Genomic DNA, 72,089 nt, shown 5'->3' on the forward strand with positions numbered 1-72,089 from the left:
CTGCTTTAAGCTCATTGCACTATATTATTTAGAAAGTACTCCTCAAGCAATAGGAATCTGAAACTTACAGAAAGTGTCTATTTCAAGACAGCACAAATTTGAAGCAATTAAGAATTTAACAATGAAACCTGGAACACTGTTCTCCAGTAAACAGTGAATCATTTACAGTCAAATTGCAATGAAATTTGGTAATTTATTGGCCTAGTTTATATTACAAATCAATATAAGTATATAATTTTTTAATGAGAAATTTAGAAATTTAACAGAATCCAAGGAAAAATAAGGAAATGGTCACGTACAACAGAGGCTATTCAGAAAACCTTACTAGAATATGAACATTTCTCTTCTGATTTTATTTGGCAGAAGAGAGAAGTCTGCACTTACCTCTTACATGCTCTTGACATTCAGGTTTGTTCTTAAATTTACTCAACAGATTCTTCCAAAGAAACTACATATCAGAATTGTTTGTTCTCTCAATTAAGTGTAGGATTATATGTCCTACCACAAAAGAGCAATTTTGGTGCAATCCATTTTGGGAATATTGTTGTAGTGATGATCAAGTGGCTTGAACCCCTTGGGTTTCACCAACCCACCAGAAATCTGATATTTCTTCCTCCTCCACTATTCAGTATTCCTGCTGCCACTTCTCTTGATCCTCAAAACATTTCTTCATGTACATTTCCTAGATCTCAGTATAACATTATTTTTCACAAAGGTAAAAAATGGTCTTGTTCACTTCCTAAAATTGTGCAAAAAAATAGTAATGTTTGAACTGTTGTCCTAGGTGCCTAAATTGAATTTGGAGACCTAGTATTTAATGCAAGTGTAAAAAAATACAAAGTTAGTCACCAAAATACAAAGTAGTCACTTTTACTGCCTGATCAGAGAGGCTAAATGGTTCTTTAACTTTCTACCACGAATATCAAATTAGTTGCCAAAAGTTCACAGGCCAGAAAAGTTGAAATAAACTATTTCAACTGAACCAACCATCACAGAATCACAGAATATTCTTAGTAGGAATGGACCCACAAGGATCATCAAAGCCCAGCTTCTGGTCCAGTTCAGGACATCCCAAGAACCCCACCGTGTGCCCGAGAGCGTTGTCCAAACGCTCGGTGAGCTCTGTCACGCTGGCGCTGTGACCCTTCCCTGGGCAGCCTGTGCAGTGCCCAGCCCCGCTCTGGGGGAAGAAGCTTCTCCTGCTCTCCAGCCTGAACCTCCCCTGACTCAGCTCCAGGCCGTTCCCTCGGGTGCTGTCCTGTCACACAGAGCAGAGATCAGTGCCTGCCCCTCCTGCTCCCCTCAGGAGGAATTTGTAACTGCCCTGAGGCCTGGCCTCAGTCTCCTCCAGGCTGAGCAGATCAGCCTCTCCTCACACACCTTCCCCTCAAGGTCCTTGATCTTCCCCTTGGCCTCCTTTGGAAGTTCTCTAATGGCCTCAAGCCTTTTTTATATTGTGGCACCCAAAACTGCCCCAGCACACGTGGCTGCCCTTCATTAGGTCCTTCACTACTCTCACAGCCCTCCTTTGGACACTCTCTGACAGTTTTACAACTTTTTTATATTGTAGCACCCAAAACTGCCCCAGCACTCGAGGTGAGGCCAGCCCAGCTCAGAGCAGAGCGGGACAATCCCTCCCTTGCCCAGCTGGAGATGCTGTGCCTGCTGCCCCCAGGGCTTCTCTGCATTCAGGGCCATCAACAGCTGCCCCCAGTTTTGTGCCATCTGCAGACTTCATATCTCTCCTAGGACTACACGTGGTTGTTATGAGGATGTAGAAGAGCCTGGGATCCACAATGGAGAGCTCCATCATGGCAGCTCAGCAGCCTGATGTCACTCCAGCCTTGTGCCCAGCTGTGAGCCATTCTCAGCCGTTTCATGGTGTGTTTATTCAGCTGAATTCCAGACATCTTACCCAGAAAGATGCTGTGTAAGTACCAAATGCCTTACTGAAATCCAGAAAGATGATGTTAACACTGTGCAGGCCTGTTTCCTGTCGACTTACGGATTTCTTTCCACAGAATCACATTTTTTAGTTCTGCAAAGGTTGATGAACGTATTTTATATGCACCAGAAAGCTGAGTTCAGTGTTCAGGTTTGGCTACCTTCTCTCAGAAATTCAGACAATAATACTATCACTGTTAGGAAGGACAGCATAGAAAGCCTAAATTCAGTTTCCTTGTTGCTCTAGGATAATACATGCATGATTGTTTTTTTCATCACTATCCTGCAGAGGGTATTTGCTAGCAGGCAGCTGATTTATCCCGGTTGTGCAATTCTTCATCATTGTGTAGAACCTGTGCTATTGCTGAACTCAGTATGAGAGTTATGGGACAAAGATGTGATGCCTTAGGTTTTAGCTTTTGTATTTTTCAGATTCTGTGCTGCTTTCTTGTATAGTTCTGAACTTCATATTAAGTGTTGCTGAGTGTTGGTCTCCATTCACAGAGTAGGGACACAAAACAATTCCTTCTCCAGCTGGGCACCAAGGACAAATGATCCAAATCTCAGCCCAGGAGCACAAACACCGTGGGCTGGAGAGAGAAAAACAAGCAGGATGGGGCTGCCTGGGCTGAAGCTGGAATGGGACAATGAACTCCAAGGTGCCAATGGAGCAGAACTGATCCCAGGGAGAGCCCCCGGGAGCGCTCGTGCATTTTGGGACCATTTTGGGTCATTTGGGTGCAGCCCTGGCTGGGTCTCTTTGCTGAGACCTCCTTAGCATGACCCAGGGAGACTCCTTGACCTTTCCCTGGTGTTCAGCTCGGAGCTGAGGGAAAGCACAGTTAAGTGAACCAGTCTGTGATTTACTAGATCAGAGTCCATGGCCAGTAAGAGCACATCCAGATAATTCAAGAGCACTGGGGGGGGGGAGGGGGTTTGCCCACAGGGTAACGGTGAAGAGGCAAAAATTGTGTTTTCCAGTAAAAGAAAAATAATGTTGAGTTAAAAGCGCAGTGGCAACATAATGAGTAAATTATGTGTGTAGATTCTAGATACCTTAAAACAAATGCACAAAATTCAGTGCTAGAGGGCATATAATTAATTGATATTTTAAAATTACCTTCACAGTTTGTATATTACATTAGTCTTTCTTTTGATATTTGGACATCATTATATACAAGATCATGAAAGTATTATATCAACTTTCATAGTAAAAGGCTCTCTGGAAATTTTGTGTTTGCAAACTAGAAGTATTGAAACAATGTTAGTTTATATTACAAATTAACCCTAAATTTGCTGCAGCTGACAATTTAACAACAACATTTTCTGGTTGTTTCTAAATTTAGCATCGTAATCTTAGGGAGAAAACTACATCTATTTTGTCTAAAAATCACTATCTAGATTATAGTTTGTTGTTTTGCTTTTCTTCAGTAGAGTTTTTGCTTTTGATCTTAGCTGTTAGCTGAACTACAAATTGGTTGTCTTTGCATACAAAACCACCTCCTTGTCACTCTCTACCAGAAATTGAAGAGCATGCATATTTTTTGGAGGGCCTCACTCTAATCTCACATGAAATCATGGTAAGTCATTTGTGATTGAATGAGTTTCTCCACTGTCATGCATAGAAAAAGAAAGTCCATGGAGTACCAAGACAGCCACCTGTTAGACTGAATAACTTGGTTCCACTCTTGACCCCATCCTTTTCTTCTGGTTAAGTTCTTTGTTTCTTTTCAAAACTTCGGATAATTTATTTTCTAAAATGGAAGGAACTCTCTCGCTGTGTACAATACCCAGCAAAATGCTCTCTTCCTTTTCTTGCCTAGTACATGACAGGAAAAATAGGAAGTCATTGGTTAATAAGATTTTTAAAAATCCATACTATTAGTCATTGAATTCTTTGTAGGTTTGGTTAATGAAATCCAGGTCAAAGCAATCCCCAGTCCTACCTTACTGTGTTAAAGAACAGTTTTGGGATTTTTTCCTTCATAAGACACTTGTACATGCATAGAAGCAGTTGTGTGGAAAACATATTCTTTAAAATGATTAAACGTGAGCTCTGCAGAAGAAGAAAATAAAATCAAGGAACACAAAATCAGTTTTGCTGCTGCTAAGGTCTTTAGAAATATTGTGCACAGAGATTATTAAAGTGATGTGAATAGCAGGTAGAGCCTTGGGGTCATTCTAATGGATCAAGGACAGCTTTCCCATTAGATGTTTTAAAACATGAAGTTCATTAATGTTTGCCTTCAGACACCAGGGATTCTAATATGGAAGCTCAGGGAGGATGGATATTCCTGTCTTTGGCTACAATCTAATGGATTTGTTTCAATGCACCAACAGGACAAAAGGCAGTCATAGCATGGCAACTGGAACAGAACCCACATGTGACTGTTAGTCTCAGAATAAGAATTATTATCCAATAATTTTAAATCCTAGGTTTTTTTTCAAAGATTTGATTTAGATTCAGTCATCAGATTACTCTTGTGGGTTGTAGTAATCCTCTGCCTCTGTTCAGTTTGGGGTTGATACTAGACATGCTGTGGAGGTTCTTGAAGATAAGCTGAAGTTGCAGGAGAGTTCAGCATCAAGCCATCTTTTTGCTGCAGGATCAGGGTGTTCCCTTTTGAATTGTTTGGAACACAGTAAGAAATTTGTGCATGTTATGCTGCCAGTCCTGCTCAAAAAGCTTTGGAGAGGGTAGCAGGGTTCTGTGCTGCTGTCGGGTCTAGGGTTCATTGCTTTATTTCTTTCATCTTAGTAAGAAACACTATTTTTTTTTTTACTTAGAGCACCTGTAAGAAACCATATGTCTTCCAGATGTGGATAGATGCTGAGGATTTCAGACAGATCACAGTCCTGTGCACCTGCAAAGGGAGAGAACCCTGTCTCTCCAGATAGGCAGGCAGAGAGCTGACCAAAGAGATTCCAACCACAGCACTGCCTCATTTTGTCAAAATAAAACGGGTGCAGAGGTGTGTGAGGACAGACCTTCAGACCTTCTCTTGCCTTGTCACTTAGTTTATGTGATATTGAGAAGCTCTGTGAATTTGTTTGGATTTTGGCAGGCTGTGAGCCATAGAAATTATCTTCCACAAGAGGTTCTACTGCTCCTGTGTGTGGAGAGGAGAGGTCATGTTTGCTCCTTGAAGTCTTTGGTGAACAACAACAGAATAGACTGGAGAAGCTAAAAGGAGTGGAAGAAGAATGGAGCATACCAGAACTATATAATTTCTGTTTTATAATGAGATGTACATGAATCTGCCAGTGTGCAGTGGTGATCTATGTTTCTCAGAGGAAAAAGCCACATGAAACCAGACTTTTCTTCCCCATGGAAGAACATAAGCCTGTGAAAAGTGAAGTCCAGAAGCTATTCAAAGAAGTTCACGCAGTTAAAACATCTCTACATTTTATCTTTGGCTTCTGTTTGCCACTGGGGACAGTGCTGCATTTCTTTTTACTCTTTTATGATTCACTCAGTCCAGCTGACTCACACAGTGAGCCCCTCCAAAGGAATGTGGGCATGGCTGCATCCACATGGCAGAGGAGAGATTCTCCACCATGGGATGAGGGCTGCAGCCAAAGGAAAATGGAAGGATCAGCCTCAGCAATTCAGCTGGGGGAACTGAGGCAGAACAGTCTGGTGTGTTAGAACATAACATCCAGGTGCTCAGTTCTTGGTCCTGTCATGACATCTCAGCTGAACTGACACATGAAACCCAGCCATCCTGACATATGAAATGGTTATCATAGTCAGATTTGCTTGGGAAATTGTGGAAGCTTGTCAAATTCTGGCTTCTCCTCACAAGTTAAATTCTAAATAAATAAAATAAATACATGCTGAATAAGTTAAGATGCAGCACTAAAGTTATGATGTTTTAATAGTAGGTTTTTTTAGTCAAAACTTATGGAGTCTTAAAAAAAAATACTCATTACATTATGGCTAAAATATCATTGTATTTACTAATCCGTCAATTTTTAAAAACTCTGATAGAATCTTCTTTTTTAGAAACACTGGAGAAAAGGGAACGAACAAATCAGCCTAAACATAAACTGAGAAAAGGGAATATATTTAACATTGTGTAGTGGTTAAAATAACAGGAAAAAATAATAAGAATGTTCTGAATTGGAAACTAGCTTTGAGTCTCATTAAAACCTTAACTGCTTTAGGCTTTCCCTTCTCTCACCTGCCACCCACTGATGACCTATGAGTCACCAACTATTCCAGCTTCATCAGAAACCTTTATTAAATTATTTCAAACCTTAAAGGCCCATGTGATAAGAAAAAAACAACACATCATCTTTTATACTTCTGAATTATAAGATTATCTGTAGATAACAGAAATATCATTTTCCATTTATGCATCTATATGTATGTACATAGTAATTACTACAATGTGCATAATTGTATCATTTTAAAGCTCATTAATACAGTAAATGATGAAAACTGATGATATTTTAGCTCATTGCAGTTCACTGTTCATAAATCAACCCTTTCAGAAAATAACTGGAAGACTTTCAGAATTACTCAGAGTATAAGCCTTTGAGCAAACCATGCTCATCAGGAAACACAATTCTTTTATTTTATGCTGGTTAGTACAACTCAAAAGGAATATTGATTTAATTTTTTTAATTATTCAATATCAATGAAAAAAACAGCAAAAGACACTGTTTCATCATAGCTTTTCTCTGCTAACAAGAGCTTGGCTGTAGTTACTGCCCAGATGCCTCTCAACAATCACACATGCAGGTGAGTACCTGCTGTTTGTCTCATGGATACACAAAAAATTAATGATTGCAAGACACAGAAAATTAATGATTGGAGCTTCAGGTCTCTCGCTGACTGGGTGCTGCTGGACCTGAGGGTGTCAAAGAGGAGCTGTGGCTCCTGACCAGTCTTCTACCCAAAAGTGAGCTGCCCTGTAAGGCTGCTGCTGCTAAGGATTTCCTGCCCTCAGGAGAGGGTTTGCAGGTGTAGGTGCTTCAGTGGGAAAGAATCCCTGTAAGTTACAGCTCAAAGGAGAGGTCAGTCCATACCCTCCCCACCTGCACTTTCCACATGTACTCTTCACAACACGATTCTTCCAGTAGCTCGCTTAGGTGCCTCCTCATCTGTCATTTTAGCTGTTCTTTATTTTGCCTCCAGAGTACTGTTCAGCCAGCCCCTCTTTGCTACCTTCCTCTAGAGTATGGGCTAGTGTAAGTGCAAATCAAAATTATTTCCTAAATTCACAGCACAAAGGTACAGGGCCAACAAAGGACCTGGTGGGTTACATCCAATATTCAAAACATCAGTAGCAAAGTGGCTGATGTTTTGCAGTGTGCACAAATAGGGTGAGGTGAGGATGAGAAATACATAGGGGTTTAGGCATCTCTATGGTGAAACACTTGTTTAACTTCAAGCATATGAATAAACTTTCAGAAATTATTGCACATGCTCTAAGCTGCATTTAAGCATGTGACTAACAACTATCAGGTTAGGACATGAATCCTGTCTGAACATCCTCATAATATGTTTCTATAGCTTTGTAAAAATAGTCACTGATATAACTCAAATTATGCAAAGAGCCACTGAGGAATCAGTACCAAAATATAACCTTTGTGCTGTGTGAACTAGACACACTGAGATACTGAGGTGTGACCCCTTCCTCTGGCTTGGTCTGAATTCTGTCATGGTATGTACTTGTAAATTTTTATTTTATCTTCTTCTTTTTTATTGTTTTCCTTCTCTTTTTTAATATATATGTACATAATTAAGTAGAAACAAAAGGGATTCTGTTTTGACTTTCAGATAAGCTTTACTTGTGATAACTCTCCCCTCTGGTCAGCTGTAAGACTGGTTAAGAGGGAATAAGTCCACCCACTGTGACATTTTTTCTCTTTTGTTCTTCTTTTCCAGCATATTTTCCTCTCTTCACAAAATTATGTACTACTTCCTCCTTATTTCTTAGCTCTTTTGTTATAGCTTCCATTTATACTTTATCATGGTTTTATTTCCTATTAATGTATACAGACATTTTGCAGTTTCTGTCTTTTTTTTCTCACCATTTGACTAGTCTTCTCCTTGCTTCTTGGAAATGTTTAAACGTATCTCCTCCAGATCTAGAAATCCTCAAAGACTTCATGTTCATTTCTGGATTTGTTACAGAGTCTCTGCTCCAAATGTATTTTGCATCATGTCTGCCTGTTATGCTAAAAGATAAAAATCTCAAAATGTGTCTATGATCATAATATTCCCCAATCTTAGAACTAACTGGTTGGGAAAAGCTTGATTAAAAATAGAAAAAAATAAATCATGGAATTGCCTGAGCTTTAAAGCTGCAGACATTCCTACAAAAAAGAAGACACAGGTTGCTGGTAGGTGAGAGGCTGGACCTGAGTTGGCCATGGGCACTGACAGCCCAGAAAGCCAAATGTGCCCTGGGCTGCAGCAAAGCAGCGTGAGCAGAGCATGGGAGGGGATGCTGCCCCTCTGCTCTGCTCTGCTCTGGGGAGATCCCACCTGGGGCTCTGCATCCAGCCCTGGGCTCACCCATAGTAAAGGGGCACAGACCTGCTGGACTGAGTCCAGAGGAGGCCACGAGGTGCCCAGAGGGCTGGAGCACTGAAAATTCGGCTTATCCAGCCTGAAGAGGAGAAGGCTCTGGGGGGACCTCACTGTGGCCTTGCAGGACCTGAAGGGAACCTACAAGAAAGGTGGAGAGGGTCTTCTTATGGAGAGTAGTGATAGCACACGGGGCAATGGTTGCAAACTGAACAGGTTTGGATTAGACATTAGGAAGAAATTCTTACTGTGAGGGTGGTGAGGGACTGGTGAGGGTGCCCAGAGAAGCTGTGGCTGCCCCTGAATCCCTGGAAGAGTCCAAGGCCGGGTTGGATGAAGATCTGAGCAGCCTGATCCAGTGAAAGGCACAGTGCCCATGGCAGGGGGCTGGAACTAGATTGTTTTTAAGGTCCTTTTCAACTCAAACTATTCTACGAGTCTATAATTATACATATCTCTATCAGAAAACTATCTTTTAAGGAAATTACTAAATATCTGCTTGAACAACCTGTGTGAAAACAAAAGAGATTTCACTGTGGATCAAGAATTATAAATAATTAGAACACAGGGAATAAATGCTGCATCCTTCTGCTGAACCATGGACCTATCTCTCCTTGAGGTAGATCACTAAAACACATTGCATTTTAAAATTAATTATCTGCAAAGGTTAACAAAAATAATTTATGGGACATTTTATGCAGATCAAGGAACTTCTGGTCCTTTTCTAAACTTGTAATAATGTAGATCATCTCAACTGCTGACCTTCAAAAGACCATATCTGACATAACTGGGCTCTCCTGAAATGACTCTCTGCTCCATTATGTTTGTGTCACGCTGGCTTTTTTAATCCTCACATCTAAGGAGATTACATTTTTGTCTAGTAGATACTGTCCTTTCATTTTTATAAGCACCTTGTAAAACACTGAGTATTACTAGGGTAGAAACATCTTTTACAGGTTTTCTGGAAGCCCATTATAACTTCTTCTCATGAAATAATGTAGGATATCAAAAAAGAAAAATTCCACAGGATTTCTGGAGTAAAAACTGTAGAGGAAGGAGGGGTGCTGTTGTTCCCGTAAAACTGTGGTCATATATGAATTACTGTCCTGGTTTCAGCTAGATTAGTTGTTTTTCTTCCCAGTAGCTGGTACAGAGCTGTGTTTTGGAATCATGATGAGAATAACTGATAGCATATTGATTCCACACCGATTTTTGGTTGTTGCTAAGCAGGGCTCACCCTAAATCCAGGATTTCCCAGTGTCCCAAGCCCTGCCAGTGGGCAGGTGCACAAGAGGCTGGGAGGGAGCAGGGCTGGGACAGGTGACCCAAGGTGGCCAAAGGGATTTCCATCCATTGGGTCATCCCCAGTATGGAAAGTGGCCAGGTTTCACAGCTGACTGTCTGGGGATAGGCTGGCATGGCTGCTGAGCAATTGTATCACTGTGCATCCTTTTTTTCCCTTGGGTTTTATTCTCTCTCATGTCATTGTTTCCTTTTCTGTTACAACCATTGGTATTATTAAATTAAATTTTGTTTCAGCTGTTGAACTCTGCTTATCTCAGCCCACAGGTTTTAGGTTTTATTCCCAGTTCTCCTCCCCATCCCAGTGTGGGGCTGGGCAGGGGCCCGAGGTGAGGGTGGTGATCAAGAAGCTGAATGGTGCTTAGTTGCCACCTGGAGTCAAACCATGGCAATGATCACAAATGAAGAATTGTATTTTCCTGTCTTCTCTACTACTGGAGGTAAGTAAAACTGCCACTCCTCTTTTCACTGTGCCCTTGTTTCTGTTTGTTAAAATTTGCTTGTTTTTACCAGTCTCTTTTTCATCTATGTGGCTGAAAAAGTTAATGGTTTTTAATTTTCTCTCTGCTATTCTTGTGGTCTAATGCTCCACAATATCAGAGAAACCCCTACGTTTCTTAGCTAAAACTCCAGCTCAGTTGCCTAAGAGTGACCCTTTGGCTTCCACTGTACTCTGTAACAATTTTAAATCTTCTGCAAAGCTCTTTCATATAGGCTGACCTCATTCCAATTAAAATAACTCGGGTCTTAATAAACAAAATTGGAGGTGGGAGGAAGTTCTGGATTAATTTTGGCCTACTACAACATGCTTTGTAAATTACACATTATCCGTGTTGGAATTATCTCTACCACTACTAAGGTATAAAAATAACAAAGCAAATGGGTCTATGGTGGTAAATCTGTCGTGTGCTGTGTGCTGTCAAAGTAGCTGTACTTGTCTGTCTTCCAAACAAAAAAAAAAAAACCAAAAACAAAACAAAACAAAAAAAACCCAAAAAAACCCTTGAAAAACAGCACATCTTTTAAAATAACAAGGAGAAAACAGTACAGTATTTAAATGCATGCCATCTATCTGAACGACAAGTGATACAATATTTCCTTAACTATAGTAAAACTAAGCTAGAGACAACCCACAGACATGGGCAGTTGGTGAGTGGGAAGCAGTACAGTCATGCCTGAGGAGTAATTGCATTGTAATTGGTATTTTTTGCTTTTGCTCTCACTCTAGGCAGCTTCCAGCAAGTGGGTTCTCTTCTGCCCCCACACACTCCTCTTATCTGCATGGACTGGGGGAGTGCAGACAACTGAGAGAATTTCTAAAGTGCTCCAAAGCAAATCAAGCTTTTCCCTCGTTATGTTTAGCTATAAGACATATCTGTTTTGTTGTTGTAGAGCTCAGCTATCTCACTGTGAAGCCTTCAGGAGCTTTCCAAACACCAAGCTGTCTTCTCCTTCAGATTACTTTTATCCCACAGTAATTGCCTCCTTACCTCTCAGCAGCTTTGTGCCAAAGGATGGCGAAAATAGAGGAAATAGATGGAAACAGAAATAGAAAATGGATGGAAATGGAAACAGAGGAATAAGGAAATAGATGTGGCCTTGCCCTGTGAGTTAGCAAACGTCACCTCCTTCCCATATGTATACTGGGGGATGTTGGTTCCATAACAGATTACAATTTCTTCTGAACCATCCTACTCACCAGCCTCTAGGGTCATGTTCACAATCTCACTGACTGTTACACAGTTGGTGAGAGGAATCCTGTGGAACACACTGGACCTTTATGTGGAAAAGCTTGTCACAGTGGCTAGGGAACACTGTAAAATGTTTGCCTCTCTCTTGAAGTCATCAACTCCCCAGAAAAGTAATTTTTTTCACCCACAGATTTCTCTGTTCTATTCTCACATCAGTGGATCTGACTGGCAGATATTTTGCAGGGGAAGATTCTGGGGGAACCTGTGTGTACTTTTGGCTCTATTGTTAAACTGTGTATTCTTCTGGCTGCTCTTCAGGACTGAGAGCAGAACTTAGATCAAATGTTAGTTACCCTGAAGTTGTGGAAGTCACTGTTCTAAGCTGGATTTGATTAGGTTTTGCTCACCTTTCCAAATGTAAGGCTATGTGCAAGACCAGTTAAGTTTGACAGTAAGTCTGATTTGGCTCTTTGTGTTTGTACCACAGCCAGCTGTGCTTACTTTAAGGTACTTAAACCTTAAGTTTACCAACATGTGATTACTCACCTGTGCTTTCTGTTAGGAGAGGCACTTTCTCCTCCACCTCTGCAGAACATGGGAGTGGCAGTCAGGGCTGTCTGTTAAACACTGCTGTTTCCTATGCCTCTGCCAATATTTCATGGGATCAGAGTTTGCAAGGCACGTGTTAATTAAAGCATGCAGAAAAGTCAATACTAGAAACTGACACTGATCAGGGGAAATGTCAGCTTCTTATTGAATAAAACAATGCACTTAGGCTCCAGAGATTGTATGAGTAGCGAAAAACACAGAGCCTGATGCAGAGAAGTGTAGCCAGCCTAACTTGGGTGCAGCTGCCCCCAAGGCATACACAGGCAGTACTGGGGCTAGAAGTGAAAGCTAGCCACGGTGGGAAGAGCATTACAGAGGGCAGACAGAAGTGGTATTCTTGGTTTTGTCTGTGCAAAATGGAATCCTAGTGAAATATACTTAGGGACACCTAGAAATTTAGGAAAAAAAAACATGCTATTTATGTTTATATCTGCATATATGTATCTCCAATTAAGCTGGCCACACAAGCCTAAAACTGCAGCAAAAGTGATATAAAACTGCACCTTAAATCTTTCTCTAAGCCACTATGACAATGATTGCAGAAATGGAAAAGAAGACAGATCCATGGGAGAAAATGTAAATAGACTGAAGACATTATCAAATGTGTTGTACTTTATAAATGTGAGTTAATTTTTCTAGGAAAGATCTTGGTAACAAAAATGTCCACAATCATTGTGCTACAATACATGAACACAGCTTTTCCTAGAAACCGAGATGTCCCTGCTCTAGATAGTGGTTAAAAATCCAGTGTCTGCATATTTTTGAAGAAGATAAAAACCCAGATATATTCTTCCCTTTCAACTTGTCAAAAGATAAATACAATATTTAGAGCTGCTGGAAAACTTAGGAACAAAGACACAAAATAAATCAGGTATTTTAAGTGGCTTTATTTGACATCAAATAATGTTTGATGCTGGGAATAATTTTGACAAAGGATTGACTGTAGAAAAAAATTGAGATAGATCTTGAAAAGTGATATATTTAAAAGATAATATTTTTTTCTATATTTCAAACTGAGATATTTAAAAGTCATCCTTTCTTTAATTAAGAGATAGAAGAATATTTCCGTTTCCGTGAAGTAGAGAAGTAAAAATATTCACAGTGTCAACAAAAAACATAATATCTAGCTACAGCCTGAGCATGATCACCAGATTATTGCATTTCTATTTGATGATTTCAGTTATACTTCTCTGAAGTTTTCAGTGCTGCCAATCCCTGATCTTCTTGCTTTTGGGAATACAGGGAGGCCAGTGCTGTCTTCTTTGGAAACATACTCCTACAAATTTTATCCGTGCACGTTTGTCCTGTTGTTAGGAAAACTCAGTGATAGCAGGAGAGTTCATAGCCATATCCACTTTGTAAATATTTCTTATGAAAGTCACTGTGCTACCAAAAAAAAAGTCTCCACGCGTGTTATTGTGATTTGCTATTCTTATTTCTATCCAAATCTAAAATATTTACCAAGAATCCAATTTGGTTACTGAATTTAATTGTTCTGTTGAAGCTCTGTGTTTATTTTTTTCATAATTTCAAATTAATAGCAATTATTTTGCAAATTTTTAAATATGTTGATTATGCTTTCAAAGAACCAGTCATACTATATGACTCTCTGGTATATGGCTAAAAATGTTAAATGGCAAAGCTTTAAATGCTAATTTTTAAAAATAATTGCTATCTCCTGTACCCCTGTGTGGCAACAAATAAGTGTGTGTGTGCCACATGTGCCAGTTCATCCTTTCATGTGAAAATACTGAGGTTCTGTTGTGCTGCAATATGCTTTCAGAATTGTAGTGAACACAACTAGAGCTTGAGGTAAATATCACAGATCTTTCAGGTTGGGAATTGAAGCATAGGGAAGAATTCTGGCTCATTATGCAGGTAGAGGACTTTGAGTTATTGCACAATAGAGAGATTAGCCTGATTGTTCCTGACAGTTTAACAAATGAGTGATGCCTTTTGTTTTAAACAGTAGTTCAGCTTTCCCTAAGCTTATTGTGGACTAACTTCAGCGAAATATTTCCTGAGCAATTACAAATTATTATTCTACACATCCATATGTTGACTAATTCTTTAGTTAATTTGTCAGCTGTCTGTTCTTTAAACAGCTTCCACTGTCATAGTCACTAGCTGTCGCCAGACAAGAAAGGGATTCCTTCCACAGTACTAGACAGCAATCTGAAGGAAATATTCAGAGAGGTACGGATTTTCTGTTTTGTGAAAAGAAATGAAAGGTACCATAATTAAACATTTTCCAAGCACTACTGATAAGAAAAGCAGCTGGCTGGTATGAAGGAAGTATGTTGTCTATAAATATTCTGATTTTTTTAATGTAATAATTTCCTGTTCTACCTAGTGGCTGAGAATCTAACTCTTGCAAGACTACAGGTGCATACTGATAGCGTGCTCTGAAATACGGATTTCTCATTTCTGTTTTTAGGTTGTTGCTCAAAAAGGTAGGAAATGACCAATTACACAAGAGTCTGACTAGACTGAGTGCACATGGGTTACTAGCACAGTAAAGGATGTCATGTACTAATCACTAAAATGCACTATTGACACAGGAACAAGAAAGAACAGCTGGGAATGCTTCTGAAAAGTATTTAGCTTATAGGCAACAGTTACACAGATAAGGGAGAAGAAAATACAGAATTCTATTTGAATAACTTAGAAAATGGTTCCTGGTGATAGGGTATGGTGGCTAAGATTTAGGCAAGATTTCTTGAAAAGAAATCCAGTAACTTTGCATGTCAAAGCTCTTAAAAATAATTGTCATTAAGATCACGAAATAAACCATTGATCCGCTACCTCTCAAATCAGCAAAACATTAGCAAATTAAAAAAAAAAACCAAGCAAATTACTCCTGATAAATTTTCAGGTATTTCTAGCAAAAATGACAACAATAAAGAAGCAGTAAAGATGAAAAAGGACAACTACAAGTATATGAAGACATTCAAAGACAAAGATCTAGACTAAAATAAAGGTCTCAGCTTTTACTGAGAGCTGAGACCATCGTAGAGTCGGTCCTATACAATGTTCAATATTTCAAATAAAAGATGGTCATGAGAAAATCAGGTTTACAGGAAGATGCACTGGGGGAGGAGCTGTGGGCCCACCACATGGACATACTGGGATGTCCAGCAGCTGCCTTTTGGAGGGATGCTGCACAGCCAGATGATTCAGTTCTGTGGGAAATCCCTTCAGAGTCCAATCGTGTTCAGTGAAACATTAGTCCTTGTGCTGCTTTCCTTTTTGCCCTCCCCTTTCCAGGACTGGGAAACCTTTCTGGGCAGAAGGGAGAAGGGAAACAAAGAGCATCTCACAGTTCAAGCAATGATTTTAAGGATTGCTTGCAGAAGGGAATTAAAATACACTGCAGCAGCTACCCTATTCCATCCTCAGCCGCATGCTTTTGAGAAGCAGAGACCCATAAGGCAGCTTTGACTGCTTTCAAAGGTGGTTCTGCTACTTAAAGGTCCTTGGCATGTCCCTCCTCTAACAGAAATGGAAGCTGCTTGTCTCTCCTAACATTCTGTATAGCCAAGCTCTACAGAGGGCCTTACTGAGAGGGTTCCCAAAATTCCACAGCAGTGTAAGCAGGTTTCCCTAGTTTCCTCACTCTGGGCATCTCCATATCCCAGACTGGGAATTGAATTACCCAGAAGATATGCTGTGGTATTATAACAACCACATGGTAATCAGTGTATGGGAAGGCACTGCTTCAGCTGCCTGCAGTAATTATTTACCAGTGCTGTCATTCAGGAGGGGGAGGAACACCATCTCTGAGGCTGGGATATGTGGGATAATCCCAGAGGATCCTGTCTTTGGGCAGGAAATGCAGTAATTTACAGAGGAATAACACATCCTCCAGTTCCCCAGAGCTGACACCACCCTGCCACATCTCATCACCATTCAAGTGTGAAACAGCTGCTCATCTCCCTCCACCTCAGGTTTTCAGCCAGAAGAATTGCTGAAATACATCTTTTAAGCTTACAAGACTTTTTGAAAACATGCATAAGGCTTGAACGTGGAATGTTAATTATTTTTGTAGGTACCTTCACAGCAAATTTCTGCTCTGATGAGACATATCAAACATATTTTAGAAAGCAGCTCAGTCTTAACAATGGACTTTATTGCATGTCCTTTTTGATAGCATGCATGTTTTACCATACAGCCATCACTGATCTCATTTCTCTTAGCTGTACTTTGTTTTTAAAATTAAGCTTAACAAAAAAAAAATATTTTACATCTATGTATATAAAACAAACAGCTTAGCAGGAAGGTAAATTGCTAGTCTTAGTTGTTCCTAAGTAGTGAAAAGGAGAAAAAAAAGTTAATTTGGTCCAAAATAATGGTAAAAAAATGAGGTTAGAGTTTCTCAGTGGAGTTAGTAAGAGTTATTACTGAATAAAATTAGTTTCTTGAGTAGAACAGTAGATGCTGGTGATCCAGAGTTCATGGTGTATGCTTTTGGGGGCGGCAAATATGCACCAGATGAGCTCTGTGCTGGTTTTATAGGCAGAACACCACTAGAAGCTGTGTGCATCTTCTGGTTCAGTTCTACTCTGCACAGCCTAATATCTCATAGGTGAACCACACTGGTTGCATGGGCACAGTAGAAATTATTCACTTCACAAGCTTCAAAGCTCCCAGGCTGCATCTACATCAGAGTTCCAGTTTGTTGTGTGATTCTGGGTGCAATAGAATCAGTTGATTTCCTTCAAATTGTTCTGGGACAAGGTTCTTGAAATCCCCTGGGTGTAATCCTTCACGTTGCAATTCAGAAGGTAGAGGAGAAGTTACAGCTTTGAAAGTGCTGCCACCAGGAGAGAGAGCATCTTTTGTTTTACTTTGTGGGTACTGTTTTTGTGGAACAGAAATATTCCTCATCAAATGTGTATTTGTTTGGTTTTGTTTCCTTGTTTGTTGCCTCAATAAAACCTGCACCTGTTTATTTTGGCAACAGGAACATTCGGTTATCTGGCCTGTGTAAACATTTCCCACCTGCCTTGCTTATCTCTCCTCCTGTAATAAATACTCACTACTCTCGTTCTGGGTAATTAGCAGACCAGTTAATCCAGGAGAGGCAAATTCTTTAGGACATCTGTGAACACTTCTTTTATAACACGTGCTTTTGTGTTAGAGATTACGAGAGAGGGTTTTTATTTATTTAAGATACACAGGAAGACAGAAAAGGCCTTTCTGGATGATGTGCTGGTATGATGAGCAGGCATTAATAATTGACACTGGTGGTGAGACAGAAGGCAGTGCACACTCTGAGGGACTGTGATGATATCATGGTAACCATGAGAGCAAAGCCCGAGTGGCCTGTGATGACGGCAGATTATGTGCATTACTTTACACAAGCTGTTCCTCTGCTGGGCACGTTGCATTTGATGGAAATATCTTTATTAAACTCACACATAAAATATCTACACCTGGAAGTTTGCTGGGGACAGGGTTGGGTCAGCTCAGTGGCACAAGCACGGGGAGAAGGAGCAGCTGCTGCTGAGCACCACCCCAGAAATGGAAATGGAGCAGAATTTCTGTCCTTGTGTGGCAGGGGAATGGCTGTGCTGCAAGGGAGGAACCTGCAGATGGATGAGCCTGTTTTCCAGAACCAGGAGGTGAGATTTTCATCCTGTGTGCCCAGGGTGCAGTCTGCTTTATGAGATAGCTACTATGAATTGCTGTAGTTGTGATTTCCTTTGGTAATCTCAGTCCTGTCCCAAATAAAGTGCAAAGATGTATCTCTTCCATGGTTACTGGCATGCATGTCCTTGGATTTGTGTCACTTAAAAAGTGTATGATCATGAAGAGAGCTGCCTGTATTCCTCACACAATCACAAACCAGTGTACAGTAACTCCTAAGAAAAAGATTGTTTTCTCAGATCTTTTTCTTACTTGGTAATTAATACACTTATCAAAATACAAGTAGTTATTATTTTTATTCTAGTCATTTGGCAACTCAGTCAACATGGTGATAACCACCTCAAAGGGCAGCATTTTGACTCAGGTCCCAGCTTTTCAGGATGGTGAAAATGGGCAGGTTTGGAGCTGAGGACAGAGGACCTCCAACCCTCTTTTTGCTGAGGTGCTAGTACCTCAGTTTTCTGCTGCCTCTCCTTTTCCACAAGGGAAGGATGCATGCACACTGGGCATCACACAGAGCTGCTGCTGGTCTCACCATGTTTAACTGAGGCCTTCTTGTACATTCCCAGTTTTCACTGAAGTTCAGGTGTTCTGCTTAGCTGCATGAGCTGGTAAAGAAACTGACTTTTGACACTGGAGAATCAGCCTGGTGTGTGAATTTCTTCATTGGAAGAAGGGTCTCTGCCCCCACAGCAGCAGTGTGACAATGGACCAGCCATCACTGGGTTTTGCTGGGCTGTAGTTATGAATATGTGTGCCTGGAAAAGAAATAAGTAGCATGATGCTGCAGAGCACTTGACATAAAACGTGTTCTTGGTCTGTGCCCTGGTGTGCAGCCCTGCTGTACAAAGTGCTCTTGAGTAGTGCCTGTTTGGCAGAAGTATTGCTTCAGGCTAAGTAGGAGCAGGGTTGTCATCTCTTGTTTGTCTTACCCTTTGCATAAAGGATGACAAAATCCTGAAAAGTTTTAGACATAAGATTTGTGCTCTTATCCCCAGCCTTCTAAGTCGTGGACTGGGCTTTCAAGTGTTGCCATTAATTGAGTATTTTTGTTTGTTTATTTCTTCTTCTGCCTGAATACACTGCTGAGGCAGTTTTGAAATTCTTTTTCTTAGCTGATAGCTTCGTTTAATGGAAATGCGTTCATATAACTTTGGACTGCATAAATCTGTAAACTCAAATAAATATGTACTTACATGTTTGGAGAAAAAGGAATGTTGGTTGGAAAAAAGAAAAGCTCTTCAACATTGGGGTTTTAGTTATCACTGAAATGTAAGGTACTGAATAATGGTAAATCTAGGTAGTCCTTTGGGTTAAGACATGATCAGCTTAGTATATGAGAAAATCTTTGATAGAATGGAAGTGGAATAATGTGTTCTTTATAATTCCTATAATTTATAAGTCCAGAGGGATGGATAAGGATTGCTGCCTGAGTTCCTCAGTTCTTCCCAGAAAATATCTGTAGCCTAGTTATCTGGATTCCCTCTTAGGCTTTTCCTGTTATCATCTGTTTTAGTATTATTTCCACATAAGTTGAAATATTCAACAAAAAAAATATTTTTAAATGGATAAAAAACCATAAATCTAACAGAAATGTACCTCATTTCTTTTTCTCCCCCTTCCCCTGATACTCAGATGATCTGTGTGAAGATGAAACATTTGAGTCACCTGGGGGAGACAGGAAGGAACGTTCAGTGACAGGAAATTTTGAACTCCATCTTTATGAATGACAGACCCATTTCAGGTAAATACAAACTTTTCTGGTGTCCGTCCAGAGAACTTGTGGAGCTTATTGATCTTCTTCACTTGCACTATCTCCTCAGACATTCATTGCCACAGGGTATGTTAAAAGACAAGTTTCTAGAGTCTGAAAATCAGCCTTCAAAGTTGAATAATTTGCATTGTATTTTCACCCTGTTTTTCCCCGCCAGGGTCAAAGAGTTATTATGTGTGGAATTTACCTACCAAAATTAACATGTTTTGTTTCTATTAGCATTCAGATTTAACTCAGAAGAAACTATTAATCCATTTTAACTTTCTGGTTTGTGCCAACTCAGCTTATTACAGGGTAGAAAGGCCAGAGTCAAATGCAAAAATTTGCATTAGTTTTCCCATTAAAAAAAGCAGAAAACATACAATATTGGCATAAACCCTGTATTTCCTCTTTTAAAACACAAGGTGTAAGTAAACACCATGTTTTTAGTTCAATCAATGAAATCTCTTCCAAGAAAACTAAATTAAATGGCTCTTTCTGTTTGCTTTGTGTAGAACTCGTTCGTTGAGAACTGAGCCCTTGTAAAAGCACCATCAACAATTATTTGCTCATTTATGACAAAGTTATTACATCTCTTTCTCTCAGCAGGAGTGGCAGGTCAGACTGTTCTTGCCGTGATGTCAGCAGTTCATTCCTGTCCTGTGGAGTTCTTTTCCACAGACTTATTTTCAGGGCAGATTGATGGAGCTGACATGATTTCATAAGCAGCAGCTTGAGAGGAACATGGTGGATAATGAGTGGAGAGGAGAAAGTTTGAAAAGATGGTGCTGAACTGGGAGCAGTGCCCACGGAACCAGGATTCCAAAACTGTCCTTGCCAGGGCCGGCTTGCCTCTTCCCACCCAAGCCTGACAACATGTCCAGTTAGAAAGATTTGTCTTGGAGTCCAGCTCAGGGGCTCTGCGTTCATTGTTTGACAGGCTCAGTCCTGGTTTCTCATCCCACCTGCTTTTCCAAGAGTTCTTAAGATCTTCTCTTCAGATTTAGGTAGTTGCATTGATTTGTTTTGCTTTACATGAAACATTTTAGATTATGCTTTAATCCATTTCTGTGTATTGGGGTTTTTTTGTCTGATGTTTCAGGCGCAACAAGAAAGTTCTTTAAGTTTCCTAAAAAAGTTAATTTGGTTTCAAGAATTCCACCTAAATATTTTTCTTTTAGTTTCAATACTGCAATGTGACCAATTATGTATTTTCCCAGGCTGCTTGAAATAGTAATTATATACTTTTATATATGGATACTGTGGGCATTCAAAAAGATTTTACCCTCCAAACCAGATATGAACACATTTCCCTGTTTTACTTTGAAGATTAAATTCAAATTGTAGAAGCATAGAACATCCTGAGCTGGAAGGGACCCCTAAGGATCACTGATGTCCAGCTCCTGGCCCTGCACAGGACTACTCCAAGAATCACACCAGGTACTTGAAAGCAGTGTACAAAATTATTTCACTAACATTTGGGAATTATTTATGGGTAGCAGATTTACATATTTAATATTAAAAATTAAATTTTAAATGGGAATTATGAATTGAGGCTATGAATCTCTCTTTTTCTACCAAGCAGGCAATACAGCAGAATTCTTAATGTGAGATATTTTCACAAATTGCACTGTACCAGCTGAAGATGGAGGAGAAGTTTGACTGATGTTGATGGACATTGGTACTGAGAAGGAATGCACACCAGCTAATTATAGCATAGGATAAATCTCCCTCACTTCTCAGAGCAGTCGGTGGAGAAAGAACAACTTTTCCAAGGGGCAGTTTAGAGCAGGAGCTTAGCACAGCTATTCCTGTTTGTGCCCTGAAGGGTCATGTGGTAGAGTCCTGTAATTATCAATATAACCTAAGGTTTGTGTAAGATCCAATGGTGCAGCAGTTCACCCTTCCACGTGTTAGACAAGTATTATGATAGAAAATGACAAGATTTATTTTAATTTTACATAGAGTAGGAAGTTGCAATGTTGGTAGGTTTTATAAAAATGTCTGTTACAAAATTATACAGAAGCACACATTTTCATTAAACATACAGAAAGACAAAAAGATGAGCAGCTGAACATTTAAACTTCTTTTTAGGCAGATTTCTTAAAAACAAATAAGGGGTCAGTGAAGGAGGAATGTGTCCCATTATTCAGCGGTTAATAGGTACCATTACTTGCTGTCCCTGATTAGTAAGGCTATGCCTCTTGCTTCAGGCATGCACACCACACACACATCTCATTTTTTGGAAAAGTAGTCTGAAAGATTTATTGCATCTTGCCTTTGAGTTTTAAAGGAAAAGATTAAAAAATGTGGTAACTCTGAGTCAAGGCATTTCATGTTGTAAAATATGTGAAGTCTCATGAAAATATCCCAAGTCCCAGCACTACCAGGGAGAAGAGTTCTTACAGTTTCTTCTTAAATCCCTGCAAATGTCAGCTTCCTTCGGTCAAATCATACCACTGTGTATTCTTGTTAGGACATTTTTTTTCTCAAGGATTATATATTTCACTTTCTTGGCTCATCTTACTGCATCCTGAGGCATTCCCAGCTTTGTTCTCAGTGCAGTTATCAGTTCCACATGTCATCAAAGGAATGCACAGGCTTTGGGTGCCTGTTTAATACACTCCTTTTAGTTTCGCTTTCTCAATTTACTCAACAGCTGCACAGAAAAAAAACCTGAAAGCAACTCAAACGTGTTTAAAACTTGCAGTCATATGAATAATATTCCTGTTAAAACATTAATATCTAAACTGTTAGTTTAATTAAGGCAAATATAATCCTATGGCACACACCTTAACATTGTGAAAATTACAGGGTTCATCGCTGTCCACACCCTAAAAATCATGTCCAAAAATGTATACTGGAGAAAAGCGATCTGCTAAAAAGTAAGCAAAGTAAGCTGCAGCACTGTGGTATTGTCTAACATTTAATCAATGCTCAGGAAGCCTGAGGCTGCTCTGGGATGTACATATGTTTCAGGAGCAGTGCTGGTTTAATTAGGCTGCACTAGGCTCCACCTCCAGCTGCTAATTCCTCTCATTCCCTTCCAGTGTGCTGGGTCAGCTAGTTGTGCAGCTGAGGAGCTCAGCCGACTCAAACCCATTCTTTTCTCTGCTGGACACCGGTCAGTGAGATCAGTTCCCCACTTGGTTCACAGTGTGGATGAGTAAACACTTATGCCAGGAGGTCAAGGTGCTTTAACTGGTCAAAGGCTGTTGAAAGTTTTAGAGACAGTAGAGAAACCTCTTACACCTTCCCATGTCAGTGAATTCAAGTAATTCATACTTTTCCTTACATGTACATCAAGAACTCTTTAATATGTACATATATATCAAAGATTGTGAAGAAGTAGACTAAAAAATCCAGTCTGTCATGGTTTAGGAGTTGTATAGACCATGCCTCTATGGAATTGCCACAGCATTTTTTTCTTTTCGAATATTCTGCCACTTTATCAGGGTCCTGTAGTTGTTCAGGGGTAAATTTCCAAACCACTGAAGCAGAACAATCCTTCAAAAGATGGGCCATTTTCTCCCAAATTCCATGCCACTCATGTCTATCCACTCTTGGGGCAAATCTCCCTAGAAATCTCTTTTATTACTCTAAACATGGTACGGACCCCACTGGACCTGGAAGACTTAGGAACAAGAATATGCTTTCCTTAACATCCAAAGGGAACTCAAGTCTCAAAAGCTGTTTTAACAGGCCTGAAGGAGGAAAAGGAGGTAAAAGGCTGGGGAAAATCACCCTCCCCTGGATCCACACACTGGATATGATCATTAATGGACTCCCAAAGGTGGTACCTGAGGGAAGGGCAGGGGAGCAGCACTGCACACACATCCTAAACACCTGCATTGCCCTTGCTGTCACCAGGTCATGAACTGATATTCCACAGCACAGCAATCCTGACTCCTCTCCCTGCTTGGACAAGGAGCACTGTGGTGGGCACAGAGTGCAAGAATGGAAAGATACACAGGGTCAGGGGCCATGGCCACACGGACACACCAAGCAACACAGTGAGCTTGTTTCCAGCCTGCTCTGGGCAGATCTGTTGTCACCTCAACCCTTCATGACCCACACAGGGCACCACACACGGCCACTGTGGTTTTGGAATGGCACTCCTGAACTTGGTATTCCCACTGGAACCACCCCAATACATGCACTGCTCACTCCCTCTTCCCTGCCTCACTCCACTCCTGTGTGGCACTGAGAGGAGAATGGGAAGCACAGAAGGCGAAGATCAGGGGCTGAGGTAAGAACAGTTTACAGGAAATGCAATGGGATAAGAAAATAAAAAGTAACCAACAAATAAACAGCAAAAGTGCACAAGGGAGGGGAGGGATTCCCACGGGAATTCTCACCATTCTACCACAAACAATATCTGACTGCCACCACTCTGCCCTGCCCTGGGAAAGGACCCTTTCCCCATGCCCAGAAAATGACATGAGGTGCTATAAAATTGCCTCTGGGTTCTGGCCATGGCCTCTCCTGCCTACTGCAATAATTAACCCTGTCCTGTCCAGAACCAGGACACAGGCATAGGAAACAACAAATCATCCTTTCTGAAGAGCTAACTTTTCCAGTATAACTGCAGCCCACAAATTATTTTATCTACCATGTACGTATATCAAGAGTTTTTTTCATTGCATAGTGCATCATTTTTTTTCTGTAAATATGTTGCAGATGTCCTTTCTCACAAAAAGAAGGGGACAAGGTGAAGAAGTCTATTATCTTTGTTCTCTGAGTGATGTTCAAGGCCAATAAAGGGCAAGAATCCAAGGCCATTCTTTCTCTTGTTTAACCAATTCTGCGCATAAGAACCAGACTTTAAGAGCCATACTAGACAATCACTGTTAACATTATAAAGGAAGATTTTTTTTTTCCTTTTATTCATGAGTATTTCTGTGACATGCCAGAGATTCTTTTTTTATATAATATATTTATATTTTTTTTATTTACATCTCTGTTTAATACAGCCTTCCTACCTGCATACTCTGATAGGATCCTTTCTTCTTTTAAGCCAGAAAGCCAGTTTTAGTCTTTTGTTTCTAGACAATTGCTCCTGACCCCATGCCGCAGTTTTGGTTGTGCCAACACACCTGCACATGGAGTTGCCTGGGTTAGGATAAAAAGCTTTCAGGTTTTTCAGTTTGTTATTTAACCTGAGTGCATCTACAGCATATTGCCATAAATGCTTCAAGTTGCCACACTCAGATGACAATATCAGAAGGGCAGGAAACATTGGTAAGGGGGAAGAATGATGTATGAAAATCATGAGGGTATCTTGTGAGATAGTTTGTGATTGATAGGATATTTTTAATAAAGCATTTTTTAAGTTACTAAAATTTAAAATGACATCACAAAAGTCAGGAAAAAAAAATTTAGTTATGGCTCCTCTTTTTCAGCACCACACCTTTTGGACATATTCTTAGTAATTTTATTCCTGGTATTTCTGTTATGTGCAGAAGTGGAACACATGTCTAGGTTCACTTCTTCCCTCTATCCATTTTTAAAAATTTTTGAATAATGTTTGTTTTCAGGGAAAGTTTGTTTTTCTGCTCTTAATGGCCTGGGTCATAATTTCTGTTGCTATGTTTGACGTTTCTACAGTGTGAATTCGGTAGCAGTAATATTAGTAATAACAACACCCCAGCAGATAAGAAATAGAAAACAGAGGGTTTAATAGTCCCATCACCAGAACACTTTTTTCATGTGAATAACACGTGCCTGAAACAGCTATCTTAAATGACATGAAATTAAATTAACTAATATTCAAATCTTCCAAGTCTTCCATACTTGTGGAATTTGGATTTGGTCCTTTGCTCTTGCTCAGTCTGGGGCTGGGCTGTTATGAGACACCTTTTTTTTCTTCTTTTGGATCTGCTACTAGTTCAATTGTCTGGGCAGTAGAGCTGTCAGGTAACTGCATTTTCCACTTCCCCTTCTGCAGCTCAGAGGAGAAAGGGGGATGGACCTTCTAGGACCAGTGACCTTCTCTACACCAATCCTGCCTCTTCTCCAGAGAAGGGCTACATTTTTTCGGATTCATTTGGCTTTCTATGGGATTGCTACTTGTACAACCTTGAAGGTAACTTTGAAATCAGGACAAGCTGGCTTTAATCTTTATTGTTGAAGCCATAAAAGAGCTTGCTTTAATATTTTCAGTAATGTTTTCCCAAAATTTATTTTCACGTCAGTACACTCTCTTCACACCCTCAATAATTCCACTGCCTATTCTCCAAGACTTAAAATAACTAGTTGTTTCTTTAGCTTCCAGCTCTACCTTTGGGAAGAGTAGCAGATTTTCCTCTCATTAATTCACTTCCCATTATTTAATCTCAGCCATTTTTATTGTCAGTTACATGTCTTATTACTATGCTCATGTGATAGCTTTCCTAGTCATCACTGACCATTTTTATTTCAGTTTGGCATTTTCTCTTTAATGTCTCTTACTTTTAATTTAACATATACTAATTTTATTTTAAAAGATCATCAGTTTCCCAGTAACCTATTTTGCTGTCTTTCATCTCTTCCTGTTCATTCCTCAATTATGAACTGTAGAGACTATGGACAGGTTTTATGGGATATATATTATAAAAGCAGGCTTTTGGCTGTGAAAATAAACAGAAATTTAAAAATTCATCAGAATTAAATGAAGTGGAAACCTAAATCCACATGCTAGGCAAAGACCCTCATTTGTCTTGCCATACATAACATAGATTTTTCTTTAAACAGGCCTTCACCAAGAAAAATAGATGTGCTGACCTCTTACCCTTAGCTCTATCAGAGGACATGCAGAAATGTCTCACACTCCATAAAGTGTGACCATACACACTTAAAGCTAATATTATATATAAATAGTATTTTTTATATGTAAGTATAGTATATATATCTATTTATATCTATTGTATGTAATACTATATATTGAATTATATATACTAGTATTATATATTAAACTAATACAACTATATAATATATATTGTTAATATAGCTATATTTATTATATTATGTTATATTATGTTATATTATATGCTATAATTATTTATAACTGCCTCTCACTCTTGTGTAGAAACATAATAGTCTCTCACTGGAGACTATACTGTTTGGAAGAATCCCCACCAACTTTCAGACCATAGAGAGGTGGGTTCAGTTCTCGTTGTTAACTCTGTTCCCTCGTTTCCACTGAAACATGCCTAACTTGAAATGGGAAGGTTTACCTGTCAGTTCTGCTGTGTTAATCCTTTGTTCTGCTGCTTGGAGAGGTCAGTGGGCTGTTTGAACAGGGATGGTGGTACAGCTGCTCTGGCAAACTGCACTGATGCCACGCTGCAAGGCTCAAGGGTTATGCTCCCCTGAACTGACCCAAAGATCTCCAACAATTCCCGCCCACAACCACCGCCACTTCCTAGCCTTTTGTTCCTGTCTTTGCCTCACCTCTTCACTCCAAATGCCACTGTCTGGGTGCACACAGTGACTGTTCAGATATTTTGATAGCATGGCCATGAAATCACAAATCGTTTCTTCTCAATTTCAGTAACTGTTTCATCCCTGCTGGGTTAAATAGCATCACTTACTACCTTCTGTAGCTTCTATCTGTCTGCACAAATGAGCAGGCAACATGTTTTGCTTCAGATACGAGCAAATTTTTGGGAAACTGATCCTTGATTCCAACACTTACTAATTTAGAAACAGATAATTTTCAATATAAGGTTTTAATTATGGTCTCATTTATGGCAGTTCTATTATTGTAAAATTGACAAATCTCTTGGATAGCCAATATTCTTATGGGCAGCATGACTTAATACATGTTAAATACTACACATTTAATTTTACTGATAAAGTCTGAAATTCATGTCATCTCACAACCTTACATATTCTTTCAATCAAAAAACTCTCCTTCTATGTCTGCCCCTTTCCACACTGCTAGAAATGGCAAAATCAGGCTTCTGAGATTCCCTTTTTCTCTTTTTCAAGTGAAATGCAAAGGTTTAAAAATCACTGGAGAAAACAGGAATTCAAGCCCTATATTATTTACATGAGTAAGAATTCTACAGATGGAGCCTGACATAAAGGTGATTCAGTGGCGTGGGTTAAGAAATTTCTCCAAACCTTTTTACACAAATAGGAATATCTCATCTAGTGTTTTTCTGAGACTTTTATATTGTATTTTGAGTAATTACATATTTCAGGTATTTTCTTTATGTGTGGACTTACTGGAACTGACTTTTCATTGAGCAGTGAGGTAGACTGGTAAAATCTAATTTGTAGTCTTTGCTTCCAATACAGACTACAGGGACTTTACAGTAATTCCCCCAGCTTAAATTTGCAAGTGCACCTCACTCTAGCTTTGGGCAGACACGCAGGTGTGTGTTTCACCACAAGCCATAGTGTGCCTACAGAAAACACATCTATGACCATGGTGTGCTCTGCTGGTTTTGCCCGGGCTGGAGTTAATTTTCTCCCCAGCAGCTGAGCTGGGGCTGGTTTGGATTTCTGCTGGCACAGCACGGAGGAGACACAGCTGGGCAGGAGACCCAGATGCACCCAAGGGATATTCCAGACCAAAGGACACGGTAATCCGGACAGAAACGCGGGAAGAGGACGACTGGGGTGGTGGCATTGGTGTTCCCAAGTGACCACTGTTATCTGCGATGGGCCCCGCTCTCCTGGAGATGGCTGGACCAGGGGAAGGCATTCCTTGTTTTGCTCTGCCTGCCTGCACAGCCTTTGACTCCCCCGTGAAACTCTCTCCACTCAGCCGCTGTTTCTGCCTTCCCACCCTTCCCCTTCTGTCCCGGCCCCTCTGTGAGGGCGAGGAGCGGCTGAACGGGACCAGGGCCACCATCCCCTGCCCGGCCCGGGGGTGACGCGAGGGACTCCGCTCACAGCCACGGCCTCCTGCCCACGGGAGATCTCAGCGGCGAGCACGCCGGCCGGATTTCATTTCATTTCTCTAACAGTGCTCGCCAGAAGGGAACCGGGCCCCACTGCAGGCTGCCGCCCTGGGATCGGCCCTGCGCTAAAGCAGCGAGGACAAAATCCCCGCCCGAAGCACTTTCGGTCAGAGCCGACCGGAGCAGCGGCAGCGGCCGCGGCCCGCGCCGGGCCCGAGCGGGAGGAGCGGCCGGGGGCTGTCCCCGGCCAAGCCGGGCCGGGCCGGACCGATACGCGGAGCAGAGGCCGCCCCGGGAGCGCCTCCCTTCCCTCACGCCGGCCGCCCTTCCCTCCGCGCCCTCTCTTCCCTCCCCGCGGGCCCCGCCGCCGCCCCCCGCGCGCCCGGCCTCACGCACTTACCGCCGGCGCTCCGGTGACGTCACAGGCCACAGCCAATGGGAAGGCGAGGAGCGCGGCCTGGCCGGGTTTGAATCCCGCGGCCGGCGGATGGCGGTTGGTGCTGGTGCGGCCGCGGGGAGAGCGGAGCGAGAGAGCGAGAGAGAGAGCGGGCACGGCCCGGGGAGAGCAGAGCGAGAGAGCGAGAGAGCGAGAGAGCGAGAGAGAGAGCGGGCACGGCCCGGGGAGAGCAGAGCGAGAGAGCGAGAGAGAGAGCGGGCACGGCTCGGGGAGAGCAGAGCGAGACAGCGAGCACGGCTCGGGGAGAGACGGAGCGAGAGACGGAGCGAGAGAGCGAGCACGGTCCGGTGAGAGACGGAGCGAGGGAGCGGGCACGGCCCGGCGAGGGAGCGGGCACGGCCCGGGCACGGCCGGCCGAGCCCCGGGCACGGGGAGCGGAGCCCCGGCCGCAGGCGGAGCCCGGCAGCGGCTCTGCGGCCGGCCCTGGAGCGCTCCGGCCGCAGGGCCCGGCCCGGCGCCGTGCCCCGGGGAGGAGCGGCCCGCGGGGCCAGGCGCTGCCGCGGAGCCGGGCGGGCCGGCAGCGGCTCGGCCGGGAGAGGAGCCGGCCCTGGGCCGGCAGCGGGAGCTGCGCCGTGTCCGCCGCTGGGGTGAGCGCAGCCGCTGGGAACCGCAGAAATGGGATATGCGAGGAAATCCCGCTCGTGTCGGTCACTGCGGCCCGTGCCGGGCACCTTCACCTAAATCCCGCTTCAGCTCTTCAACGCTCCCTGCGACGTGGCTGTGTCTGTCCAGGGAGGGCAACACGGGAAAGGCTGCTGGCTTTAGCCCACAGAAACGTGGTGTCCGGTCTGAAAGCTGGGTCTGCTATAGAGGGAAGCCTGTAGGGCATTGAGTATTTGAATTGTGAAATGAACTTCAGAGTTCCCTGGGGCAGTGCTGGTCGGCTTTCTGAGAGCTGTGCTGAGTTCAGTCATCCTTTGGGGCGCTTACAGAGCTTCCCAAAGCCTCGCTGCCCTGGGGCAGTCCCATGACAAGGGATGGGCCCAGCACAGGGCCCTGACCGAATGTGTGAATGGCTGGAAAGAGTGAAGGCTCATATTGAAATAAATGTTCTCTGTGTCAATTGCAGAAAGGATTCAGCTGCTGGATCTGACCGAGTGCTGGCAGTGAGGCTGGGGAGCAGGAGGGATGACTCCAGCCAGGGAAGATGTCTGCAGCCATGTCAAAGTGGTGGTCCGTGTCCGGCCAGAGAGCCAGAAAGAAAAGCAGGGCAGCTTCAGCAGGGTGGTGCGTGTCATTGACCAGCACGTGCTGGTCTTTGACCCAAAGGAGGAAGAGGTTGGCTTCTTCAGCAGAAGGAGAGTGATCCATAGGGATATCAATAAAAGACAAAGGAAAGACCTGAAGTTCATGTTTGATGCCATTTTTGATGACAGCTCATCCCAGTTGGAAGTTTTTGAGCATACTACCAAAAATCTAATTGATGGCTTCCTAAATGGATATAACTGTACAGGTAACTTTGTTATTTATCTTATTTAATTGAAAAACTTACGGGGATTTCTCAACATTTGTACCATTCTGTCCAATAGCTGCAGGAGCGTTAAAAAAGCCTGAGATAGAAATAAAGCATTGTGATTTAATTCACAGATATGAAAGGCTGACATTTTAGCATATAGAAGTTAGATAGCTCTACTCCATTTTAAAAATAAGTTTGTGTTAAGGTTATAATAGACTTGGGAATTTTATCTAAAATATATGTGATAATGGGAGTCCTCTAGAGTTATTCAAGCAGAAGCAGTTGTGTCACTGAGTGTATGACATAAGCTGCTTTATGAACTCTTTAAGATCTTGGGGCTTTTTAATTGGCTGCTGGACTCTGGTGAGGAATTGAAATGCCTATCAGCAATAAGTTGATGGCTTAGGGTTATGAGAGTAAGTAAATAATATTTTTATGTGACGTAGCAGTGAATGAATTTTGAACTGAAAATTCGAAAATGTTATTTGGAAACATCTCTAATTAGAGATCTGAAAGGTAAAGTTTAAGTAAGAAACTATCTATTTATGAAACAGTTGTGCAGAATGACAGAGGTCTATAAATGTTCTTTTGTCTTTGGTGTTCCTGATTAGCTTACAAATAAGTTACATGTTTTTGTTTTGTCGTTGTTTGGGGGAAATTCAGTGCTTGCATATGGTGCAACAGGAGCTGGAAAGACTCACACAATGTTAGGTTCTCCTGAAGATCCTGGAGTCATGTATTTAACTATGGTCACACTTTATAAACGCATGGATCAAATAAAAGATGATAAAACATGTGATGTTGCTGTCTCTTATTTGGAGGTGAGTTCCTGCATTTTATATGTTGCTTTGAATAAGTCATATTTGTAAGTAAAGACAAGCTGGTTTTGCTTTCCTCTGGTCCTTTCTGGGGCTTGACAAAAGGTGTCCTTATAGGAGTGGAACTGCCTTGTTGGTGTTCCTTGTTGGTGATTTGTGTTCCTAGGCACCTATCACTGTTTTACAGAATGCTGCCCAAAAAACACCACTTCTACCATACTTACTGATTGTTCATGATTTGTGTCTTGCCTCTGAGCATCTGTTGATGTGTACAAGGAAATATCATTTCAGGGTAATATTTTAGGACTTCACAGTAACATCCTGTAATACTGTGAAAAAGCACCACAAAATGGTCTTCTGTTTTTACAAATAAATGTTTTGGCACTGTTGCTGAAGGGTGCTAGTCAAATGGTTATCTTTTTAGCTCCTTCAGTGTCTTAATGGACTCTAGTTGGTACTTGGGAGGGGTAGAAGGAGATGGGGAAAGTTTGCCTTGCCATATGCTTCTACAGACCAAGAAATAAGAGATTTAAAAATTTTAACAGAAGTAGGTTTGAACTAAGAAATGTCACTGAAGTAGGGATTGTGATACACAATGGGGAAAACCAAATGCTTTGCATTCATGCTTGTTGCAAAACTGTTTTTTTGTAAAAAAAGGTAATTTTTTCAATAAAGAATAAAGATTATTTACTAAAAATAATTACTCCTAAAATCTAAAAAGAAATCATATGAATTGAATATTTAAGCTTGGTATGGGGAAAATGTAAAAAAATTATAGCCAGAATTCTTTTCTTTGTCCTAAAGGAGTATTAAAAAAGACTGGTGAATTCTGTTTATTTAATTCTGTCAGCTATGGGAAGATATTTTTATAAAAATATCTTTTTCATTTCCTTTCAAAGGTTTACAATGAACAGATTCGTGATCTGCTGGTCAACTCTGGACCTCTGGCTGTTCGTGAGGATGGCCAGCAAGGGGTGGTAGTTCAAGGTCTGACACTGCATCAGGTGTGTAAATATCTCTAGAAACTTAAAATGTGCTTGAGATATTTGAGAACATTCCCATTGTTCTATGTGAGAGTTTAATGGAATTTGATCATTTCCTAGTGGGTTTTTTTCTGGCAATAAGCACCAGTAACTTGAAAATCTAATTAATTAGTTAAAAGTACATTGTGGAAAAAAACCTGCTAGTCTTGTTGAATGAAAATATAGAAGCATTCAGTCTTTGATATCAAAAGGGTACATTGACTTGATGCTTATCCAGCAGATTTTGGAAGATTTGTTTTTGGGCTAAAATATCTTGGCATTGCCTTCATTACCACCTTGGAGTGCTCTACACAGCTGTGAAGTCTAAAGGTTGTTTTTGTTTGTAAATAACCATGTTTTAAGAGTTCCATGTTAACTTACTTTTCCAGACCAGCACAGCAATTCTTTGGTAAGGTCAGTGATAGAATTTAGTTTTCCAATCTGAATATCCATTCCTGTGGACCTATTTTCTTGCAGCTTTGTGTGTGTTACGTGCTGTGACAGGAAACAATATTCTAAGCTTGCCTAGCTCTGTGAACATACTTCTTCCCAAACCTTGAGTCTTGTGAGGAAAAGACTTCTCTTGTAGTAAAGCATTGAATAGTGGTATACTAATTTAAGTCCAGACATTCCAATCTAAAAATATTTTCTGATTTAAGTTGCTGCACTTAAGTGCTTGCTTCTCATACCTTACTGCTTTTTAGCTGAGAATATTTGACGTGCCTCAATTCAAAACCAGGAAATTTCTTACTTCTAGGTAGCTAAAATTTGAAGTTTAATTTTTTTTGAAGGCAAATGTTAAAGTAAATGTATTTTCGAATCAGTGTATTCCTATAATGGATGGAAAAGGAAAGAAACTTATATATTTATGTGTTCTACTCTTAAAGCCTAAATCAGCAGAGGAGATCCTTCAGATGCTGGATTATGGAAACAAAAATAGAACCCAGCATCCCACAGATGTTAATGCCTCCTCTTCCCGGTCCCATGCTGTCTTTCAGGTAAGATGACACAGCCAGTCAACAGTGGTCTTTACTGGGAGCTGCAGGTTTTGTTTAAAGATGAATACAATGGAAGCTTTTGCTTTTAAACGGTGTTGAACCTCAGTTTGGGGAAGGGAGGATTGAAGGCTTTCAGTTTACTCTTCTTGTTACTCCTTTTTCCTTGGAAGTGTGTAATGGTTCTCAATGTTTATGTTAGAAAAAAGGAATTCAGTGACAAGATCTCGAATTCCAGTTGTTTGAACTTATATATAAAATATGTACTTATACCTTCTTAACTTATATTCCTTAGAGGAAATAGCTTATGTAAAATGGTAATTTAAAACTCATAGACTTGCATATTGTAATCTTAAAAACTGAAAGTTGTTATTGGTTTTTTTAATGCTTTTTGGTATCATGATGTTGCTTAGCATTTCTTTGGAAAAAATAATTTACAGAATGCAGTTTATGTCTGACTAGAAACTAAGAATCTCAAATAGTACTTTTGTGTTTTACTTTCTTAGTTAATGTTAATTTTGATAATAAAGTGATTTTCTAATATCCTGGTATGGATCAAGTTTTAGAAAAGTGAGGTGATGATTCTTAGTTTTCAGAAAGGAGTTTTGAATGAGTTGTACAAATATGCTAAAACTTAAGACTTCTCCAGAGATTTTCAGGGTTGGCTACACTGCCTTATTCTTCTGTCTTCTCTTTTTAAATACACCTGTGGTGTTTAAAAACTAGTCCTGTTATCAACAATGTCTTTTTTTTTTTTTCCCGATTTGCTGTTAATTACTGCAAAGCAGTATCTTGATTTATTCAATTCCACTCTGGGTTGAAAAATATAAAAGTACATTTGATTCTGGTCTTTGCATTAGAGCTCTTAACTGTTGGGAAGTTTTTAACAGTATCTACAGACTTACACAATGCGAAATAACTATAAGAAAGTTTAAAAAAAGACAGCTTCTAAGTATGGAACAGAACAAAAGTCATTGCCATTCTAAAAGCTTCTGTTTTCCTATATACCTTAAACTTATGTTTGCACTTGCCCTTCCTGTTTTGAATTTCCCCTGAGCCTGCCCTTGCTCTGCATTGTACAGGATTGCACAAAGACTTCTCTTGAAGTGGTTTGGGTTGAGAGGTGCATTGTCAGGGATGTGTGCTGCCTTTAGAAAGGCTCCAGGTACAGTGCTGCAGACAGATCAGAGTGAGCTGCTGATTTCTGGTTGTTTACTTGCTGGTATCTCTTATCTCCCTCACCTTTTCTTAGGAAAAAGCTCTGCATTTTATTATCTGGCAGGCTTTTTCTCAGTACGTTTCTACAAGCGGCAAGCAATTAAATAAATCTCTTGAGTTTCTCATCTGTTTCCACAAATCTGTGACATTCTGCATAGCGGAATTGTCTTTGTTTCTAGAGATGTAAGCATGAGAAATCCCCAGTGCTGTCGTGATTGCTCTTCATTTTTAATGTTGCTATTATTTTTTAAGAGTTGCTTTTTTGTAGAGATAGTTTCAGATAATATCCTGATCCCATAAAGTTAATAAGAAAAGCTAAAAATAACCTGACTCAGAAATTGGTAAGTCTTGGCCCAGGACCTTCTTAGCTGATTTTACAGATGCAAGTTTTGCTTTACTGTACCATATGTCTTAGGTTTGAAATATCTATCTGGGTCAGGCAATTACTGCATCTGAGAGGAAAATCTGAATTGCTGCACTGTTCTATTGAGAGTGTTCTGCTTTGGGGCATTTCCTGTATCTTTTGAATTCTTATAAAAGCTTGAGTCATATAACACAGTTTGGCTGTCACCCTACCTTTCCCTCCTTCATTAATGATAGTTACTGTGTTGTTCTGGTAGCATGTTCCCAGCCTGAGGTTCTTATTTTTTTGTCTATTATACTGGAAGCAGTACAACTGAACTTAGTTGTACTGTTTGATATAGAAATATATCTGTTTGAAATAGATTTATGTTTCATGGCAAGTCATACTAATTTTATTTTATTATTTCACAATACTTGTCGATTTATTTTCTGTTACAAGGTACTATGAAGACTTCACTTCTCGTGTACAAAACTTAAAGCTACAGAGGTAGTGAGATACTGTTTTTACTAGTCAGTCGCCTTGTGTTCATGGCAGCTCTTTCCTAATTCACTGTCCAGAAGGGCATTCATGAATGTGTCAGTAACCATTAGCCGTATTAACAAATGGCAGGGCACTCAACACAAAAGAAGCAGAAATAGGTACTGTAAAAGTATAAAGCCATCTAAGGATAACTTTGATTCTTCTTACTGACTGTATGTTCATGCTTTGCCTGCTTCCTTATAAACCTGACGAAAGAATACATTCACCAGCAGAAGGAAGCAGAAGCATTTATTTATTTGTCCATCTTTGTACATGAAAATTTCAGGAAGGATGGGGTGAAGGGGAGCAAATGGCTTCAGGAGGCATCACATTTGAAAAGATCCTGGAGTGTATATTCACAGCAGTAAATGGGTATTGTTTCCTATTAATGGAAGATACAATTAAATCTAAATCACTGAAAGGTCAGCCGTTTCCTGGTTTATCCCTATACATCTCTTTATGGTGTACTCCTAAATGTGCATTTGAAAAAGGAACACCTCTTTCAGTTTAAAGTTCAGGAGTGTGATAATGCATTTTTGGTGCAGAAGAATCAAGAGCTGTGAAATTAATTTTTTCCTGTAAAAAAAAGTCACTTATCATTGCTGCTTTGTGAGCCTGGGCCAGTTGGTTGCTTAATCCTCTGCAGCAGGATGTGAGAGAACAAAGTACCTTGTGCTCCACTTAAGTGAAGGGAAAGTGGCAGGAGACACAATACAAATGTCTTAAAACAGTTGTTGCACTATGAAATTAATTTACTGCTTAGATTGGTTAGTGGTCACTTTTTGTTTTCTTCTTATTTTTTTTTTTAATTGTAGATTTACCTTCGGCAGCAAGACAAAACAGCTAGCATTAATCAAAACATCCGTATTGCCAAAATGTCTCTCATTGACCTGGCAGGGTCTGAACGTGCCAATGCAACCAGTGCCAAGGGGGCTCGTTTTGTGGAAGGAACAAATATTAACCGGTCACTGCTGGCTCTTGGAAATGTCATTAATGCCCTGGCAGATCCAAAGGTATGTGCTGCGTGCCCATGCAGTCTTGGCCTCCTAGGGTTCTGAAAACATTTTAAAAAGTGATCAGCTGACTGAATAATTTGGGTTACATTGTTGATGCTGCTCACATCATCATTCTCATATAAGATTGTCTTAAGGCTTTCCACCATTGTATCTGTGATAGCTGAAAGACAGTCCCAGTGAGTGAGAAATATCAAAAATGATGTGCAGCTGCCTAAGGATAGCATCAAAGATGAATGGTACCTGCTTTTCTTATCTAGCTTCTGCAAAATGAAGCATCTATAGGAAAGCTTGCATAAGTACATGAATAACCTTACAATTAACCTTTAATCATAGGGGGGAGCAGCTTTTGTAGGACAAAACAGCACCTCTTCCAAGTTGTTCTTTTGGGATCTCACATACATCCATACACACACACATCCCTGCTCAAAGCAGTGAGTCAGTCTCCTGATCTGGCTCACCAGCTCAAGACAAGGAATGATAAAACTTGAGCCTTTGCATAAGTGAAGTCCATTGTCTACCATAACACTCTTTTTGTCCTTCTGCTCAACTAGCAAATTCCTCCTTCAAATATGCTGGGAGAAAATCAGATTTAATTTCCCTTCCTGATGCTGCATTTCCTCATCACCATCTTGTTGGAGGGGAAGGTGGAGTTAAAAAAATCTGTACCACAGATGTATGGAAGAATCACATTGATTTACTTGATATGAGATTGGGTTCCTAGTGACCAAACTTGGTATCATGAGATGAAAATTCTGTAGCTTCACAAAGCAGAGTATGTGTTGCCTGGAAAGGTATGAAATCTCCATTCTTGGAGGTAATCAAAACTCTACTGGGCATAATCCTTGCTATCTTACTTTAGCTGACCCTGCTTTGAGCAGCAGAATTTAATTAGAGGGATTTTAGAGGTTCTTTCCAATGTGGATGATTTTGTAAACTGAAAGTAATTTAATGTAGTTTACCTTTTCTGTTAGTTGTCCCATCACAGAAATAGGAGTTACATATCCAGACATCAGAAGGTAACTTAGCTAATACATATGTTGGAAGGGTGCTGAACAGTTCCAAGAGACTTAAACTGTTTAAGATGTACAGACACTTCAAAGAAAAATTGCTTATGTCAAAGAAAAGTTTCATGGCTGTTTGTCATGTTTTGTATTACTGTTGAAATTCGAAGCAGACTTTTATTTAAAGTACAGTTAACTAAACCATGCAAATATCTATCACTCTTTCTAGAGCAAGAAACACATTCCTTATCGAAACAGCAAACTTACTCGTTTATTGAAGGATTCTCTTGGAGGAAACTGCAGAACAGTAATGATAGCTGCTATTAGCCCATCTTCTTTGTTTTATGATGATACCTATAATACTCTGAAGTATGCAAACCGGGCAAAGGATATCAAGTCTTCTGTGCGTATATTGCTTTTACTGATCTCTTGTCAAAGTACAATAGGGTAGTATTAAAAGAAAAATAATTTCTTTTGGAATATTATATTTTGCTTCCCTTCTGACTCAAAAATTTGTTCTGTTGCATCTTCTTTCTTTACAGTCAGCTCTTTCTTATCTGACTGATAGGTGTAGCGGAGACATAGTAAATCCTAGATCTGGCCTAAAAGCAGCATAACTTCCTTAATGAGATGATGCTGCCAGTTTGAAACAGTTTGTTTTGTGAGCATGAAATTTGGAAAGCTGGTAGAATTCACATCCTTTTCCACTGTTTCGCTATTACTTTCTCAGAGAACTGAAAAGTATATTAGACATTTCTGACCAGTTGTACAAGAGCCAATCCAGGTTTGTACAGGTAGAATTCAGCTGGAGTCAAGAAGCTCAGCAAGATTGTCTTGATAAATTAAAAACTGGAATGTCCTTTTCTGCTCTCTATTGCTTAATTTTATTTTTCATCATCTTTTTTTATTGCAGCTCCTAATTATTTTTCTGTGATTCACTGGGTTCACTGTACAGGGTTCACTGTAGTTTCCATTTGTTGCATACTTAATGGTAGCTTTTATAATAAAATGCACAAGACAGACATCTAAATAGTAAAACTAGTCTGAATAATTGCAAAATGTGCATGCATATGGAAATGAAATTATTCTTGATTTGTTGAGGGAAATGTCCTGGCCATGGGTGTGCAACAGATGACAGCAAAAGCTGTCATATTCTCATTGTGCAAGTCAGAATTTTATTAATCTCTTTCCTCATAACATAGTGTATGTGTAACTATGTAGTACATAAACACAGCATGCTTATTATGCATGAACACATGAAGGAGCTGCCTTTAAATTCTAATTTGTTTCTTTGCAGTTGAAGAGCAATGTTGTTAGTTTGGACAATCACATAAGCCAGTATGCTAAAATTTGCAATGAACAAAAGAAAGAGGTATGTAAAAAAATCTGTTAACTTTGAATATAATAAATAGTTGATGGGATTAAATCTGTAAGGTAATATGGGTCTAATGTATTTTGAAGGAAGAAAATTTTGTCTTCCGAGAGGAATATCACCTGCTGCCATTTGTAAAACTGTTCAATATCAGCACAGAATTATAATATTGGGAAACAAACAAAAAAACATATCTCAACTGAAAGGCGCCTCTTTTGGTTTAGATCCTAATGCTGAAGGAGAAACTGAGAGAATATGAAGAAAAGCAAGCAAGCATTCCTGAAATTCATAATACTGCAGAACGTTCAAACAACCAGCGAATGGAAATAGAAAGGTAAATGAATCACATTTGCTTCCAAGCTGGAGTTTGTTTAACTTGTAAAAGCATTTGTAAAACAAACCTACTCTTTTCAGTATTGGTTTTCTCATTTTAACATTGCTTTACTTAGATCTAGGTATGGCTTTGCCTGACGTGTTGGTTCTTTTTAGAACAACTTGGTGGTGGTTTTAAAACTAAAGGGGAGGACGTAGGAAATGACACGTGACAGGAAGGAGCATAGGAATGCTGGCTTCCAGCAAAGCTCCTGAACAGGTTGTGTTTGTGGGTAGGCAGAATGCAGTTTTGCATAAATGACAGCAGCTCTGCAACTGTTGGCAGGCACTGATTTGAGTGGGATCTTTCCTGCAAGGCTTGAGAGAGACAAAACCTGGAAGGTTTTATATAAAGGGTTCGCTTTATGTTTGTAGGTTCCTTATTTTCTATTGCTTTAATACTTCTTGGCCTCTTTTTCTTTCTGGTAATGTTCCTGTCGATCTTTTTTCATGTGACAGTCTCATGAGAGAACACAAAATGTAACGAACTCAAATGTGAAGTATCAATTTGTTGCAGAAGTCACTGTATTCAGTGAAGAGGATAGGTTTTGAAGAGAAAGGCAAGTAATTGTCAGAAAGATGAGATATGCAGAGACACATTCAGAAAGTCTAAGTTGACTCAGCTAACTTTTTTTTTTTTTATTTGGCCCTTTGAATGTGCTGGTTTTTAACCTGGAAAACTTTCTGAGGTATAGTAAGAAACCATTCAAAGCAAGATATTCTTTAACTCTGCTTTATTTTAGTGGCATTCCAGACATTTCAATAAACCCTTTCATTCAGGTTATTTGAATTAAATTTTCAAAAGAAGTGTGGGCTCCGAAGTCATGTTGATAGTTCTGACAGTTTTCCTGCATATTTTTGCACTGTATGTCTTTAAGATTGATTTAATTTCCTGTGATTTGCCCTTTATTTCATTCTTTGTGTGTGGGAAGAGTCAGTCAAGGGCAAGGTCTCTAAAATATCTTTTCAAAAGGCTGGACATATTCCATGCCAAGGTTCGCTGGTCAGAGAATGTTCCTTTGCATTTCATTGTTATGGAAAATCCCAAGGGCAATGTGTAAACCTATCCCAGTCCCTCTGGATGTCAGAAATGATGTGGAGGTCTCATTCTCTTCTTTCTCAGGGGAGTATCCTGCCAGATTCATCACAGCAATGTAGTGTGGGTAATGAGTTGATTTCTCCCATTCATTTACAGGTTTTGAAGGTATTGTGGTGCCTTCTTCCTTTTAGTTGGGACAGGGAAGAGAGCCTTTTCCATTATCTTGTATTTCAGTCCAACCACCCATGGTTTTTTGCATCACTGTTACCTGAAAGAGACTTACTGAGTACCACTTGCTTCTTCAAACCTAAAAGTCATTCCTCCTTCTGCCGAAGCTTGGAGATGGGCTCTCTGCCAACCCTTCAAGTCTTGAGCCTATTAGGGTAGACAGTGGACACAAAAATGTGCTAATTGAAAGACTGAATCCACAAAGGCTTCTATACTTTATGCTTCATTTGGAACATTGATGAATATAAGTACACCAAAGGTTGGTTTAGCAGTCATGGCTCCTCATAAGCAGGATACAAAGAATCAGAATCTCCACCCTCCTCTGAATTTTTTTACACAGTTTTTTACTGTGATGGAAACTTGGAGAATGCACTTTGTTTCGTTATTGCTGTTTCCCAAGCAGCTGGAAAGAAGCATATTTCTGTGGATAATATGGAGGACAAAAATTCTCCAAGCAGTGTGCAATCAATCAATAATTATATAGATAGGAACAGTGTGAGGTAAGAGCTCTGATACTCTGCAGTTGACTTTTTCATTATTATGGAATCTTTTAGGTTAGAAAATACCTCAGAGGTCATGGACTCCAGCCATTAACCTATTACTGCTCCTTAAAGTAATAGCACTTATAAATTCTGTGAGTGTTTTAGTACACATTTTACTTAGATATGATAGCATCCTCTAGACACTCAGTGAAAGCCTCTTTTATTTCTAAATCTGCAGAGAAGAATTATTTTCTTAATTCTGTTTCTTTTTAAAAGACAAGTAGTAAAACATTCAGAATAAAAGACTCAGTCAAACTTTAGACTGAAATAGAATTACTATTTCTGAAACACTGGCAAGAAGTCAAGTACATTACAAGAACGTCTCTAACTTGTTCTGGAGCTGAACCTAGGTTTTTTTAGCATTTTTACAGTTTTTCATTGTATTGGTTTTTTTAATACTGAAAACTGTATAACCTCAAATGTTGTATGTCTTTAGAACACTTGCATGTTAAACTTTGATTTTTATGTAAAGTTCCAACAACGTAGGATGTAATGAAATACCTTATACATGAGGTTGGTTGTTATTGAGATGTACAGTGAATTTTTGGCTATTCTGTACTGTAAAATTTCAGTATTCAGGAGTGAAGTGAGAAAGTACCACCAGTGAAAGTTATATTGCAGTATGGCAATGCTTCCAGGTCTTCTTGTTCTTGTTATTCTGCCTTGTGCTGCAGACCAGGGGTACCCAGATAACTGGTTACTCAATAACTCCTTGAGTACTATCTACCACAGTTTGGTTTTCCCTCGTGTTAGCCTAGTATGTTAGCCTAAAACATGTGAAAGTTCTGATTTTTGTCGTCCATTAGTGATGGAAATTGTACAGTGCCCTCAGGGAAAGTGAGTATCCGCAGACCTTTGTGGTTTTCCTTTTTTTGAGGATAGCTAGCAGGGTTTTGAGCACCTTGTGTGTCTATGGCAACAGTAGTCTGATCTGTTTAATAAATTGATGTAAAAAGTAGAGAACATGGGTGTTTAGAATCTTCTGGTGTTAAGAGAAAGGCATCTGAAGCTTCTTCACATAAGTCTTATGTTGTCTTCATAATTATGATAAGATTTATTTTTAGTGACTCATTCAAAATTTCACATCCCATTTTCAGTTCAAATACATAAAATTCTTACTGATCTACTGACATTTTATTTAGTGCCTATCTATAATAGGCTTTACTTATTTCCTTTTAATTTCTTTATTTTATTAATTTGGAATTTAAAATTTCCCTATCAAAGAGATAGTTATAAAAAGTCTTCAATAAATAATTAATTATTATCCTTTGGGTTTAGGTACAAAGAAATACTTAAAAATGTTTTTGCAAACCGTGAGGAAATCAGAAAAGAGTACCTCAGGGTGGAAAAGAAACTGAAAGAAAATATACTAAAGAAATATTACCAGAATCAGTGTCATGAACAAATTCAACTTATGTGCTCTGAAGAAAGAGTAGAAAAGGTGAGTTTTCTGTAATGTAGTTCAGGGTCTCAGCTCTTCATTTTGGTATACTTGTGTGAGTGTTTCTGAAGCAATTGTGTAATGAATTAAGGCATAAATATTTCATAAAAATGGGACACACAGATTATCACTCCTCTATGACTATTGATGTAGTGACCTGTTTATGGAGGTTAAGGACAGAGTATAGCTGTCTTTTAAATAGAAAAGGGTACCCTTTGCCTTGTTAGGACACTACCTTGCCTATGTCCAGCTTGCTGTTGCTGGTTTTGTGCCTTCTAGTTGTCATAGTTCAGAAACAGTACAGACATCAGAAGAGTGATGTTTGAAGATAGAGGATTTTCCTTTTTACTTAATGCTTTTTGTAGGACATGCTTGAGTTGCTAGGAATTATTTGGTTATGTTATATAAAAATAAGGAAAAAAATCTTTACAAAGAAAGAGAATTTGGTAGACATAATTTGAAAGTTTCCACCTTAAATGTTGATTATTTCTGGGTGGGGGGGGGATTTTTTTTTTAGGCCACTTGCAAGCGGGATCTAAGGCTTTCAGCACTTAACAGCCACTATGTACGCATGCAGAAGAAGAAAGAAGAGCAGACCAATCTTTTTGAGGAAAACACCAAATGGCTGCACCGTGTTGAAAATGAAATGCACCTCCTGGGTCAAGATGGGTGCATCCCAAAAGTAAAATGCCTCTAACTTTGCCATGGTTGGGGATGGGGGGAGAATTGGAAAAAGGGTAAAACCTCCGAGTTAAGAACAGCTTAATAAAAATAAAGTAAAATATATGGAGGGAGTATACAAAAAGAGGCAAACATGTTTGGGCATGCATAGATAAGCATCCATGTGTGCCTGTTGGATTTTTAATGCTGATTGCAGCACACATACTATTAGTCAAAGGAATCTACAAAGTTACATTTATGCATGTCAATAAAAATCAAATAATTCCTACTTTTCTACTGTAAAACTTTATTAAAATAATATAGCTCCACTCCATCTTTACTTTTCAATATAGACTGGTCTAATATTATTTTTAGTTGAAGTTTTAGTTTCTTCCTACCAGTTTGATGTACAGCTGTTTGATTTTCATTTTATTTCTAATTTCCTAAAGGAACTTTATCAAGATCTGCAATATTGCCATTTAAACCTAGAAGTTCAGGCCCTTAAAGCCCAGATTGAGCACATGTTGACTCTGGTATCCCTTCAAGATCAGTATAATAAGCAAACAGAAAAGTAAGTATGATTTCTTGGCGGGTGGGATGAGATGTTCTGGCACTCCTAACTTGAGAAGACCTATTTAGAGAATTTAGTTTTAATTGAAATAAGCAAGATTTTTCTCAAGCTTGTTTTCTGGATTAAAAATGTGTTTCCTTAAGGGAACTTGTCTTGCCTCTTGCTGTTTTACAGAGTACTAAATACTGCACTTCCAGTGCTTCGCAAGCAATACCTGATGTTGAAAGAAGCTGGCTTGACAAATGACTTAAATGAGACTGAATATGCAGAGGTTGAGCAGCTGATTCAAAGACAAAAATCAGTAGCTTGGGCTGACCAGGCTGAAGAAAAGAAGCAAAATCAAAACCATGAAGTAGAAATGTCAGCTATCTTTTCCTTCCCAGAGCTTGTGAGCAGACCAAACACCCCATGCAGTAAGTGTATCATTCAGTTTTTCTCTGTTGGAAATACTTGTAAATATCTCCTGCAACAGTCAGATATTGATAATCCATAAACACAGATGTGCACTTCTGCAGATACTGAAGCCAAATGTAAAATTGAGTCTCAGGCCCACTTTCTGTGAATTTTACACCATTCTTAATTAGATATATGCAAGATATTTACTTTTTCAATGGCTAGGCATATACTGTAACAGGTGAATTAATCCTCTTGTTATAATGTACCCCATGTATCAATGTTCATAGATCCTGTGAGTGCTATTAAAAATTGCATTTGAATCTTTCATGTGACATTGATGGGAAAGGAATCATGGTGTTGGTTGGTTATAATTCTGTTAGAGTGGCTTGAAACGTTAAGCAGGTATAGTTTTGTGTAATTTCCAATAGCCTTGAGGGAGATGTGATTTAGTATTAATTACAGATTCTCTTGGAATAAATTTACTACAATATTTTAGAAGTTTATTTCCAGGAATCAAAGGACTTGCCATATCTACCATGGAACTGGCTTTTATCCTGATAGCCCCATTTTTTCCCCCTATAACTCTATGAAGCTGGCTTTTCTTCAACTGTCAAGTGAGTTGCCCTGGAGCATAGTCTGGGTAAAAAGGGATGAAGAATCCTCACAGTCAGTGCTGTTCTGCTGGATTACATGCCAAATTTCATCCTGATAGTGCAAGCTCTGGGGCCCATGCTTGTGTTTTGTGCTGCGGCCAGAGAGCACTCAACACCCTGAGGCTTTCTCATTACTGCTAATAATCTGTAACTGACAGACATCCATAGGTAACAAGAGAAAAAGAGATAAATACTGCTTCAAAAAGTACTTCAGCTTCTCACAAGCTGGTAGTTCCAGAAAGAGCATTGACCCCTGGTGAACTGTGAAATGAGTTTCCTCCTTTTGATAACTTTCTTCTTTATAACTTGGCAATTATTGTATCAAAACCATGTATTGTCCATCTTCTCATTAGGAGTGTCTGTGATTTTTTAACATGTGTTTTTGTTGCTGTTGATGGTACCAAATAGTTGATAGACTGTGTCTTGCTGTCTGCAGTGTGAAGTTCAGACTGTTGGCAAGTGGGTTGGAGTTGTTTGGTTTGTTTGTGTTTTGGTTGGTTTGAGAGTTTTATTCATGAGTGGCTTTGATTTTAATTTGGGTTGGCTTTTCTTTTTAATGTGTGTTTGCTTTTGTTTCTGCAGAGGGAAGGAAAAGGAAGTTAGCAGATTTGCATGCTTACACTTATTCTGCCCATGTTAGTCAGGGATTCTTTCAGCAAGATTGAAAGCTAATATTTATTTTAAATCATAGGCATATGTTTTTAGAAACTGGTTTTTTTTTGTGTAGAGGTACTTGTGTTTTCTGACAGAATAGATAGGGACACTAATCCAGAAGGTCTGTAATATCCTTTATAACAAAATATTTATTGCAATGAGTCTATCTTGTCATATGTAGGTTATATTGTTGTGAATTTTAGTTTCTGATGTTACTTAGCTATGTTGGAGCTTTTGATTAATCTACTTCTTTTTCTACCTTTCTTGAAGTTTTGTGTTGGAAGAGGCCTGGTTGGTTCTTAGGGAAATATTAAAATTACTATTATTTAAATTCCACATCAACTATTTAAACATGAACATTTCATTTTATTAAAGTCATTAGACATTATTTAAGGGGTTTTCAGGAAATTTGTGTAGGTTTTCCAATTATTCTCTTATCCTAAAGTTGTTGTTCACTTTGTAGTTTATTTAAAGTTGTTGTTACTTTATGTTCAAGTAGGTAAATTATTTTCAGTTTTCAGCTAAAACAGACTTTTTTCAGTTGTAAATTGTGCCTTTGCCTGAAGATTACCACAAAAATCTTTTGTGGTATTTTTATTATTTTTATTTCCTTTTTGGCCTTTGCAAGAGGAAATAGGAGACATTACTGTCACTCCTTTCCCCCTCTCATTACATACAGGATAAAACATGGTAGAAACAACTGTTTTCCAAATTTTGCAACCTTTAGGGAAAGGTTACCTAAAATACTAATGGGGTTGATACAATTGCTTCAATACAAGTGGGGAGGGAAAAAGTAATCCAATTACTAGTGCTTGAAGTTTTTTTTTTTCTGTTCAGCACAAACACAACTAAATAGCTTCTCTTAAATTGTTTGTTTGCTTGATAGCAATGCAATGATTCCTTTCTATGAAATGTAAGTCTGGAGTGTTTAGATTGAGGAAGAGAGTGTACTAGGTCTGCTAGTAACAAATCTCAGGTGCTGCTTTGAATCTATGTTAACACATTTGGAAGATAATTTTTTGATGTAAAATCCCTCTGCAAAGATGAGATAGCACTCGTATAAAACACAAAGCATTATGAGAAAAATGTTCACTTCTCTTCAATGTAGGCTTACAAAACAAATAACTGTATCTCTTGTGGAACTTGGACGTATCTAGGGATGTATGCAGTATCCATTCATTATCCAGTTTGGAAGTTTCAATCATTAACAAACTACAGGTCTCTCTTTAGTTACTATGTGTTGAAGTGGGCACTCGTGTAGGAGACCATCTGTGTTTAAAGACAGTGCTGAATTCTGTGTGTGGCAGAACATGAGGTTGTAATCATTGCAGAAACTTTTTTAATGACACAGACTTTTGCCTGCAGTTCTTTGAGAGAACCATGATAATGTTCAGTTGCAAATTGATTATTATTGGATGTTTTCACATAAAAATTAAAATATTTTTTAAATAACTTTTTTGATTACAAGCACTTTGATTCTCCAAAAGGTCAAAGCAGCTACATAAGTTCTCCAGAATAGGTAAAACTATGAAAGCAGGACTTTAAGGTCTTGTGTGTTTCTTTGGAATTGACTACCTTTGTTTAACTGGTCCTGAAGAACAAAGTCAAACCAGTAATTGACGTGGGAAGAGAATCTGAAAATTGCAAAGAGAAGGATAGCAAAGGTGAAAGGGTAGGGGGGTTTATTCTAGTTTTCTTTAAAGTCTTCTACAGAAATAAGTTCTTGGAATACCATTCTAAATGTTCTTACTTTATTATATTAAGTCATTTTGATATGATCTTGTTGTAAGGTCCTTCTTTCAATCAGGAGTTCAAAAATAGCAAATAATTTCAGCTGATTTGCAGTAATGCCCAAGTCTTTGTAATAAAGATTACTCCTTTGGAAAGGGTCTCTCATATACCAAACAGTATTAAATTTGCAGTATGGGAGGAAAAGATAATGTTTTCTGGCCGTTTATTCAATGTCTGTTTCTATGGTCAAATTATCAAGATGGTCAATTCTAGTGAATCAGCTTTTGATTTCTAGTGAAAGCTCATTAAAGATCATATGCTTTGCCAAAGAAGATGGAGGGCTTCACTACCGGAGTTGACCACCTTCTGTCTTCTTTTTCCTTTAGCCTTTGAAATCTTTTTGTAAAACACCTTTTGCAAAATCCTGACCTTAATCAGAAGTTAAATTTGTTGCTTTTTACAGAAAATGCTGGCTTTACAATATTTTTTTTTTGGACATATACATTAAAAATTTATATTAAGCTTGTGTATGCTTCATGTAATTATAAATGTGCAATGTCATGAACAATTTTTTGTCTCCAAGAAAGCATGAGTTAATTGAAGAATGTATTTGGGCACCCATTCTTAAGTGTTCATTAATGGGGAGCCATAGTGTATTCCAAGTTCAACCTGATGGGTGGAGAGCTCTGACTGGTACTTGCATGTATTTCTTTGAATGGGGAAGTTCTTGGCACTGTTTCAAGCATCCCATTTCCAGAAGCCTTACTGTACGTTACCACTGAGAGGATGGAATTGATTTATAGAGGGGAAAAAAAAAAAAAAGGCATCCATTGCCTCCCGTTGTCATAAACATTCTGATCTGAAAAGTCAATTTTTTATTTTGTATGGCAGGGAAAATTGAGGTATAGTTGCACACAGCAAAAGATTTTAATAAAAAGTAGGAAAAGCATGTGTCTTGAATAGGAAAGATTTGTCTTACTGAGCAGCTCTCCATACTGTCTCAAGTGACTTCTGAGTATTTTTTTCTCATGCTGCATGAAGCAGTACACCTGATCACTGGGACTTGCAAGAATGCAGCCTGGATTTGAGCCTTTTTCAGCTCACAGCTGTTGTTTGTGAACCTGTTGTGAAACTTGCTATCACAGTGATGATGCCTTTGGGTCACAGGAGTATTAAGGAATTGAAATGCATTGACTAGACCTCATTTGCAGTTTGGAATTCCATGAGTCAGTTGTTAAAGGAATGAAAACGTATGATTAGAATTGTAATTTGATCAATGAGTGGTAGCCCAGAAATGTTTATTGAAATGCATACATTAATATTTAATTTCACTTTAGCAGAACAACCTGCTAGACTTAATTTAGCACAGCTTCCAGAAATAATCCCCTTATGCATGTATTAGCATGAGTTCCAGAAGAAGACAAGTCTTGGCCATTATTTTGTCCCTAATATCAATTAGAACTAACTCAATTCATCAGAGCTGTTTTACCATGAGCTCTGCTCACTTTTCCTGTGACTCATGTTTCACACATAGTGCATTCTGCTTCTGCTATTAGTGCACAGGACTGTAAATATCTGATATTGCTGTGTTTCTTGTCACATAAATCTGTACTTCTGAATAGTGTTCTGAATAGTCTTTTGGGATAAATGATACAGCAAACTTAGGACCAAAACCACCTTGTATCACTGAATGGGGGTGGTTGATCAATGGGCAATGGCTTTTATGTTTAATTTCTGAGTGAATCTCTTAAATAGTATCTTAAAGAATCTTTTTTAAACACCAACCTGAAATTAAGGATCAGCAAATATGTGATCTCTAAAATATATTTGGGATAATATTTATTTTTAAAGAGATGCATTATAGGTGTGAAAGTACTAATTAAGGAAATCAAACTTCCAAATTTTTCTTTTAAGCTACTTCATCAAGTTAACTGTGGCTGTTCTGTAAAGCATATACGTGATTCATTTTTGTATATAAAATAAACAATATTACTGAATTATGATGATGACGATATTGGTGCAAAGGATTGAAGTAGCTATAAAACATGAAGCAAATATAGCCTATAAACATAATATTCTTCCTTATTAAGAAACACCTTTGAATTTTTTATTTTTAATAGTTAGAGCATGTTGTTTATCTCGCAGTAGGAAAATAATGACAATAATTAATGATCACCATTATCTGTCCATTCAGGAGCTAGTTGGATTTGTTCTTTAAGGAAATGTAAATAGCCCTACTTCCTTCTTCAAGTATCATCCTCAGTATCATGTATTTAGAGATTTATGGAAGTAGTAGAGTTTCTGTAGCAACTTTGGTTGTCTGAGTCCCTTTTCAATAGTAGCCCTTAAAAGGCTACTATTTTACACTTACAAAACAGTTAGCAACTAGCTTCAATATCTTGCTTCCTTACTAAGACGGAAATAGAAGCAGTGGCAATTCTTTGTTTTGTGGGTCATAATGTTTTTCTTGCTGCATGTTTATTTACCTGAGGTCATAACTGTTTGGAGCTATATACAGTAGAACAAGAAGCTAAAGTGGAATTAGGATTTTGGAGTTGTTTTTGTCCATCATATTTGATTTATATTATATACTGAAGCCAAGTTAAATACGATATTGCTGGTTTGTTCACCTGTTTACTGTGTTAGGACCAACCTAATAGTCTCACAAAAAGCTGTGGGAAGGGACACTCCTTAAGTATCTTGTATTGTTTGCAAGACTTTAATGACAAGAAAAGCTTGTTGATTTTAACTTAGTTTTACAATGAGTTTCATTCCAGAAATAAATAGATTTTAAAAATAGGTCTTTGTTTTTACTAACAGCTTATATTTGCCTTATATAGAATTCCTGCAAGTATTGTTATTAGTTTACTTGTATTACAGTACAAAATGCTCTCCATTATGATGGAATTCATCAAATTATTTATGTTGGCAGTACTTTTGTGTTCTTTACGTATTTAGTTAATGATTTAAATGCTGATATTTACAGTTAATTTTAAAATGCTTCCAATATTTAGGCCTGTAGAAGCTTCTAAACCTTGGCACTCCCACCAAAATGTTTCTCCATCAGACTTTCTTCTAGTAACTTTAGGACATTAGCAAAACCTCAGTGTCTTACAGTAAGCAAACTTTGTGAAACTGAAACCTCCCTGTCCTAATGTAGCAATGGACTAATAGAATTCTAACCATCACTTTTCCTGAAACAGACATTCAGCTGCATATAAATAGGAGTAAAAACTAATAAATGAATATTTTAAATGTGTCCTGAGTCATTTAATGGATAGTTGTTTCAAACACTAGATTATATAAACCTTATTATTGTATTTAAGAATATAAGATGTCAAAAGTATTTTTAAAAAAGGTTTGGATTCAATTTTTGGTTGTGATGATTAGAATTTTTTTTAAGATTTGTTAGTCTTTTACACTGAAGTATATATTGTACTTATTAAAACAAACTTAAAGAGCAAGTACATAATGAAGCATAGCATTGTTGATAGTGACAGAGAGTAGATGTTTTAAATTGTTCATAAATAAGTTTCTTGTTTACTACTAAATCCAACCAAGTCTTGGAGAAATATGTCTTTATCACAGTGGGCCTTTTTTTATTTTGGGGGGAGGTCAAGATTACATTTGGGGAATGCTCTGGCCTTGTTTTACTGCTGTTTCCATTGCACTGCTCATGGGGAATATCCTGAATTAGCTTGGTGTTTAGATTGCAGTCAGCATCCCAGCAACCTGCTGCATTTCACCTGGTGAAAGCTGGCTTTGAATGAGATGCTGTATAAGATAATAATCTATTTTGCATTTTAACAAAGAAAAGGTCCTTTACATATATAAAGCAAGCTGTACCCATTCACAATTCAGTTATTTCATGTCAGGTAGTTCTCTCAGGCCCAAGTTTTCCATCTATGTGTTTCTTCAAAGCTCCATGTAATTGTTCATGTAATTGTCCACACTGCTTTTCCCATGAGCAGTTTAAACATTGTTCATTGTAACACTGAGCCCCTGAGTGAGGAATTAATGTTTGCTTTGGTTTCTCAATGGTTTCATTATTGTATAAGTTGTGGCAAGATAGAACTGTCTTGTGGCCTATATCTAATTGACTTGGTACCTGTGCACACTTTGGTAGTACCTGTTGTAGCCTCCTGGAGCAGGTCTAGGTTTCATTGTGGTCTTTAAATCCTTGGCTGTCCTTTAGAGCTCTGTTTTCTGTCTTCCAACTGGGCATTATCTCATCTAGCTGGGCATCCAATCATATGGCATGTCTAGTACCAAGGTGTGTAGCAAAATCAGTGTTGAGATGATCCCTCCTTGGCTTTTTATCAATGAGGATCTTACTTGAGCCTTTTCCCAGGAGATCTGATTTCTGAGAGTGCTTGGGGAAAACAGATTTTTTTAAAGCATCTTGGCAAATTGGGTTGCAACTGGGCAATGAGGTCAATATTAAATGGGTCCTGTGAAATGGTAAGCAGAGAAAAAGCTACAATTATTTAAGCCTTGCTTTCTGTAACAAATCAAGCTTGTGGAGGTGAAGTAATATAATACATACATGTTTTTAATCAATCTGTCGTGTTCAGAGTATGTTTTTGGAACAGTTAAAATGCCCTAAGTGTTAACACATGAGAGAGAACTATAGAAGTATTCAGACTGAGGAGTTCAAACTAGCTTTCTTAGTCTGAGGCACAAATAGAATGAAATTTAGAAGAAATAAATATTTATCAACACTGTTCTGGGAATACCATAGTTAATTCCTGAGTAACTTGCATCAGTTTAAAAAGCAGTTCTTTTTGCAGTTTAGTTGCTCATAGGCATGAAGTAGGCAATGCAGAAAGGAGAAGTATGAGTCTGGCTGCCAGCTGAAGGGGATCCAATCCATAGGCATTTTAAGGATACTAGGCTTCATTTCTTAAATTTGCGCTGGAAGTTAAATATAGAAGCACTTGGGGTTTTGACAGCCCTCTCCTGCTCTTGATTTGTTTAAAAAAGAAATTTCATAGGTTTTTGGTATTATAACTGTATAAGTCACCATTTGAACAGTGAGCTGTCTTAAAATTATCTTCCTTCACTGAAAGCTTCAGTAAGAGAAAGTAATAAAGGCAATGGCCAAAGTAAGACAGAAAAGGCCTATTTACTTCAAAATAAAACCATTGTGACTCTTAAAGAAAAATTGTTTCAATCAGGATGAATGAGAATGGCCAGTTACACTGTATGGCTTGCTTTATTTTTGAGGGAGGGGGAAGTTGTTAGTCAGGAGCTTTGTTCCTCACAGTTGGTAGAGTAGGGTGATAGATCCTAGTAACTAATACCAGTAACTTCTTTGTTTGCCCCTTTGCAAAACACTATTTTCTCATTTACACTGTCAGAAAATTTTGTCCTTGTAGATGGTTCTATGTCATTCCTTTATCAACAGTCTCATTATTCTGCATAGTACTTGCTGGGGAAAAAACCTGGCTCTGATCAGGAGTCAGCTCTAGGTTACTGTGATTGTACCATCTTAAAGTCTGAGTTTTGTCATGGCAGTGCAATAATTTTCAATACTCTTACTCTTCCATCCCCTCTTGTCATGTGTCAGATCTTAGCTGTGACGATTTCCTTAACCTCTGGGATTAACTGTACCAACCTGGTCACGTTTATAATACTTCGAGTGTCTCAGCAAATGCCATCTTGGACAATGCTGCAGTGGAAATAATCTCTCTTACATTATCAAGTTTGATAGGTATATGAAATAAATAGTATTTGTAAGAATTTCTGCTCGTGTCTCGCTAGGGAAGAAACAAGATTTAGGTAGTATGTGCAGTTAGATGTGCTAACCATCATTACTTGTTTGACAGACACCTCTTTTGGTACAACATCACAAGAACAGAATGACAATACACAGGTGTTAGCATACACAGAACCACCACAGAAGAGAACCAGGAGGAAGCTGATGGACTCTCCAGTGGTAGCTCCAAGTCCACCTGCCTCCAGCCACAGCAGCTTGCAGCACCTGGAGGATTCTCTTGCCAAGGAGGTCTACCCTCTAGTCTATACTCCAGACTCGTGCAGAAAGGCTGTGCAGAGCCACTCTGCTCAGGCTGTGGTGAAGGAGGCTTTGCACCTGGCAGGCCTGGGGGCAGTCAGTGCCTGCAGTGCACACGTGCCAGCCAGGAAGGGCAGCATCATGGACACCACGTGTGATGTGATCCCCGAGAGCCACGAGGCTGTCATGAACTCCACTATCATTCTCTATGAAGGTACAGATGAAACATCTGAAATGTCTGCTTACTCATCTGAGAAGGAGTCACAGCCATGCAGCAACAGCATTGTGCAAAGGTATTTGCCTTTTATATGGGTGAGAAACATTACCAAGTAATTTAATCCTGCCTGTCTTTACAGCTGGGTTTTTCCATTTGTATCCATTTTATAAATAAACCCAACATTCAAACCCTCAATTCTGATCAACATCAAATTCAATTTTGCCATTATTTGAAAACAGTAGTGTGTTAGTGACAACAAATAAAGTTGAAAGCTTATCCTATTTTAGAAGATATGTACCAAAAAGAAAATACAGCATTTTTAAAATTGATTGTGATGCCGCAGGCAAGTTACTTTCTATAAGTCTTATGTTTTCTGTCTTTAAAATGGGTACTTAACCTCTCCACATTGTGAAATGCTATGCCTAAAGCTGCTGTGCATGTCAGAAGTCTGCAAAATTACCTCAGATAACGGTAATCAAGTTAATTTCAAGTTTTGGTTTTCAACTTGCTTTATATTTGTTTACATTTAAGAACAAATTTACTTGACTTTTACCAAGAATATGTTTTGCAAAATTATAATTCTTTTATTTCAGATTTGATCTTTCTTCCTTAAGAAACAAAAATTCTGCTCCAGTATTTGAGAAGCCTTCGTATATGGCAATGACTTCGGCTGCTCAGAGAAAAAGAAAGATATTAAGGTAAGATTAAACTAACCCTTCTATAAAAAATGAATTTTCATTTCTTATGTTCTTAGTTCAGTTTCATTCTAATATTTCAAATCTGAAAACATCTTATAGAAGTCATTTGGACCTGCATATGACCCATTCTGATTCAAATATGCTTGAATTCAATTGAATATTTTTGTTGCTTTTCTGGGTAACTTCAGTAGATTTTTTTCTTTAGTCTTGGTTTAAGAACTTCTGTCTTAATTATTATAAACTAATTGTCATGTCTTGTGTAGCTGCTGTCTATTCAAAATAGGAAGATGGCACGTAATTCTGAAAGGAGAAATTTAATCATCCATTAAAAATCTTAAGTTTTTTGAAAATGTTCTGCCTTTGCCAGAGCACATTAGAAACTACCAAAATAGAGAGCAGGGGGGAAAAAAGACACAACAATACTTAGGTGATCAACTTTGATTTTCTGATAATTCATTTTCAGTCTCACATATTGCGATTTAATTTTTGCAGTCGCTCTAGGAAGAACTTTTGTATCATCGCTTCTGGTTTATGACCATAAAAGAGCTTTATGAGCAGGAGCAGCAGAAAAGCTGCAACTGAATAGACATTAATTTAAATTGTAATTTTTCTGTGTACGCATTTCTTTGGTTGGCTTTGGGGTTTTTTTTTCATGTAATTCAACCTGATTAGCTATGAAACAGCTGGTCTTCCTTTTTTCTTATTTCCAAAAGCAAAAATTGATTCAACCATTTTAAAATCATGTTACAAATGACCTGTTGCTAGACAGTAAGTGGAGCTACCACCACTCAGGTCTTACAAAGAATATCTCAAGACTGTTGGGACAAGGCTAAAGAGAGATCACAGGACATGGAAGAAACTTAAGAGCCTTTTTGTTTATTAGCATCTTTAACATAGAGAATTATCCTAGAAGATCAGATTCATCTGGTCTAGTTTAATGTAACTGTTCTGATTGTTACCAGTTACTGTTCTAAACTGTCTTGCCAGGATGAGAAATAAATTCTTTTGCTCTAGGATGAGAAAAGAGGCACTGCTCATATTTTCAAATAGCTGATTATGAATATAGCAAAAAAAATCGCCTGTTCTCTGCAACCAAGCCAGTTTTTCCTACATTCTCTCTAAGGAGAGGTTTGGGACCTTTTGAAGCCTGTTTTATCTAGTCTTAAAGTAAAAGTTCTCAGACAGGCATTTGAAATATTTTTTTTTTAAATAACTGTATAATAATTAAAATATACATATATATATGTTTATATCTTCCCAAAAGATTAGATGTTTCTGCTCACCTTGTTTCTTTTGTGTCTCAAATATATTTCCCAGAATTTTTCTACAGAAAAATCCCACAACTTATGTTCCTTTTATGGAGATCATTCTGCCTTAGTAACTTGTCTGTAGACTGAAATTCTTTATGGTTTTGCTAGTGGTTGGTGATGAAGAGGAGTAATGAAAACACATCTACAGAGGAGAAAAGGAGTATGCTCTTATTTTTCTGAGCGCCTTCATTCCGTTCTCTTCTTTACGTTTTCCCTCTTTTCTCTCCCATGCTTTCCCTGATTCAAGTGACTCACTCCAGTCATTCATCTCCTACTAATGCTAGAATAAAAACATAAATTTCAGTCATATGGCCCACATTAGAAGGATAATTTGAAACAGTTGTGTTTTCAGGCAAGTCAGTCATAAGAGACTATTTTACCAAATAATGGTATATTCTTATTGGCATAAGTTCTCTTGCAAGAGGCGTGCATGAGTAGATTTTTAGGACTGGCACAAGGAAAGTCTTAGTCTTTGCTGCTTGCTATATATTTTCATTTAGGCAGAAAATTATTATTAAGAAAGTGTGAGTTAGGGGACTATAAAGTGGAAATAATACAATATTTATTACAGGAATAGGAAAAGCTTAGGAACTTGGGACATAAATACGATTACCTTGTTTACGAGGTTGTCTGCAGAGTGGAACTCGGGAAGTTTGTGAGGCAATTGCAGAAGGGTGAGATCAGATGGGTTCATAATTTTCACTGCAGACCTTAAGTCCATCACATAAAGTGCTATGGATAAAATATAGATGTTTTGTTTTAATAAATTTGAAGCTGTAACAGTTTTCTTGCAGCTTAGTTAAAAAGTATTGTCTGCTATGAAGCCACCCCCTCCAACTGTGTTGGAGGCTGTAGAAAAGTTATTGCAGCCGTAAAAAAATGTGATTTGTTCAATAAACACAGCTTGGTCATTTCAAGGATTTTGTAACATGCCTTAAGATTATTTCTTACTGTAATTTGTATGTGATGGCCATCAAATTGCCTTCTATGGTTTCAGACAAAACTGTGACATGTCCAGCCTTTGAATACAAGTGCCAACATTACTTCTTATTTTCACAGTTGAAGCATTCTTGTGAATTTTTAAAAAGGAAAAAGAGGAATAGTATCCATAGATATACATAGTAAATTTGTTTATTCTTTGCATTCTGTTATGATTCTATGAACACTGGATAATATTTCAAGGCTAGAATCACCGTTAGCAGTGACTGTACTGAAAGCAAACTCCTTTCTGGCACCTTTTGCAGCTCCACCTCGAACACGGTGCTGGGCAGCCTGCAAGACCCGGTTTCTGCCAAGCGCTCTCGGCAGGATGTGCTGTTAAGCCACACAGTCCTGCGAGTTCCCCAGGTGGCTGGTGAGTGCCAGAGCTTGGGTGGGTGACGCTGCCTTTGCTGCCTCAGGGTTTAGTTTTTGTATCTTTTGCATTCTGTGCTGCTTTAGTGTGCACTTCTGAGCTTCACATGAGGGGATGGTAAGCTCTTTGCACAGAGCAGGGACACAAAACAATTCCTTCTCCAGCTGGGCACCAAGGACAAATGATCCAAATCTCAGCCCAGGAGCACAAACACCGTGGGCTGGAGAGAGAAAAACAAGCAGGATGGGACTGCCTGGGCTGAAGCTGGAATGGGACAATGAACTCCAAGGTGCCAATGGAGCAGAACTGATCCCAGGGAGAGCCCCGGGAGCGCTCGTGCATTTTGGGACCATTTTGGGTCATTTGGGTGCAGCCCTGGCTGGGCTCTGGTGCTGCCCAAGGTGCATCCATGGAGGAGATCCTTTGAATACATCCCTGCTTTATTCTTTAGCTCTGTCCAGCCTCTGCTCTAGGCCAGCCTCCTCAAGGCATCAGTTTCTGGCGACCACAGAGGGACAGAAGGCATCACCTTGGTAACAGCAATTGCACAGCAACTGCAAATTAAGATTGCCTCTCAATTTGCTTTGTCAATTCAATAGTACCTATTGCTGTGCTAGTATACTAGGCCATTGGTTGGACTAGTATATCCCTTTATTAAAAAAAAAAAGAACATCAGTTATATAGACAGTATCTAATCAAAATTCAGTTCAATATTACAAGGTTGTTGGGAAACCCTTTTTTCCCAAGAGCCAAGGTCTTCCACCTAAAATACTTTATGTACTTGTTGAGAAATTTGGTGAACTTTATTATCTATTTTGTCTTTGCCTAAGTGTGGTTTATCAAGAAATAAAATTCTCTAATAATTTCCATGCCTATTTTTAATTCTTTGCTTTATTTTACAACACCAAAATTATTTGTTTTAACAGGTAAAAGGTTCTTTCAGAAATTTTTTGGTCTTAAAATTTGGTACTATTTAGGGCAAAAACAATAACAGGAAAAATTATTTTGCAACTAACATACTGCTGATGATTATATTACCAAGTTCTGTTATGTGAAAGTGTACCTTAATTATTTGGCTTCTATTTGAGGTGCATAAATCTTTTCTGTAATAAAATCAGTTACAAATAGTTTTTCCAGCCAATGTTCACAAATGCCTTCACAATTTTATAAAAGCCTCTGCCTTTTCTAGTGCATGGCACTAAGTTGCTTGGCACTTGCAGCAGATTTTAATATGTTAAACATGTACAATTTTCCTTAATTTCTGCCTCCTTTTCCTCTCTCTTCAAAGGTACACTTAACAATATTCTTGGGCTATTTAGAGGAGATCCAATATTAGTTTTAAAATTTTAGTCTGCTTTTCTTATGAAATAGAAAAGCAATGTGAGAAAACATTTCCATTGTGTAGCTTTTTCTAGTAGTATGGGGCAATACACTGGCTTTACAGCACATACATGTTTTTAAGTAAAAATTGCTGTGAGGGAAAATGACTTATTCTCTATTCACTGGAAATGTTGAGGTTGTATTACAAGAAGCTTTCTGGAAATATCTGAGTCTAAGCTCTGATAAGTTACTGATTTGGCAAATTGCACACAGGGTTATATCAGTATCAATGTCTGCTACCACAGACCAGGTTATGAAGTTACCACTTTTCAATCACTATTCTGGAATTAAGGATCTATGTAATGCAGAAGCATGTTCTGAAATGAGAATAAAATTTTGATTATTCAGTGTTGAACTGAATATGAAATCGACTTTATTTTCAGGAGAGTGCATTACCAGAGCAGAATAAACCTTAACCAAATACCTAAGAGGAAGAGTTGTTTTCAGATTAAAAAGACAAAACTTTCTATAGTGACAGTGTTCATTTTTCAATGCTATTCTATAATAAGGATTAATAATATTGTTTCATATTTCTACATGTTTTTATAGACCATTGTGCTTTTTTAATACCATCTCCTGTCATTTGCGGGTCTAATCATGGGACTTTGTAGACAATTAAAAGACTGGTTTACTGAGTTGAGTGATTACATTTTTGCATGCTAAAATTAGGCTTTCTGTAAAGGAAGGAAATGTGTAAAGATTCTTAGACCTATTCTAAAGAGGAGGTCCATGTCGGCTACAGACTACTTATGTTTATTGAAGAAGTGTCTCTCTATTTCTAATAACATTTCTTTCTTCACTAGGAATTAAAATGAAGAGCAGGAAGCAAGAACAGAATATGCCAAGGAACTTTGTTAGAAGCCTTTCTCAAGGAAGTGTTGCACTGGATGTTAAATCAAGGACATCAAAAAATCTTTTACTTTGTGTTTCCAAGAAAAAAAATAGGATTTAGTTCTGTGTTCACCCCTATTTCAAGCAGGATTGATGGATAGCAAATGTGAATAGGGTGAATTGTCATTTCCTCTCGTAGATAGTTTTTAGAGTTTCGGGATGGAAATCTTAACAAAAATTATTTTGACCCCCTAAATTATTTTCATTGGAGTAGCTTCCTTTTGTTAAAATAATTTGGAAGCAAGTTAGGCAGATGCTAATATTAGAACATGTTCATGTTGAGCACTACAATGCCTTAGATGTTCTTAGATTGTTAGCATCTATGAATGACATACAGAGTTCCAAGAGACAGAAAAATATTTCCAAAAGTGTTGTTTTCATTTTTTGTCTTTCTGGTTTTTAGTCTGTTACTTGGTTGTAAATGTTCCTGTTTTGTTTTTTCATTTTAATTCATCTGCAAATATGTTTTTATTAATTACTTCTATAAATAAATAAATAAATTCTAATATTAAGAGCAATATAATGTGAAATGTATTTCTAGCAAAAAATGTTCCTTCTCTTAGGATAAATGTCTAAATTGATTTTGATAAATATTGTTATAAGTGCATGTTGTTTATGTCTTCTAGCAAATTAATATTCAGAGACAAGCAATTTATATATAGTTGCAGTGTAACCTTGACATCAGAATGTCATTCTGGTGTGTTTGGCCTGTGAAAATGAAGTTAATTTCTCCAATCTGGTGAGAGCCAGAGGAAGAAGTCCAGTAAGTGGTTTGTGGTGTCAGAACTGTCTGAAGCAAGAAGCTTCCCACCTGATCAGTGCAGTAGTATGAAGTATGCTGTAGAACTCTTTCTTGACACATTGGAGGAGCATTTTTCAGAAGCCTCTGAAGAAGGAAATGGGAGCTGCCTGCAGAAGCTTTCAGGATTATTTGTGGGAGGAGCAAACTCTGTTGCTGAAGCAGTCTTCATTGGGGAAGTTCAAAGAAGAAGAAATAATTTCTTAAGAAATAGGCATTGCTAGTTAAAAATACTAGGAGAAATTGAATCCTCCTAGTTGCTTTCTAGAAGAGTTATAGGTGATAGAGTTGTGGTGAGCCTAGGCTCTTGTAGTGTCATGAGAACTGAGAAAGTTTTGGTGAAGCCTAAAAACTAGGATTTGAGACATGTCCACATAGCAAAGTGATGTGATTTCAGTAGAATGAAGAGGGAGGGTTACTTTACTATTTACCTATCATGATGAACAGCAAGATTTTGGAATTCATTTTAGTTTATGATTTTGATACAGCTGAAGTTGTAAAGACTATTTTTGACTTATGGGATTTTTTTCAGGTTCTCAGTGTTTAATGTAAAATGTCCACAACAAAAAAAACTTTTGTTGATATCATGTGTGTACAAGAGGCATGTTGGGTTTTGCTAAATATAGTTGTTACTTCCACTGCTCTTGTGGCGTATAAGACTTAGAGGTTCATAGCAGTCTTGAAAAGTTTTTAGATAAGCTTGTGCATGCACCATTTTGATAGTCAAAACATAAAAATGATGAATCTCATGTTTTCTGAATGTCTTTGGCATGCACTTGAGTGGAATCACTTGGTTGAATTACAACACTTGCAGGGACAAAAAAAAATTATTGAGAAAATTAAAACCTGACATGAGATTTGATTGAATCAGGAGTTGATCATAGATTTGTTAGCTAGGTATGTATTTACCACTTATAACTAGCATAAATTGTTTCCAGAGATACAGCAGATTGAAGTGAGAATTTTGTTTTTCATATTGCTATTGAGTAATAGTCTTCACTTTCATTGTACATGCATTTGTTTTCTTACGTACTGTGAGCAAATCTAGACTTCATAAGCAGAAAGTGCTTCCCAGCACATTCCACACGCATTACTGGTACAAAACTTCTGATAACTTTTCATTGCCTAAGCAGTTTTTCTGTCAGATTGCCAGTTAGGTAGAAAGCAAAGTGTATTTGGGACGCAGTGGAGGTATGATAAAGCCCATTTCATTTTCTTGCCGATCTGTTTTGATACCTGCTGGCTTGTCTTTACAAACTAATGAAGTAATAGCATTTATCTGAAGAACACATTTTGTTGATTTTGCTGTTGTACCATGCAGGGTTAAGTTGTGTCAGTGGTGCAAGTGTGAAAAGGATGTTAAAAATCTTGTCCCACTGGGAAGTTCTTACAAAAACATTGAAAGGCTGAAGGGTATAGGTTGTACTATTATTCATTTACTTGCTTATTATAACAACATAAAATGCTGCTTAGACCATTAACTTGATCCATTCAACTTAGCAAACTTTGAGCCTAGGAAATTCCAAGAAGATGGAATTAGAAGAAAGACAGAAAAGCACACTTATCACTACCCCCTTCTGGCTTCCAGCAGTGTTCAGCTGGAAACTCCAAGATGGAGACAGGGGTCAAGATGAGGGCTTCACCTCATGTTTGGCCTTAGAGAGCCCCGTGCCTTGCCCCCAGGTGGGGCTTGTGGTCATTTGGCCACTCAGGATCTGGGTTAGGGCAGAGTGGAGCATTGTGCCCTGTGCTTGGCACCCCTGTCAGCCTGGCACAGGGGCTCCAGGCCAGTCCATAGGCTTTAATATGTCCACAAATTATTTCAAAAAGGGGTGCAGAGGTAAACTGACAGAAATTCTGGAAACTGAATTACTCAGCTAGCTGAAACAAGTTAACTATGAAGAAGCATGTTAGTTAGTTGCTGAAAGACTGGGAAATAAAATAATAAATGAAACTCAATGTCAATGAATACATAATAATGCACAAGAAGGAAAACAGCCCAAACTACTTATGTGGCAATGGGTTCTCAAATAGATATTATTACTCAGGAAAGAGACCTTGGAGTTATTATAAAAATGCCATAAAAACATCGTCTCTGTGGTCAAAATAGCACAAAAATGAATAGGGAACAAACCATTGTGCAAGTTCCTTGCCTGAATCTTGGTGTTGTCCTATACATTTCAAATAAATGTGGTTGAATTACAAAGGGTATAAAAATGAATGAGAGGAGCAATTAAAGCTGTGAACAGCCTGAATACAAGTAATGTAATTTAGGAGCTCTTCACCCTGGAAGTGAAGAGTTATGTTCAAAGTGTATGAAATAACGAATCATGGAAAAAAGGGACTAGGCAACAATTATTCACTGTTTCTTACTTTATGAGACCTAAATGACAAGTTCAAAACACATGACATTTCTTCCCTGAATAGCATATTTTGATGACGAAGTCTGGAGTTTAAAATGCGATGGATATCAAAAGAGTTGAGTTCAAAACTGATTACTCAAATCTGTGGAATACTTTCTTCTTTAACTCAGTCTAGCCTTTGTTCTAGGTCAGCTTTCACGAGGCATCAGCTGTGCCCAACAGCAGGTGCTTAATGGAAGCCTGAAAGATGGGGAAGGGAGAGAATAGAGAATTATTTTCTACCTTGTACCTTAACCTGACAACAGTAATTGAAGGAGTTCTTGCGGGGGAATGTTTGGGGTTGTATTTGTACAATTCCATTCGTAGGCACACAGAGCCTCATCCCCAGTGGGTGCAGCTGTGCAGGACAGGTGACTAAAATTGCAGGTAAGGAGCCAGGGAGTGCCCAGGTGTGCTGGGCAAGCACACAGGGCCCAGAGGCACACAGGGGCAGTGCATCAACAGGAGGGGATGAAAGGCTGGGCTGAAGGACAAGGGGAGCAGAGCCTGCAGCCTCCTCAAGTGCCCTGGTGTGACTCTGTGTGGGTTGGAGCTTTCTGGAATTGTGTGGTGGCACTGGGATTGTGGCTGTCTCAGCTGGGACATGTGCTGTGATACGAGTAGGGTGTCAGTGGTACAGGTGTAGTAGATGTCAGGGTAGTCTTCCTGACATCCTGTGTAGTTAACAGAGGAAAAAATGGTGGAAGAGACCCTCTTCCAGAAGGCAGTTCAGAATGGGAAACTGGTTTGGATTCTTTTGGCAATGCACTCACCTGGCAGGTAAATCTTGTTCCTAGAGGACCTTAAAGTTTGGTGTCTGGATATCTCTTCCCAAATGAGTTTCATGTTTACTCTCTATATACTGTGTGAATTTATGACAACTCTGTGTGTGTTTATAATAGTTCTATATGTGTGGATTTATAATAATACACCCTGGTGAAGAACAGATTAAAGTTTCTGACCTTTTAGCCTGCCTGGGGCATCTTTCTGAGATAAGGAGTTGTAGATGAGAGTCCACCTGTGTGGAGATGTAGAAGTCCAGGAACCATCATGGGCACCAAGTGCTGTTTCTGATCTCAGCAGTGTAAATTAGGCTTTGTGTGAATTAGGAATTCCCATTTTGGAGAGTTAGTGGTTTTGGTTTGTTGATTGGAGAATTTTTTAATTTTGAGATTGGTAGACTGTTATGTAGAAGCTTTTGTATTGCATCTGTAGATTCCTTCCATGTAAAACTACCACAGAGAGTGACAGAAAAAAACTACAATAGCCTAAAACAAACCATCAACAAAAATTGAAAAACCAGAATCCACAAATATTCCAGTATAGCTATAAAACTTGGAAATAGTGATTTTTATCTTTTCATAAACTTGCATCATAAACTTATTCCATAGTCTGGCTTTGCTTTTTCATCTGGTTCACAGTCTGTCTTCCTCCAGCTGACCTTTAAACCAGGCATTTCCCAGGCTTCCTGATTCTGTGACGCTTGGCTGTTCTCGTTCACCTAGAAGAGAAAAGATGTCTTGGACACTGTTACAGGGGGAATGATTTTGTGATTGCTCTAGGATATTTCATTTCAGATTCATTGACATGGCAAAGATACATTTTTAAGCACTGAAGAAATTTTAAAGCACTGGATTGCCTTCACATATTTTATGCATCTACAATTTAAAGGTGCTATGGAAACTCACAAAAATATATGCTGAATATGATACAATATATTGAAATTAGAGAATATTTTCCTAATGAATCAATTCCCATTCCTCAGTCCCTGGTCTAAGAGTTTTCAGAGATTATCAGAATGCTTGCACATGATAATTTGTGTCTCTAAGTCTTCCCCTTTGCACACAGGCATATGTTTTTGGTTTAGGATAATTTTGGGAGAAAAACTTTTAAAGGGCTTTTTTTAAGAAAGTAAGTTTAAGCAGGTTTTTTTTAATTGGCTTGGGGAAAAAATGGAGAAAAGTGGAAAAAATTGTTTATTTAATAGGTAAAGCATTTACTTGCACAAAAAATGAACAATATTAAACAATAAAACTTGTTGCTTTAAAAGATAAAAACTCAAAGGGTTTTTTAATGGGCTGTAGCTTGGCTTTCTTTGTTGGTTATTAATTTTTTTGGCATTGAAAGTGTTGTGTTTTAGGTTTGGTTTGGCGGGTTATAGGTGTGAGATTTTGGTGGGGGTTTTTTTGGGTGTTTTAGTTTAGAGTAGATTTAAAGAAAAGGAAAAAATTACAGTTTAGGGAACTTTTCTGGTTTAGTTAGCTAAAGCTAACTAAAATAAAAGAGAGCTCTGTTTTGTTGTTTGTGTTGTGGACAATGTTGTTTTGCAATAATAGTGCAGTTTTCTTGAAAAGAAGCTCTGGATTGGTGTTTTTTTGCTTTTAGAACTAATCTTAAGGGTCTAAAACTTACTTTTGAGTTACAGAGACAAATGGGGATATGAGTATTACAAAGTTACTTCGGGATAATTTACTTTTTATTTTTATGTTGTTAGTTTATTACTAAAACTAATTATATTATATTTGCATATATATAGCATAAAGTTATATATAGACAATAGCAGCAATATTTAACAAGCAGTGATATTTGCACATAGTTTTACCTAATAATTAGATTTTTTGAGGTATATATTGTGTTTTAATTTTTTATTATTATTTACTATGTGCAACTTGGTCTTTGATTAAAAAAACTTTATAAATATGTTTGTATTTGAGGTAGAATTAATTTAAATTGTCTTTTTTAATAAATTTTGACATGCGTTATTGGGACTTTGTTTATTGTATGTAGGGGTTTAGATTGGGTAGGGTTTGTTTGGTTAGTGGAACTTTGAGTGTTAATTAGGTGGCTTTTGTTAGATGTTGCTCTTAATTTTCAAAAGATCTCCCACTCCATGTTTTAAGGTGGTTTTTAAAAGTCTCTTGTACTTTTTTACTTTGTACTTGGTGTATGATAGGGAATCTGGTATACTTATTTAATGTTACAATTTTTAGTTTAGGTGTTGATAAGATTGTTTTTGAAATGAGTTCTGTTGTTTGATTTAATTATTTAGTTCTATGCTTTTAAAGGATGGGGTTCTTTGATTTGTTGTTTTGGTGGTTTTTATTTTTGGGAATATGGGTATATATAGGATGGACTTTTATGGGAAATTTTTACTTTAGTAGTGGGTTTTTTGTTACTTATTAGTAGCTTAAATTGGGGGTTACATTGTTAATTAGTTGTTGGGGTTTTTTTCAGTTTCATAGAGTATTGGTTACAGTTTATTCTTGCAGAGGTAGAGTTTTGGGGGCTTTTTAGAAATGTTTAGGGCTAGTTGAATAGCTTTGAGTTTAGTGAGTTGGTTTGATTTACTTTTTTTAGTAGTTTTTGTGATTTGTTATGTGGGGTTTTATGTGGCTGGTTTTTATTTTTGGTTGATTTTCATGATGGGATAGGAATTATTAGTGAAAAGAGTGTAATGTGGTTTTTCTGTTGGTAGTTGGTTATATGGTGCAGGTTTTTTTAGTATGTGGTACTTTTTGGGGTTTTTTGGTGGGTTACAGGTGTGAGTTCTCAGTGGTTTTTTGGGTGTTTAGTTTAGAGCAGGTTTAAATAGGTTTAAAGAAAAGGAAAAAAAAGTTCAGGGAATTTTTGTACTTGTGTTAGCTAAAACTAAGAGCAAAGGAGGGCTCTGTTTTGTTGTTTGTGTTGTAGACATTTTTTTTTGCGCTAGAAACATCTAAGAGGGAGAGAGTGCAGTTTTTTTCCTGAAAACCAGCTCTTCTTTCCCTCTTTGTTCTCAGAACCAATCTCAAAGGTGCAAAACTTATTTCTGAGCTACAAATGGGCATAAAGTCACTCCAGGACAGCATCTTAACCTAGTCTCCAGTTTAAACAGATGAGATGGATTTTTTTTTTTTTTTTTTAAATATATTTAGCCCTTTTGGTGGAATTGCTTTGGTCATGATCTGGAGTCATGCAGTAAAGAGGATACAAAATCTCGTTTCCTGCTCAAGAAGGAAGAAACCTTGTGAAATTCTCAAAGGGAGGGAAGAAATGCTGTTTTGGGTTTTGGCCAGAGTGATGGTTACTTTCTTGAAATGGCCTGACCATCCACAGCAAACTTTGTCAAGCTCCTGTGTTTTGAGTGCTTGTTTTGAGAAAGCTGAAGCTTGGTATCAAATAATGTTGAACATGTGCAACACTTTGCACTCCCAGCAGCAACTGGTGGAATCAGGGTCTTTTCTCTGAACATATAAAAAGCCTTAATAAAACCCTTAGCTTTTGGAAAACTCAGAGCCTTAGACTTTCAAAATTGGCAAACAAAATTAGTTGACACTCTGTGAACATTTTGGCTTTTATCTTAAATATTCCATTCCCCTTGTGTAAAATACTGATAAAAGTATCCTCCAACTTCAAAAGGATGCTGAGAGGATCTGTTCATTAATGTTTTCAAAGAATTCAGATGCTGTAGTGAAGTCACCATACAAAATCCCATAAGGAAATTAATAATTCTGCATTCATTGTAGGCTTTGGGTTATGGTAAGTCAATAACACATAAGATTATATACTGCATGAGAGGAGTATCAATAGAATCTTTTATTGTGGGAAGTGTCCACTCTGTGTGCCAGGAGCAGCACAGAAAACAATGTTGGGAATGTGAGGAAAGGCTTCTGTGCTGCAAGAATGGACATCAGAGATATTCAAATGCACCCTTAAAAAGGGGATTTTGATTGGACAATCAAATATTGTCGTAGTATCAAATTTAGCTAGTGCTGTTAATATGTGTTCAAGTCAATGAGATGTTCTTGTTTAATCATCCACTGAGAGAATCCTGTTAATAAGGTTTAAAAGCAGCCCTACACTTTCTGAAGCTCACACATCAAGCACCTCTCAGAGAGCTTTACACAGCACACAGATATTGCAAGGAATGAGGATTTCTAGAAACAACTTGGGAAATGCATTATAATTGTTGTCGTGAACCTGAGAATCCCATTAGATCAGATAATCTGGGGATTTACAGACTGGGCAACACCAAACTTCTTTGTTTCATGGAGTAAAAATGAATAAGCCACTCAGAATTGTTCCAACTATTCAGAGCTGTAGGAGATGCAAACATTTAAGCAGAAGCTCCCGTCAACAGCTGTGCTGGTTGCAGCCCAGCTGCTGTAACAAAAGATGGAATCAGAAGGGGCTGACAGAAATCTAGAAGTGGATGGAACATTACTTTATTCATCATTTCTTCCAAATGTGCACATTTAAAGAGGGAAGAGTGGCAGAAAACATTAAAATGAGTGGGAACTGGTGAGTGTTACTGATCCATGTGGTCAGCACATGCAGAGCTGTTAAGAAAGCACATTTACCAGTGGAAGGTCAGGTGATTAAATACTGCAGTCACTGGCCCATCTGGGGACATTCTGGGCTATGCATAGGTAAAGACAACACAGTAATTGACAATTAATCTAAAATAATCCAGCTAAAGAAAAGAAATAAACAAATAACAAAAAAAAAAAAAAAAAAAAAAAAAAACACCAAAAAAACCCCTCCACAATAGACAAACTCATTTGGCAATTATATAAAGATGTCAAAACAGCCATTTATGGAGAAATTTAGGTTAATTTCTTGAACTATTGCATTGGGCTATTTAGCCAACCTGGGTGCTCAAAACTGACTTGAGAATTTAAAGAATATATATTTACTGGGCAAATTCTGGGAGGTTCAGGTTCTGTTGTGTGTTTGTGGGCAGTGGCAGCTCTCAGGAGGAGGAAGATGCTATGTTGTGGCAGAACAAGTGCATTTTTCATCTCTAAGGCAGGCACTACGGATTGTGAGGAATGGTGTTTGCACCTGACAATTTTCAGTAATAGAGATGTCAAAAAAATAAGGGGGGAAGGAAAAGGAAAAATTTGAAACCAAGGTGGTTTTGTTGCAATATTTATTTCTCAATGATTCAACTTCTTTTTTTCTTGAAGACAAAATATTTGTTCCTTTAAACTTTACACTCAATAAGAATAATAGCTGTATAATGTATCTGAATCCAGGACTGAAAGAGTAAACTTGGGAGTCCAAGTGTCCTAATTTAATTTTATCTTTGGGGGCTTAAATTTTTATTTAAGTTTTACCAAATTATGTTATAAAAAGATTAGCCCAAAAAAAGCTCAACTCTTTCAGCTCCTAAGGGGAACCTGAAGCAGAAAAGGGAACATGCTTTCTAGATGCCGTTCACTTTTAGGAAGAGAATTAAATCATGTAAGACACTGCCCCTGCAGATTCATGCACAATTAGTCTTTTTGCTCTCATCATCATTATTTTCTAAAAGTGTTTTAGTGTTTGTTTTTGCACACTAGACAGTCTCAGTCACCCAGAAAATATTTTTAGATGGCCTTTACTTGGCTTATGTGAAGTGTCATGCTCATTAACAAATAAGCACCAAAATGTAACACCAAGTAAATTAATTTTTAAAAGTTAATTAAACTGGAAGTAAAAGTTAACAAAAGGACAGTTCATTGGTATTCTTTACTGTGTGCAATAAATTGGTGGCTATCCATGGCTAGGCATTTCTGGAAGTGTTTAGATATGACTTCAAGAGTAGACTTGGAACAATGACAGTTTGCTTCTAAAATTTGTAGGTGAAGAAAGTAAATTTGTCATTATTTGATTCAATTATGTCCAGAAGGTAATGAAGCAATAGATTAAAAAGAGGCTGCCAGACTATCACAGGATTTTTTTTTGAACACACAATTTTGAAGAAGCCCATGTGGTAAAACAAAGAACTAACACAAAGCGTTGGGCTGGCTGCTGGGGAGAATGAAGGTGATAAAATGCACAACTGCTCCTACAGCCACACTGTGCACACTACCACTCATAATGTCACTGCTGCTGGCAGATACTGCTCAGAGGAGCTGTTAATGCTTTCAGACGGATGCTGAGCTATGAACCCATGTTTCTTCCTCCTTATCCCTCAGAAATCCATAGGAAACTGTCATCTTATAGCAATGAAATCTGCTTTCTTCTTTAATTAGAGTTTAATTTTTTCTCCTTTGAAAGCATATCACTTGTTATGGTGTCAGGAAAATTAATCCACAAACATCAGAGGTTTATGTCCAAAAAGGAGACAGAGGAGTCTTCTTTATCTGAATAAAGGGAGAGGCCATGGGGCATTCTGCTGGGATCTCTCCAATTTTTGGATAGAGCTTATTTGTAAAACCAAAGATCTTTTTCCATTCATCAATCAGTGGAACCCTTCCCGTTGTTTCTTTTATCTCTCAGTGCTAGTTTTATCTACCAGCAGACCCACAGTTTGTTTGTAAAGATAAATCCATTATTCCTCTCAATGGGGAGAAAACACCTTAAATTTGTGCTCTGGCTGAATGCAAGGGAATGCAGGTACAGTCTGTCAGGCCTTCACTTTGGTTTTTGGGAGGAAGCTTCCTCCTGGGAGCAGGGAGGAGTCCTCAGGTGCCCTGCTGCTGCTCGGCTGTCCCTGCAGGCAGGGGTGAGCTCAGGGCACTGCTCAGCTCTGCTCGTGGCCCTGGTGCTGAGCTGGACCAGGAGCACTCTGTACTCTGATCTCTGCCACGTCTAGACAGATATTCATAATGAAATAGATGTCTGGATAATGAAGCAGGCTTTCTGAGCCCTAATGGGATTGATGCCCACAGAGGCTGGAAAAAGAGCAACTTGCCTTGCACCCTCCCGGGCTGCTGGGTTTCACAGGTAAGATGAGCACAGGCAGGCAGGTGGCTTGGCTTTGCCCTCACCTCCTCCCCACGTGCTCAGCCTCACCTGACCCGCTCTGGGCTCTCAAGGCTCAGCTCTGGGCAGGGCTGCACAAGCATGTTGACTGAAACAAGCAGGAGAACTTCATACAGGACTTAATCTCATCCAGCATTGTCCAGAATACAGGGTTTTGTTTTTTTTTTCCAGAATCAAATTCCAGTTTTTAAATGCTGTGCGCAGACATGATCTTTTAATGAATGATGAAGCATGTGTTTACTTGCATATTTTTATGCTTCTTGGCATGTGGAAATCCTTCCCAACTAAAGTAAGAGTGACTGCAGCTCCCTAAGGCTACCTTTTCATGCTTTAAGGGCTCTTTGAAGCAGTAGGTCAGACTGGAAGATATTTGTAGGAGTGCTAGCGCTGGGGAGAGTGCAGGCAATAGCTTTTTGTTCTTAACAGAACTGACAGCAAAAGAGAGCACATTCCTGATGTCAGGAACAAGCTACGAAGTGTTATCATCAGAGCACAAAAAAAGTGCTGTGGAACAGAATTACAGCCAGTAAGTTGCGGGCATTTCATCCTCCTTCCATTCTCATCTATATGCAGAATGGCTTCTTGGTTCTTTCTATATTAAGAAAACCTTAAAAATGTTGGAGTTGGGAAATTTTTGAAATAATTATGGAAATCTTCAGCCATTTCCCTAGTGGTCTTTTCAGGATGTAGCATTAGAGCACTTTGGGGTTGTTTTCCATTGGCTGTTCTTGAGAAGAGCCCAGATGCCCACTGGACCAAACCCTGCCTGTGTTGAAAGCCATCTCCAAGCCAAGAGAGCGCCCAGTAACTCCCCAAAATGAAAACCATGTTCCTGGGTCACTCATGTTCCAAATTTCCCTGCTTGCTGTTGCCAAAGTCGACACGGAGTCACTGTAGAGAACTTGCAGATGCATTCAGCAGGCATGCATTATGCAGCTTCACTTGTAACTGATGACCTTTCATAACATACCTGTGTGTTGGGCATTCATCAGCTGTAATGTGATGCAGAACTCATGTAAGTGTATCTCTACAAAAGCCCTTAAATAATGCATGGGCCTATTGAAAAAAGTATAACAAAAGCATGGGGGTACAGATTAATAGCCACCGTTTCCTTTTTTTTTTCTTTGAAGGTAAAATTGTCATTTGTCCATATTTCAAATAAAAAAAATTCTGAAATTCTTTAAAAATTACAATAATTTTTAAATTAATTTACCAAAAAGTACATTTTCAATACGCCAAAGTCTATAAACTTATTTTGTAATATTCGCAAACGTGTAGATTTAAAAGGCATAAAATTAAGGAAACAACAGAAGAGAATCTAAAAATTTCAGATCCTTTGCATTTAAATCTTTTTTCAGAAAAAAATTTTTAAGGGTTTTTTGATCACCCTTAGGGTACATGTGTGAAAAAAATGTACTGTGCATTCTGCAGTTATACTAATAGCATTCCAGTCAATACAACTGTTGACATTGGGTGAAATATTCCCTATTATTAATAGGGCATCCAGTGACATGAATTTGCTGATAAGATATATCACTAAAAAGAATATGAAACAATATTTACATTTTTGGACTACTTTTAGAGGAAAACGTTTAATCTTGGGCAGGTAGGAATGGATAAAATGCATTCAGTTTTATGCTGCAGTAAAACTTGGGTATTGATACTAACAGTCTTTTAATCCTTTACAGTGAGTTTTTCTGCTCTTTGGTAAACCACATTCCATATGTAGAAGAGCTACTATGGACCTTTATGGTCTGATATTTTTTCTAAAATCTGCCTAAATTATCACAGTATGCTTGTATAATGAACTGAATTCTATGTTTTTGGGCTTTAGCAGTGTGTAAATCATTTGAAGATATCACACACTTGAAAAATTACATACTGACAGATTGTTAATCCATTGACATTTATTAAAAGAGCTACATTTAGTTCATTTTGTGGGGAGTAGAAGAACCTTGAAGGAAATCCATCAGTTAAAACCTGTAATTCATTAAACGTTCAGAAGTGTGCTTTGCCATGCACAGCAGAAACACCCAGCTGAGCTAAGCAGGAACAACCTGGGGAAGGAGGGCAGGTGTTCACTGCTGCTCATGGGAGCCATGGCACACTGAACCGGTTTAAGCTCAGCTCATGGGAACCATGACAGACTGAACCGGTTTAAGCTCAGCTCATGGGAGCCATGACAGACTGAACCGGTTTAAGCTCAGCTCATGGGAGCCATGGCACACTGAACCGGTTTAAGCTCAGCTCATGGGAGCCATGGCACACTGAACTGGTTTAAGCTCAGCTCATGGGAGCCATGGCACACTGAGCTGGCTAGACTGACATTTCCGGTGTTGTGAAGGTGAAACTGCTTGTGTCTGTGTTAACAGCATCCCTACATGGC

The 72,089-nt window shown here is 38.7% G+C and overlaps 1 protein-coding gene across 2 annotated transcripts; it reads left to right on the forward strand.

Annotated features, from left to right (window-relative positions):
- Positions 1 to 28,969: 28,969 nt before the first annotated feature.
- On the forward strand, positions 28,970 to 59,289 carry KIF18A (kinesin family member 18A). 2 transcript variants are annotated; one of them, XM_077784397.1, is made up of 17 exons: positions 28,970 to 29,124; positions 29,907 to 30,290; positions 30,957 to 31,114; positions 32,011 to 32,115; positions 33,021 to 33,131; positions 36,045 to 36,242; positions 37,476 to 37,649; positions 38,544 to 38,618; positions 38,843 to 38,952; positions 42,078 to 42,240; positions 42,758 to 42,922; positions 43,350 to 43,471; positions 43,646 to 43,884; positions 52,734 to 53,214; positions 53,732 to 53,836; positions 56,391 to 56,500; positions 58,684 to 59,289. In XM_077784397.1, the coding sequence occupies exons 2-17, from the start codon at positions 29,966 to 29,968 to the stop codon at positions 58,830 to 58,832; spliced, it is 2,790 nt and encodes a 929-aa protein (XP_077640523.1). In that variant the 5' UTR covers positions 28,970 to 29,124; positions 29,907 to 29,965; the 3' UTR covers positions 58,833 to 59,289. The 2 variants fall into 2 exon arrangements, with proteins under 2 accessions (XP_077640523.1, XP_021394707.2); XM_021539032.2 differs by lacking the exon at positions 28,970 to 29,124 and having other exon boundaries at positions 29,778 to 30,290.
- Positions 59,290 to 72,089: the final 12,800 nt, after the last annotated feature.

The sequence above is a fragment of the Lonchura striata genome, chromosome 6 (assembly GCF_046129695.1).
Source record: "Lonchura striata isolate bLonStr1 chromosome 6, bLonStr1.mat, whole genome shotgun sequence".
In the NCBI taxonomy this organism is placed as follows: Eukaryota; Metazoa; Chordata; class Aves; order Passeriformes; family Estrildidae; genus Lonchura; species Lonchura striata.

Coding starts and splice junctions, on each gene's coding strand:
- KIF18A (XM_077784397.1), top strand. CDS start 29,966: ATGACTCCAGCCAGGGAAGATGTCTGCAGCCATGTCAAAGTGGTGGTC. Junction 38,619..38,842: donor GCAATGAACAAAAGAAAGAG/GTATGTAAAAAA, acceptor CTTTTGGTTTAG/ATCCTAATGCTGAAGGAGAA. Junction 43,472..43,645: donor TATAATAAGCAAACAGAAAA/GTAAGTATGATT, acceptor GCTGTTTTACAG/AGTACTAAATACTGCACTTC.